Source organism: Vombatus ursinus, unplaced genomic scaffold (genome assembly GCF_900497805.2).
Source record: "Vombatus ursinus unplaced genomic scaffold, bare-nosed wombat genome assembly UNPS02009205.1, whole genome shotgun sequence".
Classification (NCBI taxonomy): Eukaryota; Metazoa; Chordata; class Mammalia; order Diprotodontia; family Vombatidae; genus Vombatus; species Vombatus ursinus.
The window spans coordinates 38,598,024-38,670,112 of NW_020948983.1; positions in this window are offsets into that span (position 1 = coordinate 38,598,024).

Below are 72,089 nucleotides of genomic sequence, written 5' to 3' on the forward strand. Positions count from 1 at the left end.
GGCTTTCTTAATAAGAAAGAATTCTCAAAATCACTAATAATAAAAACAAATAAAAGCATTTATAGAGTTTCACCTCACATGATAGATTGACAAATATGAGAAAAGATAGAGATAATACTGGAGAGACTGTGAAAAAAGAAACATTCTAATATACTATTAGTGGAGCTGTGAATCAATCTGACCATTCTGGATAACAATTTGAAATTATACTAAGAAAGTAACTAAAACATATATACCCTTTAACTGAGAGTCCCCACCTTAAGATGTGCATCTCAAGAAAGTCAAAGATGGAAAGGTTTTCTACATGCCAAAATACTCATATTAATATTTCTTCTGATAGCAGAGGATTGGAAACAAAGTTGGTGCCCATCGACTGAAGACTGCATAAAATTGTGGCACAAGAATGCAATTTAACGTTACTATGTCAGGAGAAAAGAAGAAGAATCCAGGGGAGCATGGTAAGACATGAATTGATGGAGAATAAAGTAGAATCAGAAAAAAAAACAAGATATACAAGGACTTCAACAAGGTAAACAGAAATAATTTTTTTTAAATAAACTGAATATAGCCATAAGAGCAAGCAGCAACCCCTGTCTAGATGTCTAGCCATTCCTGCCAATATCAACACCTATTGCCAACTAACTGCCACTGACTGAGACACTAAGCTCACAAGTCCCAGGAATACTAGCTACCCCATTACACACATAAGACTTTGGCCCTTCTTTCAATTCATCTGTGTAGTCATAATTCTGTATAACAAGCTTTATAGAGACATAACTTTGCAAGTGTGTCTGCAACTGACACCTCTTGGTAGCCACAGATATTGTTGACCCAGAAAAGAAAGTTCTCACTATCCAAAACCTTGGCATCATCAATGGCTTAACACTAGAAATAGATATGATTTTATTAACAGAAATGAAACTACAGATGATGCATTGTCGTTTCCCTTCCATTGCACCGTAAAAAAAAAAAAACAAACACACTGAGCCATTGATTCTGACTTATATCTGTAACGTCCTACAATATATGTATTGCCTCCCTTTCCCTTAAGAGAAAGGGCTGCCCTATGTTTCCTTTTGCATGTCAAATGCTTTGCATGTAGTAACCACTTAGTAAATACTTACTCATTTATTCATTCAGTTATTTGAAGCTGAGTGTATAGGATGACTAGATATGATGCCAAAAAGCAATAAGAAAATGTACCTCTCTCCTTTCTTTGCAAATGTGACCGTGTAAAAATGTATATACTTCCACACTTGGTGGATATCTTGGTTAGTTTTTCTGAACTACTTTTTTTCTTTTTCATTCTTTGTCATAAGGGATGACTTGCTTGAGGGTGAAATTAGGGTGATATAAAAATAAAACATATTAATAAATTAAAAAGCAACAACAACAACAAGGCTCTCCTCTTATTTTTCTCCCTACATACTTTCTTTTATTTGTGTAAGGATAAGGTAACTTATTTTACTGCCTCATTTTAGTCAAATACCTTACCTAGGTAAGAACACATCTCAATAAATCAACCAATCAAAAGACTTAGATCATCTATGAAAAGTCTTTGAAAGCCGTTGGATGAAGTGAAATGATGTCACATCAGAAGTCTTTTCCAAGTTGTTTAATAAACTTGGTCATGCCCTGGGATAATTTCTAAATTATCAAGCAAATGATGAGGGATGATTTCCTAGAAACTGGAAATTGTGGCTTTCTAGCACACAACTGTCTCCCGATGAGCAGATCAGAATATTCCAGCTTCAAAGAATCTGGAGGATGTTGGACTTCCCACAAGTGTCCTAAAGTGTCTTGGATCAGGTGGTAGTGATGTCTACATCATCAAAGAACTAGAAAAGACTAGACTCAAGGTTCTACAAGGAGTCCAGCAAAGAGACTATCACATACTAAGAGGAATTTCTTGAGTCAATCCATGAATGGGAGATGAGGACTTCTAACAACCAGAAACTGTGAGTTAACCTTTGTCACAGGTGTTCTCTAAGTTTGAACCTACTTTCCTTGGAATTTTTGTACGTAGTTGTGGGAGAGTTCATCAAAGACTTGGGGTGGGGGAGGTGTTTTTTTTTTTAACCAATAGTTATTATTAAAAACTATTTACGGTTGGCTGGCCAAATTTTGTTCAACTGATAATCTTGGAGAGAGAGGGAAAAAACAGCAGGGGGTTGAGCTAATGACATTAAAAGTCATACTATTGCCCCTCAGTAGTACCCATAGACTCTTGAGGGGGAGAAGTAGCCAGCTGGATTCTGGGAAGGAGTCCCCTCATCAAAGGGACTAGAATTTAGGATCAAAATCCTCAGAGCTTTAGATGGGCTTTCCCCCAACTTTCAATTCCCTTTTTTTATTTATGTCCCTTTATATTATACTATTCTTCATCATTTCACCCATGACCTTTTCACATATTCTCTCTAGTTTCAGTATACCTCTTCCCTCTAAAATTCACTATTTGAAATGAAAGATAAATAAGGTTAACTGAATGAGAAAGGTAGTGGATAGATTCCACTTTTACCTGGATTACCATTTTGTAAATACCAAACAAGCTCTTGACAAAAGGCTCTATTTTTTTTATTTTCTGTATCATTCAGGTGTTATTATTTTAGTATTTGGGAGCTAGAAAGGACCTTAGACGCTCAACTACTTGTTGAGAAGATCAAACGAGATAATATTTGTCAAGCAGTAAACACAGTATATGGCACATAGTAGGTTCTATAAATACGTTTATTCCCTTCCCATTCCTTTTACACATGAAGAATTGAAGGCTGAGAAGCTTAGTGATTTACCCAATGTCACAATTCTCTAAGAATCTGAGAATTTTAGAACTGTAAGGAATCTCAGGGAGCATCTAGTTCAGTTCAATAATTTTAAAGCCAGTTTATAGTAGCATATGGATAAGAAACCAAGGCTTCTGACTAAAAGTCCATTATTCTTTTGAAAAAAAAATTGCTAAATTAGAAAGACCTGGGTTCAAATCCTGTTTCAGGCATTTACTAGCTATGTGATGCTAGGCAATTCACTCAAGTCCCACAAACACTTTAGTTTCCTCATCTATTAGGAGAGGTAGTTGGATTCTATGGTCTCTAAGAGCTAATTCTATGCAAAGTGGTAAATTTACAAAGACAAAGCAAAATAACAAAGGAAAGAAATAAAACAAAACAAAACAAAAAAACCACTCAAGCCCTCAATTCTATTTACATTTCTAATGAAGGGAGGCATAAGACAGCTATAATGACCTAATTGCTGCTGCTTGAACATGACCATCTCCTGTCTGTGTGCTTCTACACAGGTCACTCCATGACTGGAAGGGTCTCCTTCCCAAAGGCTGTCTCTTAGAGTCCTCTGACTTTCTTAAAGAATCAGCTCAAATTCGTCTTCTGTAGGAGGCCTTTCCTAGTTCCCTAGCTCCATCTACTCTGTATGTAACTTGAATGGACCTATTTATTTAAATGAAATCTTTCCTACTAGAATGTGGGCTCTGAGATAGCAGGGACTATTTTTGCCTTTCTTTCTATCCCAATTGATTACATTGTGAGTATATTGTGAGCACATTGCCTCACACATTGGAAGCACTTAAAGATGTTTTTTGATTGATTGCTCATGAGAAAACCAAGGCTGAGACTGATTAAGTAAGTCATCTATAGAAATACTACTAACAAATTTTAAGGCTGAGACTGGAACTCTAGCAATATGACTGGTACTCTTTCCACTGCCTAATCACAGTTGAAAGCATCCATTGGGGAGTGTCGAGAATTAAGAACAGGTAGTTATGATGTGGAAAAATAACGCAGGGTTTGACATTTTTTTTTGTTTATTTTATTTAACTTTGTATCTACCCTGAATATATTTTGTATGTACCAACCTATTTATAAGTTGTCTCCTCATTAGAAAAAATCCTCCCTGAGGCCACAGGTGGTCTTTGCTTTTCTTTGCACACAATGTTTAGCACAGTGCCTGGCTCATAGGAAGTGTTTAACAAATGCTTGTTGGTTGTTTGATCCTAAGACCTTTAGTAGGCTTTAATTAATCATTCATTATTTACTTACTGCTAAGTTCCTTCTAATCAGGCTACTAATGACTGTTAATTCTTTAATCTTTTTTGAATATTGTTAGTCTGTTCTTGACATATATTTTCTCCTCTCTTTATGAGATAGCAATAGGACCATCTTAATTGCGGGAGGAAGAAGAGGATACAATACATAGTCATTCCTTTGACTCAAAATGTTGTCCATGTTAGAAAGCAAATATGACTACATGACTGGCACTCTTTCCATTGTCTAATCAGAGGGATAACACTTTAAGCCTTATTCAAACATTTTCAAATTCCTGAATCACTTTTTTCAGGAACTTTCTCTATGTGTTTTCATACCAGGTTAGGCAGTAGTCCATGAATATACTGTACCTGGGGAGGTGTCAGGTGGAAAGTGGGATCAAGAGCAAAAGGGAAAGATCACAATAAGGAAGGGAAAGAGAAGGCAAGGAGAACTAAAAATAAATTTTAACTAATTCACATTGTTCACCAATCCTTCCTCACATGGCAAGGGAAGTGTTGGTATTCTCTTATGTATTAGCTATTGCTTTTCCTACCCTTTCACAAAGTATGCATCCCTAATGAAAAGCTCACATGATTTTCCTCTGAAATGACAAGAACCACTTCTTAGTCGAACTCCTCACTTTGAAAAAAAAAACAGGGAATGACAAGAACCACTATTTCTTGATTTCATTACTTGGAATCAGATAGGAGTGATTTTATATGGGTACTCTCTTGAACATTGTCTATCATCCATACCTTCTAATCCCATTCCTATAGATCTTCCAAAGAGACACCCCAGGTACTTCAAGGACTTCCTTAAGTATATCAGTGTAGCAACGGGTTGTCTATCTCTTACCTCTCATTCCTATGACAAGAATAGTACAAGATATTATTGGAAATATGTTGTAGACTACTTCTACCTTCCATCTGTTTCTCTGTTGCCCTGAAATTTTGTCACTTGAAATTTTGATTGTTTGGATATTGTGGGGGCCATAATTGGAAGCCTTGTCTTCACTGGAAGATTTTTTTTTCAATGATCCAAAGAATATTGGTGCTTATGCACCAACTCCTCCAAACACCATAAGATGTCCTTGATGAGATCTATAATCACTCAATATATTGATCTCAGTGGAGCAAAAAAACAGAGTAAAAGCAAAGACTTGTCTGAGCTTGCCCAAATTCCCTTGCAAACAACTTTAAAATAATGCCTGAAAAGAAATTCTGGTGCAGCAAAACCAGCAAAGGGATGGGGTGAATCAATTTTCCAGCCTAAGACAAATTAGAAGTTCAACAGAAAAGGTCTGTCTCACTGGGGTGAGAATGGAGCAGAGTTCAGCAGAAAGCCTTCATGGGACTGAATTAGCAACAGCAGCTTCCAGAGTTCTTTGCCCACAGATGGCAAGCAGGCCAGAAAACTAGGCAGAAGGCAATTACATGGGACCCTTTGTTGGCACTGGGTGCAGGGTTCTATTGTGTTGTCCATATGCAATTTGGGTGACAGTGTCCTAGATCAAGGAGGAGCACTAGTAGGAATATAGACCCTAGTCATAATTCCAGGGTAGAAAAGAGAGCTTGTGGTTGCTCACAGATCAGATCATAGGCCACACATCACCTTAGATTATACCACCATGCAATAACTGATAACTTACAGACTTCCAGAACTGGTTCTGAAAACAGCAACATGAAAAACCTGAAGCTTGGGATAGTGGTTTCTCCACCCTGGGAGCAGAGCCTAACATTAACATAAAGTTAAGTCAAGAAATAGGCTAGAAAAATGAGCAAATAACAACAACAACAAAAAGGACCTGACCATAGAAAAATATTTTGGTGACAAGGAAGGTCAAAACACCAACTCAGAAGAACATAACAAAGTCAAAACAGGTATAAGCAAAGACTCAAAGAAAAAAGGTGAATTGGTCTCAGTCTCCCCCTACTCCCCAATAATTTCTGGAAGAGGTCAAAAAGAATTTTAAAAAACAAATAGGTAGAGGAAAAATTGGGGAAAAAATGAAAATGATGCAAGTTATGAGAAAGGAATCAACACTTTGGTAAAGGAGGAACAACAAAAAATATTGAAGAAAATAACACCTTAAAAAACTGAATAGGCCAAATAGTAAAAGAAGCATAAAAACCCACTGAAAAGAACTCCTTAGAAAACATAATTGGCCAAATAGAAAAAGATGTACAAAAATTCACTGAAGAAAGGAACTCCTTAAGAAGTATAATTGCCTGAATGGAAAAGGAAGTACAAAAGGTCAATGAAGAAAATAATTCCTTAAAAATTAGAATTGCTCAAATGGAAGTTAATGACTCCTAGAGATTTCAAGAAACAATAAAACAAAATCAAGAGATTTTAAAAATAGAAGAAAATGTGAAATATTTTATTGGAAAAAGAACTGACCTGGAAAATAGATTAAAGAAAACTCATTTAAGAATTATTGTATTACATGAAAGCCATGATAAAAAAAAATGTGTAGATAACACACTTCAAGAAATTTTGAAAGAAAACTGACCTGATATCCTAGAACTATAGGGTAAAATAGAAATTGAAAGAATCCACTGATCATCTCCTGAAAGAGATCCCAAAAGGAAAAATTTCCAAGAATATTATAGTCAAATTCCAGAGCTCCTAGGTAAAGGAGAAAATAATGAAAAAAAAAAAACCCAAATATCGTGGAACCAGTCAGGATAATCCAAGATTTAGTAGCTTCTACATGAAAAGACTAAAGATCTTTGAATATGATATTCCAGGGGAAAAAAATTAAGATTTCATCCAAAAATCACCTACCCAGCAAAAATGAGTTTAATCTTTCAGGGGAAAATGGATATTTAATGAAATAGAAGACTTCCAAGCATTCCTGATGAAAAGACCAGAGCTGAATAGAAAAACTGACTTTCAAATGTAAGACTTTAAAAACATAAAAAGGTAAACAGGAAAGAGAAATCATAAGGGATTCAATAAGATTAAATTATTTATATTTCTACATGGGAAGATAAAATAACTCCCAGGAACTTTCTAATTATTACAGCAATTAGAAGGAGTAGACATAGGGCATAAGTGTGGGTTGACTATGATAAGATGAAATTTTTTTTAAAAATTAAGCAGTGTGAGTTAGAGATGCATTGGGAGAAAAGGGAAGGAAGAGGTAGAATAGGGTAAAGTTTCTTGCACAAAAGAATTGTGAAAGAGCTTACATACTGGAGGGGAAGATGGGGGAGGGGAGGGCCAATGAATGAACCTTATTTTCATTGGAATTAACTCAAAGAGGGAAAAACACACACTCATTTGAGTATAGAAATTTGTCTTACCCTATCAGGAAGTAGCAGCAGAAAAAATAGCAGAAAGAGGGGGTCAATAAAAGAAGGGCAGATTGGGAAGGTGACGGTCAGAAACAAAACATTTCTGAGGAGGGATAGGGTGAAAAGAGAGAGAAGGATAAACAAGAAAAAAATAGGGAGGAGGAAATACACAGTACTCATAACTATGAAAATATTTTTTACAGCATGTTTCTCTACTGAAGACCTCTTTTCTCAAATATATAGAGAAATGAGTTAATTTTTAAAGAATATAAGTCGGCGGAGCCAAGCTTGAGCTCTCCCCCAAACCCCTCCAAATACCTATAAAAAATTGCTCTAAACAAATTCTGAAGCAACAGAACCCACAAAAAGACAGAGTGAAACAAATTTCCAGCCAAAAACAGCCTGGATGGTTGATCAGAAAAGTATATCACACCAGGTGGGGAGTCTGGCATGGGCACGCAGGCCACAACAAACCTGGAGCAGGCCTCAGAGGACTATATTGCAGGCAGCTGTGGTGGTTTCCAGACTTCGCAACCCGGGAAGGCCAAAGACAACTTAGAAAGTCAGTGGGAAAAGTCTGTTTCTGTGGTGGTGAGAGAGAAGTACAGTGGGGTTCCAGCCCAGTCCCTGAGCTTGGCCTCAGGGTGGCAGCTGCCTCCTGAGCTTCCAGCCCACAGACAGGGGGAATTGAGTGGCTGATTAGAGGGGGATTGCAGGTATCTCTCTGCTGGTGCAAGATTCTCTTGTTTTGCCCATGCTTGGATCTGGGTCACAGTTCTGGGTGGTGGTCCTGGGGTGAGGAGGAGTGCTGGCTTGGTGGAGCTTGTAGTGGCTGTGAAGAGGAAATCCTCACAGTTCCAAGATAGAAGAATATGCTCATGGTCACTCATAGACCAGAGCACAGGCCAGGAAAGGAGTAAACACAACACCCTTGATTATAGCACCTTGGAAGAATTGAAAATTTACAGGTCCCTAGAAGTATCTCTGAAAACAGCTGCACAAAACCCCTGAAGCTTGGGACAGTACATTCTCCACACTGGAAACAGACCCCTACCTTAACAAAGAGTTTATAACTCAAGTAATTGACCGGGATCATGAGCAAGCAGCACAAAAAGAGTCAGACTATATTATCTTTCTTTGGTGACAAAGAAGATCAAAACATACAACCAGAAGAAGACAACAAAGCCAAAGCTCCTATATCCAAAGCCTCCAAGAAAAATATGAATTGGTCCCAGGCCATCAAAGAGCTCAAAAAGGAGAGAGTGATGCTAAATGAGACCCAAAAAAATACTGAAGAAAATAACACCTTAAAAAATAGCCTAACCCAAATGGCAAAAGAGGTCCAAAAAGCCAATGAAGAGAATGACCTAAAAAGCAAAACTGGCCAAATGGAAAAGGAAGTCCAAAAGCTTACTGAAGAAAATACTTCCTTACAAATTAGAGTGGAGAAATTGGAAGCTAGTGACAATTTGAGAAATCAAGGCACTGTAGCACTAATCCAAAAGAATGAAAAGATAGAAGAGAATGTGAAATATCTCACTGGAAAAACAACTGACCTGGAAAATGGATCCAGGAGAGAGAACTTTAAAATTATTGGACTATCTGAAAGCCATGATCAAAAAAAGAGCCTAGACATCATCTTTCAAGAAATTATCAAGGAAAACTGCCCTGATATTTTAGAAGCAGAGGGCAAAATAGAAATTGAAATAATCCACCAATCACCTCCTGAAAGAGATCCCCAAAAGAAAACTCCTAGGAATATTGTAGCCAAATTCCAGAATCCCCAGGTCAAGGAGAAAATATTGTAAGCAGCCAGAAAGAAACAATTCAAGTATTGTGGAAACATAATCAGGATAACACATGATTTAGCAGCTTCTACATTAAAGGTCCAGAGGGCATGGAGTATAATATTCCAAAGGGCAAAGGAGATAGGACTACACCCAAGAATCACCTACCCAGCAAAACTGAATATAATCCTTCAGGGTAAAAAACAGTCATTGACGCCACCTTAGCTGAGCTTTGAAGGATGCTAAGGATTAAAAGAGGTGAATAGTAAGGAAGGAGTGACTTCCTGGCATAGGGGACAGTTTGCCTAGAATGTATAGTCTGTAAAGGTAGATGAGAGCTAAATGGTAAAGGTCCTTAAATGCCAAGGTGAAGGAATTGAATTTTGTCCAAGAGGCATTAGGGAGCTGAAGGGGGTTTTTTAAGCTTTTATTTAGAATTTTATTTTTTCCCAGTTGCATGTAAAGACAGTTTTTAACATTTGTTTGTAAAACTTCGGGTTCCAGGTTCTCTCCCCTCCTCCCTTTCCACCATGTCTCCTCCTTGAGAGGGTAAGCAACTTGATATGGGTTGTACATGTGTAGTCGTGTAAAACATATCCATAATTGTCATGTTGTGAAGGAAAACACAGACAAGAAAAAAAACTCAAGAAAAATAAACAAAGTTAAAAAAGAAAAAGAAAAAGAAAAAAAAACGTAGAAAGCCATACAGGAACTAATACAAGGTGAGATGAACAAAACCAGGGCAATATTGTACACAGTAACAGCAATGCTGTACAATGATCAACTGTGAACAACATAGCTATTCTCAGTAATACAATCATCCAAGACAGTCCCAAATGACTTATAACAAAAAATGCTCTCCACTCCCAGAGAAAGAATTGATGGAGCCTGAATGTAGATCAAAACATACTATTTTTCATTTTTTTTTTTTGCATTTGTCATTACCATATGAAATGCTGGTTGGATCTCTTTACTTACTTGAACACTGTGAAGAGTAGAGAAGTCTCTGGTCTGATAAGATTTTAAGAATGTTAAAAGTTTTTATTTATATGCAAGTCAGAAAAATAAAATAAAAATTAAATGTAAAAAATGAAGGGAATGTGATTAAGAAGAAGGTGAGGATCAATGGGATAAATGCTATGTTGTCTTTTTGACCCCTAAAATAGTGCTTACCATTGTACCCAGAACCATTACCTTAGAGATTTCATTTAATTTGCTGTAATCAAAATTAATTTGATGCAATTAAAATTTTAGATCCTAAAATGCCCTCTATCTCTTGTTTGGTCATAAAAATTTCCCTTACCTGACAAATAAAATGTTCCATGTTCCCCTAAAAAAAAAGTCATTGAATGAAATAAGGGACTTTCAAGCATTCCAGCATTCCTGAGGAAAAGACCAGAGGTGAATAGAAAATCTGATTTTCAAATACAAGACTCAAGTGAAACATGGAAGAGGTAAACAGGAAAGAGAAATCATAAGAGACTTATTAAGGTTGAACTATTTACATTCCTGCAGGGAAAGATGATATTTGTAACTCATGAGTCCTTTGTCAGTATTAGGGTAATGGGAGAGAAAAAATTATATGTATGTACAGATAGATAGATAGAGGGCACAGAGTGAGTTGAAGATGGAGTGATATCTGGAAAATACAATTAAGGCCTGAGAGAAGATTATACTGGGAGAAGGAGGAACAGAGAAGTAGAATGGTGTAAATTATCTCTCATGAAACAGACAAGAAAAGGCTTTTACAGGAGGAGAAATGGGGGAAGGTAAGAGGGAATGAGTGAATCTTATTCTCATAGGATTTGACTTAAGGGGAGAATAACATACACAATGGGGTATGGAAATCTATCTTACCTTACAGGAAAATAAGGGGGGGAAGGGGACAAGAGAGCAGGGGGTTGATAGAGGGGAGGGCAGATTGGGGGAGGGGATAATCAAAAGCAAACACTTCTGAGGAGGGACAGGGTCAAAAGAGAGAATAGAATAAATGGGGAATAGGATAGGATGAAGGGAAATATACTTAGTTTTTCACAACAGGACTACTATGGAAGTGTTTTGCATGGCTACACATCTATCACCTGTAACAAGATGCTTGCCTTTTCAATGAGAGGGGGTGGGGAGGGAGAAAGGGAGAAAATCTGTAACCCAAAGTTTTAAAAACACATGTTAAAAAAAAAAGAATATAAGTCATTCCCCAATTGATAAATGATCATGATCAAAAGATCAGAACAGGCAGTTTTTAGATGGAGAAATCAAAGCTATCTATAGTAATATGGGAAAAATGCTCTAAATCACTATTGCTTAGAAAAATGAAAGTTAAAACAACTCTGAGGTACCATGTTATCCCTTTCATATTGGCTCATATGACAGAAAAGGAAAATGACAAATGTTAAACAAGAAGTAGGAAAAATGGGACCCTGATGCACTGTTGATGGAGTTATTAATTGTTCTACCTATTCTAGAGAAAAATTTGGAACTATGACCAAAAAGTTATAAAGCCATACATACCTTGTGCTTCAGCAATACCACTACTGAGTGTAATCCCAAAGAGATTTTTTTTTTAAAGGCAGAGGACCCATATGTACAAAAATATTTATAGTGCCCTTTTAGTGGTAGCAAAGAATTGGAAATTGAGGGGATATCCATCAATTAAGGAATGGCTGAAGAAGTTGTGGTATATGATTGTAATGAAACTCTATTATGCTATAATAGGAAACTTTTTAGAAAGACCTGGAAAGACTTACATTAACTGATGCAAAGTGAAGTAAGCAGAACCCAAAGAACAGTGCACCCACTAATAGCAATATTGTACAATGATCAACTGTAAGTGACTTGACTATTCTTAGTGATATAATGATCTAAGACAGTTCTGAAGGACTTATGATGAAAAATGTCATATACCTTCAGAGAAAGAACTAATGGTTCTGAATGTTGATTGAAGTATACTTTTTTTTACTTTATTTTTCTTGGGGTTTTTTGACTGCATTTTCTTTCACAACATAACTAATGTGGAACTATGTTTTGCACAACTGCACATGTACAATCTACATAAAATTGCTTTCTTTTTTAATGAGGGGGGAAGGGTGGCAGGGAGGGAGAAAGTTTGAAACTCAATATTTTTAAAAATTAATGTTAAAATTGTATTTACATGCAATTAGAAAAAAATACTTTTAAAATTATATTGGCCTACTAGTCCACAAAGAAAACAAATGAATGAAAAAATGCATGCTACTTAGATTATAGCATTTAATTGAATTGGTAGGTAGCTAATTGATTTAGTCCATCAGTACACATCTCTTGAACAGGTGTTGTAGATTTGAACCCAGGAGTAAACAAGCAGTAGAAATAATCCAGAGAGTAGCTAGAGTGCCATTTGGAAAATCAAACAAAGATTCCAATGAATAATCTCTAAAACAAAACCCCATGAATTAAAATACCATTACTTTTTCAGTGATATTATATGGCTGTGAATCTCTTCCAGCATCTTGACCCAAATCTACTTTATTTAATTGGTGTGTAGGGCATCCTGCATATATAATGGAGTCACTAATGACACTGCTATATAAATATATATATACACAAAGCCATTAGTGACCATAATGGTTGGAGAGAGATGTATTTGGCAACACATAGAATCATAGAAACAGCAGAGAACTTTGAAGCCCTGTGATAGGATAAGCTTGCTACAGGAATGTTAGACTAACAAACAACAATAGAGAAAGAACATGTAAAATCATTAGTGAAGGAATAGTTGATGACAGATATTGGAACAACTCAGTGGTACCACATAGAATCCAATAATTAGAGCAGGTTATCTGCTTCAACTCGTATTTTAGTAGGAATGGCTAACTATGAATCCCAAAGCAGCCCATTCTACTTTCAGATATATTGTTAAGAACATATTTTCCCCTCTTTTAATTTCAACAAAAATATATCTCTCCACAGAGTTCATCCAATGCTCTTAGTTCTTTCCTATAAGGCAAAGTAGAACAAATCTATTCCTATTTCCACCTCACAGTCTTTCAAATTCTTGAAGATAGCTGATACATTCCTGTTGTCTTTTTTCTCCAGGTTAAGCACCCTCAATTCCCTCAACTGATCCTTTTCTTATGTTTTGAATCCCATCAGTACCTTGGTCACCTTCTTCTACATATCCTCTAGGTCATTAATATCTTTCCTAAATCATAGTCCCCCAAATTGAATATGATATTGCTCTCTCTCTCTCTCTGTTTTGTCTCTCTGATGTTTCATTTTTATCTCTCTCTTTTTACATACCTAACTTATATATGTACATGTGTGTTTTTAAAACAACTTCTTTCCAAAATAATCTTTCTCCTCTTCCCAGAGTCATCCTTTATAACAAAGAATAAAAAGGGTAGAAAATAGTGTGGCAAAACTAAACACATCAACTGAATTTTACAATCTGAAAGTATATCTATGCTTTAACACACATTTTCCCATAGATAGAAAGAAGAGAGGAAGATACATTTTCTCATATCTTCTTTGGGATCAGACTTAGATATTTGTATAGCATTTAGTTTCATTTTGATTATTGTTAAAGTCATTGTGTATACTATGTTCCTGGTTCTGCTTATTTATACATCTTCCCATGCTTCTCTTCATTCCTTATGTTCATAATTTCCTGTGGCACAATAATATTCCATTATGTTCATTTGTTGCTCGATTGACGAGTACCTAGTCTATTTTTATTTTGTTTTTTTTTTAACTAAAAATACTGCTATAAATATTTAGGTGTATATAAATTCTTTTGTTTTAACTTTAACCTCTTAGCTATAACATCTCTGGGGAAGGGGTTTAGATATTTTAGTCACTTTCATAGCATAATAAGAAATTGCCTTCCAGAATGGCTGGATCAATTCACAGCTCTACCAATAGTGTACTAATACGTCTGTCTTTCCACAATACCCTCCCCCAACATTAACTATTCCCATATTTTGTCATCTTTGCCAATTTCATATTTGCCAATTTTGGGGTAACACTGGAGTAAGATGAAACTTCAAAGTTTTTACATAAAATTATTTTATTTTTCATGGTTTAGAGAAATATTTCATAGAGTTCTTAATAATTTCACATTCTTTTTTGAAGATCTGTTTGTTCACATCCTTTGATAACTTACTTATTGGGAATGGCTATTGGTCTCATATATTTCTGAGCACATCTTGGACATCAAACCCTTATCAGAGATATTTAATGTAAAAATTCTTCCCCCCACCCCAATTGATAGCTTTGACTTTATTCATTCAAAAAGCGCTTCAATTTACTGAAATATAAGTGATTTCTTTAATTTTTAATAGCCATTTATAACCCTTATTTGCTTAAAAACTGTCCCTTAGATATATCTCTGAAAGTTATCTGATCTAGTTAATTCCTGGGTTTTGTTTTTTTGTTTGTTTTTTTTTTTAAGTGCAACCTTTAATATTCACATCACATTTTGAGCTTATCATGGAATCTGGTATAAGATGTTGGTCCAACCCTAATTTCTGCCTAATTGCTTCCTTGTCAAATAAGAATTTGTTATGCAGGTAATTTATCTACTTAGATTTGTTTATTGTGTAGTCCTTCCTATTGATCTACTTTTCTGTTTTTTTAGTCCATACCAATTGTTTTGGTTATTATTTCTTTATAGTATAATTTGAGGTCTGGAAGTACTATTCCTAAAGGAATAATGCCCCTTGTTTTCCCACAGTACACTGTCTTTGAGGGTAATATGGGTCTGCCCTTTTAAAATGTGCTGGGAATGAAATTCTAGCATATCTTAATGAGGGAGACAGAGTAGTAGCCAACGGAGGAAAGGAAACCAGGGTCTATGAGGAAACCAGACCCTGAGAGAAAACACAGCTGGAGATCATTGTGGGGGAACTGGAATCAGCTTCACTGAATCAATGGTTCAGTATACTGTACACCTGCTTAGAGCCCTCTCCTCCCATGGGAGAGATTGGGGAATGACCGGATAGACTATAAATGAGGAACCTTTTTTTTTTCTTTTTGATTTAGATTTTAATATGGTATAAAATAAATATGATAGATTTAAAATGGAGAAAACATTTTGTTTGTTTAGATGTAAATAACATTGCATAAATCATTACAATTTGATGCTGGTAGATCTTTGGGATTCCTAGAATAAAGAGAATGGGAGTAAATTCCCAACTCCAGGAGAATGTGCCACAGTGAAGGTTGACTGTGGTTCACAAAAAGGAAACTGGGGCAAGTTACAAAGAATGAAATGCTTTGGGTTCCTTGGGTGATCAGGGACATTAGCACCAGGAGGAAGTGGAATATTGCTCAAATTCAAAGTGGAACAAGAGCTCTGCCTCTGCCTACCACTGCCACCATCCCTGAGAAATGTTTGAAAAGGCCATGGGAGATGCTGACCCTGTCCTTGGTCAAGGATGATATACCATCATGATTACTCTCATTAGCTTGAGTTTCCTGTTCAGTAAATGAAGCTGCGGTCAGATTACCAGACACCCACATACATCTGACTGCCAGGAACTCAACCCCTCTCCCCCTGGCAGCAATGGGACAATTGAACTAAAAATTTCTGATGTTCATGTGTTAACTGTACTGGATAGGAGGCAAGCAGTAGGTAAAGAGATGTTTCGTTGTGTTTTATTTTTTTCCTTCCCCAGGACTAAGCTCAGATTCCTAGGGGTAATTAGTGGACCAAATAGCCCATGAAATGGGAATATATTGTCTGAAGTTTTTGTTTTTCCTCACCAGCATGGAAACAGGTGGTGGTTTTATCATATTGGGTGCAACCTGCTCTGACTGTGAGTTAACAATGCTCAACTGCTTGGCAGTTTGGAAGATTTGGATTAATGCACAGCCTACTGAGGGCTCCGACTGTGGGCACTGAGCAGGCTGTGCTTGTCACCAACTGCACATTGAGCCATACAGTCTCAGAGGGAATTAAAAAAAAGCAACAACAAAAAACACAAGCCAATGCCCAGATAACCTCTTAACGAGCCATTCTGAAAGCAGGATAAATAAGATGATTGAGCCACATATTGGTGACATACCATCTTAACTCTTCTACCATTTACTCAAAAATGATTTTTTCTGTGCAGGAGTACATCAAGAAGACCACCTATGGATTCACTTTTCTTCCTTAAGATACTTGCTTTCCATCAAACATGGAGAAAGAGACTGGAAAATAGAAAGGCTGCCCTGTGACACAGCAGGAGAACTTTCATTGCACAGAAAAAAAGAAAGGGAAGCAATTGTCATTATTATTAACTATGTCTTCTTCTACTACTACTACTACTACTACCACCACAACTACTACTACTACTACTACTACTACTACTACTACAACTACTACTACCACTACTACTACCACCACCACTACTACTACTACTACTACTACCACCACTACCACTACTTCTACCATCATTATTATTACTTTACCTGGCTTGTCGAGAGTTGCTTTCTTGTGTTTGGTCAAGGAAGCTGAATAATTCTCTCCTCCTGATGGAGATCTCCATAGGGCACTCCCCTAGCTGTAGCCTCCTGCTTGGTTTTCACCTTAATGGGTTAACTTCATAAAACTGAAGCTCTTTATTCCAGCCTGCGATTTCCCATCATACTTTAGGACCAGCGAACCGTCCCTTCATTGATGGCACCTTTTGGCTCCACAATAGAAGCCAATTTGTTAGAATTCTTCACAGGTCAGGGGCTGCGTGAAGATGTGGAGGGCGCTGCAGTGGGCACTGGAAAATGAAGTTGTATTCGCTTGGCAAATTATACGTCTGCTGCACTTTATGGGCCTTGATTTCCTTCCCTCTCCCTTTTCCTTTCACTCTCTCTTCCCTCCTCCCCATTCTCTTTTCCTTTCCTTTAAACCAGAGAAGCGTGTATGTGAGATATCGTCACATATCCAGTTAATGTAGGTTAATAGATTGATTCCAGTGACACGGATCATAATGAACAGTAAATTGTTTTATCTCTTAAGTCTTATTTGGTCAGCCAGGAAAACATATGAGGTAATATGGCTTGGACTAAATGGACCGTATAATAGATCTCCCTCTAAAGAATAAGGACAGGGGTGACAGCGCCTCTTATGATTAATGAAAATAATAATGGTCCTGAAATTGAAATTTTTCTAATTTTTTTTCCTTCTCCTCTCTTGGCTGCCACCAAAAACTTCAGCCATGAGATGATTTGTGTACAATAACTGGCTCTGACTTCTTCCTTGGCTCCTAATACAAATTTAAGGGAATGGGGGATGGGGAGAAGAAAGCAAGGAATGAATTGGTTTATAAAATTCAAAGTGTGCAACTTGGTAGGAGAAGAGCACATAAATGTAAATTGTTTTTCTTTAAGGTCTTAATTTAAAAGGATACATGAGGAAAATGGAAATTCAGCTAAATGCCTTTGACTTCATGGTATGCACTATGGCTGCATATTCATACAAATAGAAGCATCTTCTCATGTAATGCTTCTACATTTGTTCTGAAACGATATTTTTCCCTCTTCATACAAAAAAGAGTATTGTTGGCTGCTAACTTTTTCTGATGTGAGATTCATGTTTATGATTAGTTACAATAAAACTCTATGTCTCTTCATCCTTCTGCAAATCAGCACATTGAATCCTTTAGGGAAGAATGGAGAGGGTTGGGATTTTTTACTTAACTCGTACCAGCAGGTATTAAGATCTTCAAGTTTTTCTGGGGGGAAAATTGAGCAAGTAACAATTTAATGTGTCTCCTCTGAAGCTCTGGTTCATTGAAGTTCCTAGAGCAGAAGTACTTCAGGTCTTGAGATAAGGGTGCAGTTAGGGAAGGTTTATGTCTCATTAGGATGTGGCAAGGAAAAGAAATAAGGAGTCTGAGACCAAAGGGGGAGGTCAATTCAGCTTCCACTGGAGCAAGAACCATGACATTTCAGAGTCTTTTTTCCTCATAGTGCATATCATAGATCATTTGAGCAGCAGTGAGAAAGTTTCCCAGTCCTGCTTGCGGGGAAAATTAGTCATGACACAGAAGCCCACCATCATCCCCCTCCTTTCCATTTCCCCGCCCCCTCCCCATTCCCTCTCTCTTTCCATTACCTGTTAAATCCAAATGGTTCATATCCCAAGAAATGAGAGATATACCCTCATAGTGGACATTGTGATATAAATTCAATTTCCCTACTTTTGTTATTATTGTTGTTATAACCTTCCTTGCAGATTTATATAATGTGACTTTAGGACTAGGAAAGAATTGCTCACAACAAAGGCAAAAATGATAGTTGATCAAAAAGTCCTTTTTGTAACTTAATTTCATTTCCTTGGTGTGAGTGAAAAAGTATAAATTGATTACATTCCAGACTAACTTCTCTAGGGCTTATAGCATCTGCATTTGGCTAAGCTCTGATCAGAAACAAACCCGTATCTTGCAATATATGTTCTCACAATCTCCTTAGGTTAGGTCTACACAATCAAAGCAGAGAGGAATAGAATTAAGAACAGTCTCAATAAATTGCTATTAGTTTAATAGATGAGTGAATATCTCTTTGTTTTCCTAGTTATACCTGACTTTGGGCAGTATGATTATGTACCAACAAAACTATCTATGTTGTGTTATGTAGAAAAAGAAATGAAAGCTAAAAATTATTTATTTGAGCTTTTAATGTTTTCAAAAAGTTTATTGACATCATGCAAACACTGGCAAAATACCTATTTTGCTAGTTATAAGGTAAAAATCATCATAATTGAATTTTACCTATATCATGATGTATAAAAATTTAATATAATAATTACTTATGTAGCACATACATAAGTGGATCCTTATTCCAACTTTCACATGAACTGATGAATTTGGTCTCCAGAGAGTAGTAACACATCCTATATGGGCTCTTGGAATAGACCTGGAAGGGTTATGGGAAGTGTCTTTCTATGTTTAAATGCTCTCATTGCTATGCTTTCTGCCACGATTATCATTGATTATTCATCAATCAGCCAGACTTATTTGAATTTAAGAAAGGGATATTTTGCTACAATGGCATAGTTGTACATTAGGTATAAAATATATCCCTAAAAGTTTAGTCTTAAGCAATACATACAGAGACCAGGACAAGGTATGCCCAAGGACATGTGAAAAAGAGGTAATTCATGGCTCCTGGAAGTCCTTTTCCTGGAGTTCTCAAAATACCATGCTCCCCTACTAGGGGGGAAGCTACCTTTGGGTAGCTTTTCTGCAGGGTTCTTTATAGAGCCTTAAATCTGCAACTAATCAAAGATACTTCTGTCAGCTCCTATTCCAGGTATGCTGAGCTGATGGGAAGCTAGGAAGTCCCACATCCTCTAGAACTTTTGAAGGTCAAAAACATACTCCTTTGGCCAAGAGCTGTGGGGAGAAAACCCAAACTTGCTTGTTTTCTCCTGCCAAAGTGATGCTTTCCCAGGGACTTATCTAGAATGGGTTCCACCACTAAGTTGCTAGATGTTTCATTCCCCTTTTTTTCTGAACTGATCTGCTATTTTATAGAAGATTCATGAGGTATGGCCAATTTTCTTGAATGGTCTTCTTATCTGAAATTCCATTTCATCCAATGGCTTTCAAAGACATCTTAAATAATCAAAAACTTTTCACATGCAGCCTAAAGTCGTTGATTGACTGAGACATGTTTATCCCTAGTTAATGTATCAAGGCTCAGGATCTTATAATTTACTTTGATTGGGGCGGAGAAATTAATTGACCAGTTCAATGATGACTCCCTTTACGATTCAATTCATTTTTGACCAGTATAATTTACCTTTACAAGTGAATCAGAATGTATTGATTTTTCTTATTATCTATCCATTCTGACTTACCATTTTAGGCCACAAGGCCAAATTTATGTGTAGAAAGTTCTGGCGTTGAATCAGAAAGACCTGAGTTCAAATCCTGCTTCAAACATTTACTAGATATGTCACCATGGGCAAAACTTTTAATCTCTGTCAGCCTCAGTTTTGCTATCTGTAAAATGGAGATAATACTAGCACCTATATCTTGGGTTGATGTGATGATTAAATGAGATAACATATGTAAAGCACTTTACAAACATTAAAGTGCTTTATAAATACTAGCTATTTTATCATTATTTAAAATTATATTAGCATTGTCAAGAAAAATAACTTTGAAAGACTTAAGAACTCTGATCAATGCAATGTCTTGCCCAGATTCCACATGACCAATGGTGACATGCCTCCTGACAAAGAAGTGATAACCTCTATGCAGAATAATACACATTTTTGGATATGACCAATGTAGGGATTTGTTTTGTTTGATAACACATATTTAAAACAATTTTTTTAAATGTTGGGGGATGTAAGAGGATAAATATTAATTGAAAAAAAAATTTAAGTAAGAAAACCATCAATGGCAAGTTATTGTTACATGATTTTATATTTCAAAATTCTGAAAGTAATAATGGAATCCAGTAGATAAATGGAATCATATGTTCCATTACATGTGTTCCACTATGCTGATTTTTAATACTATTATATATGTATACATATATATATATTTATCCCATTAAAAGCAATTTGAAATGTTTCATGTTTTGTTCCTCCTTCTAATTTTTAATTTTTCTTGATCTTCAGTTTTATTAATCCATAAACTTTTTTCATATAAAGTTTGGAAAATCTACATTGCATTTGGAAAATAAAAACATATGATATACATTTTGCTTTTGGCAGTTACCTTGCATAAATGGTAGAGTTATGCTTCCATCTGCCCACCTGGCTACTCCTACTATGCACAGTTTGTCCTTTGAGTTTTACATGAATTGCCACTGCCTTATCAATCTCCTTCTGTCCATATCCACACCTACCTAGCTCCCATACAGTAATTAAGAAAGTTGGGAGTTTCTTGGACACTAGAGAGAGGAAAAAAATTAAAAGGTCTTCATTTAAAGGGCTTGGAAAACTCAAACTGAGATTAAACTTCATAAGTATTCCTAATCTCAGGTGGAAATGATGGAATTGTTTATGATTCATGATATTTGATGACATTTAACAGCATGGAACCCATTATAGCCCTTAAGTCATTATACAACACAGCAGAAAATGTCACTAAGTGCCATAACAACAAGGCAGGTTATTGTAGGGGCAGGTTCAGTTCATAGCAGTTCAGATTTCTAAGTGGTATTAATATAGCTGTGAAATGAAGCCAGATCCTGCTTATGCATACTCACTCAATTCAGATGTCCTCCTGACATCCTCCCCCAAACACCATTAGCACTACGAAAGCATCCACACCAATTTCAAATTAGACTCAGGTCCAGTAATGTACCAGGAGTTTTCTTACTCAGTAGTCTGCTAACTTATCTTGAATGAATCTTACAATTCTGAAGTCTGATTGAGTGTAGAGGCAGAGGAATGGAATTGGGTACAGAGGCAGGGGATATTGAATGATGTTCATAGGAAAATATTAAATGGGTTTTTTTTGGCTTCCCAAAAGTTAGATTGAAATCTCTTTGACCATCTAATTTCGGTCTTGCCGATTCTCAACTGAAAATTTAAAGGAATAGTTTAGTTCCTATATACTCTCCTGATTCCATGCTTCTTATCCTAGGATATGTAACAGAAAAACACCATGTCAAATTATGGGGTTTTTTCTACTTGAAAATTACTTTGTACTCATTTGTATTAATTATTTCAAAGGGATAAAGGTAGCTATGCAAAGGTTGGCCAAAGTTCAAATCATCTAAATAATTTTAATTGAAGAAAAATATAAACTGACATCAAACTCAAACAGAATTTGTGTCCATATTAGCAACTGATCACTCTTTTGATTAATATGATGGAGAGACATCCAGTGTACTGAACTTAAACTCCAAAGTAGACTTATTTTGGTTTTTTAATTTGATTAAATTGACTGGTTAACTATCAAATCTACATTTCAGTTTAAAATAGGTGACAACATAAGAGGCAGTATCCTCATGATGAAAAGAATAATGATTTTGCTATCAAGCAACTGAGGCTGAAATCTTTTCTCTACTATGTACAGCGTGATCTTGGAAAGTCATTTTATACTTTTGAGACTAAGCTTCTCCACCTGTGAAACTGGGGTCACCGAGGGTATGATGTTGGACTCAATCTATAAGATCTTTCAAGTCCATATACTAATGACTCCAATTTTTGATGTTCGAAACCTTACTCTTTCTGATCCTTGTGTCCAATCAGTTGCCAAGTCTTAATGATTCTACCTCCTAATTATCTCTGAGGTCCATATCCTCTTTGCTATTTTCAGAGCCTCCACCCTCTTTTTAGACTTCATTCTCCCTCTTTAGGAATATTTCAATATGCTCCTAATTGCACCCCCTTTCCTCTCTGCTAGATCCCCAAACTCTTACCTCTAATATTTCCTTTTTATCAAAGGCAGATTTGACTTCTACACACGAAAATCTGATATAACTTACTACTCAAAACCCTTTGATGACTCGCTGTTGCCTACCAAGTAAAGGTCAGATTATTTAGCCTGGATTCAAGGTCCTATACCATTTTTCATTAGTCTGCTTTTGCATGCTTCCATCTCTTTATTCTAATTAATATACTCTTCTTGCCAAGCTGAAATATTTACCATTTTTCACTCCCACTTTGTTTTTTCATGCTGTTTTCTGGGCTAAGAACACGACTCTTCTTTAACTCCACACGTTGAAACACAACCAACTCTTAACAAATCAGTTGCCGTATTTATATGAAGACTTCCCTGATCATTTCAGCTAGAAATGCACTCTCCCTTCTCTGAACGTTTCTATTTCATTTACAGCTCTCCTGTGCACTTATCAAATTCCTTTTTGCATTATGTAAATCTCTGTAAATATCATTATGACTTACAACGTCTAGATTAGCACTGATGACGAATTTGTTTCATTTCAGAAACATCTATGTAGAAATACACATATACACATGTGAATATGTATGTTACTCATATATATATATGTGCATGTATACATGTATGCATATGTACAAATATATACCTAAGACTACATTCTTCTTCAGAGGAAGGCATGTACTGTGCTTCCCCATTTCTTTTGGTCATTTTGTCTCTCACTAATTACAGCGCAGTTAATTCCAACAGTCTAATCAAGCGATTATAAGATCACAAGATTTAGAACTGAAAGGGAACTTAGAGACCTTCTCCTCCAACGTTTGTGCTTTAGTGAGAGGAGATGTCACTTATCCAAGGTCACACAAGCAAAAAGTAGCGGAAGCAGGATTAAAACCCAGGATCTCTGACTCTAGACCTAACAGTTGTTACAATGCATCTTTTAAAAATCTATTCTTCGCTTCATTCTCTTTTCCAACTCTGTCCCAGTTATCTCAGGAAGAAAGAAATAGCCCCATTTTCTTTCCATTTATGATTTTAAAATAATCCTAATTTGGATCCATAAGAAGGAAAATTCTCTCACATATGTCAAAGAAAATAAATGTTTTAAGTTTTTAAATGAAATTATAATTAAAAAAAAAAAACACCACCACCAGAAAGTATCTAGCCCATCAGCTCCTAAAATCCAGGAAAGTGTGTATGCAAAATTCTCAAAATTTCTACCAGTCTCTTCTCAAATTCCTCGAGTTAAATCTATCTTTCCCCATAGAAGACAAATATATATGTATATATGTATATGTGTGTGTATATATATATATATAGATTGGTTAACTATCAAATCTACATTTCAGTTTGAAATAGGTGACAACATAAGAGGCAGTATCCTCGTGATGAAAAGAATAATGGTTTTGCTATCAAGCAACTGAGGCTGAAATCTTTTCTCTATTATGTACAGTGTGATCTTGGAAAGTCATTTTATACTTTTGAGTGTATGCACATACACAGTACACATGTGTGTATATATTTATGTATGTATATGTACATGTACACATGTATGCATACAGGTATATAGGTAGAATATATATGTTTACATGCATATCCAATTACAGTATATGTATGTCTAAATATATGTAGATGTATATATGTACATTTATGCTTATGTGTATATGCATATATACCCATACATATTTAAACACATATCGCTGTATCTATAGATAGATATAGTTAGATTTTTATTAGATATATAATCTCTTTACATAGTTACATATGTGTACATTTAAATATGTGAATATATACATATATGAATATATATTTGAATACACATATATGTGTGTATATATACTCATACACGTATATATGTGTATGTGGGTATAGAGACAGACTGAAAGACATGCAGATCAGTGGGCAGATGGGTTCAGGTACACAACTATTTCCCATCAGCTTGCTTGACTGATACAAATCTCCACGTGAAGAGGCTGGGAGGTTGCTTCTGGGAGATCATGCCTCGGAGAGACTGTAGACCATGCAAGAGCATTCTGTAACTGTTTCCATTTGGCTGGCCGTGTGTTAAAGATGAGGCTCTTCTTTGGTCCCAGGAGCATTTCAAAAGGCCTGCCGGCTTCATCAATCTCTCTGCCTCAGTGCCTTTGAGAGAGCTTAGTGTTTTCTCATCGGAACCAGTGAAGGGAGCGGGGCCCATAGCCTTGTTTGAAAGTCCAGAGAGTGTACCCCAGCACTCTGAAATTCCACAGTTTGAATTTGCAGCCAGTGCAGAATTGCTGCCCCTCAAACATTAAGGAACAGAGTGTCTCCTGATATCCTAGCATACCAGATTCTAGGTTTTCAGCCAGTACAGTATTGATGTTCAAAGGAGCAACAAGTGACAGGGAGACCTGAATTCAAATCCAGTCTCACACTTACTAGGTATGTGATCCTAAGCAAGTCATTTAACCTCTCTGCCTCAGTTTCTTCAACTGTAAAATGGGGGTCATAAAAGCACCTGCCTCATAGGGTTATTCTGCTCTGCATTTTGTTTTGGTGAGGCAATTGGGGTTAAGTAACTTGCCCAGAGTCACACAGCTAGTAAGTGTTATGTGTCTGAGGCCACATTTGAACTCAGGTCCTCCTAACTCCAAGACCAGTGCTCTATCCACTGCGCCACCTAGCTGCCTCCTCACAGGGTTATTGTGAGGATCAAATTACATAATTTTTGTAAAGTGCCAAGCAAGGGGTCTAGCACATAATAGATACTTATAATACAACAAACTATAATGGCATATAGTAGATGCCACATACTGTGATAAGTGCTGAGGAAACAAATAAACAAAAGAAAGACAGTTCCTGCCCTTAGTTAGCTTACAACTTAACAGGAGTTAGTTAAGAGGAAAGAAATTACTCCAACTCAGAGGCAACTGAGGGGACTGATGAGGTATACGTACCAAGGTAGCTAACTGGCAAAACAGATAGAGCACCGGGCCTGGAGTCAGGATGACTCATCTTTCTGAGTTCAAATCCAGCCTCAGACGCTTACTAGCTGTGTTACCCTGGGCAAGTCCCTCAACCCCTGTTTGTCTCAATTTCTATAAAACTAGAGCTAGAGAAGGAAATGGTAAACCAACCCAGTATTTTTGTCAAGAAAACCCCAAATGGGATCACAGGGAACCAGACCTGACTGAACAACAGTTCGGAGCATCGAGGGGGAAACCAAGTGAAGTCAAAACCAAGCAGTGCAGCTTAATGGTGATCTTCAGAACCTCAGCTTAGCAGTAGATGAAACAAGGACTCATCTAGCAGCAGTGCTGTCTTTATAGGGAACTAATGCTATGAAAGAACTGAGAAAAGATTGACATAGGTTAGAGCCTAAGACTATACCTTTGTAAAAACTACATGATATTAAGTGATAAAATGGAACTGGTGTGCTAATCATCATAGTTGGTGGGGGCTTGAGCCAATGGTGGTAGACAAAAGATATCTGTTAACCTCTAAGAGTACTCTAGGTATCTGAGGGGGAGAAATATAGGCTCTTGGAGAGAGTGCCAGAGCAATAAACACACACACACACACACACACACACACACACACACACACACACACACACACCTCTGTATGTAAATATGTGTATGTGTATCTTTTTTTATGGTACTGTGACATTATCTGTGTGGAGAACTCCCAGTGTGGAAATCTCACCCATACATGTAGATCTGCAATTTGACTATACTTCAGAGTTTTTGAGAGTTGCCTTAAACACCAAGAGATTATGTTACTTACCCAGTCATACAACTAGTACAAGTCAAAGGGAGGATTTGAAAACAGCTCCTCTTCATCATGTACATCATGCTCCCTTTTATCCTTTATAATATTGAGTTCTAAATATTCCCAGTTCCAAGAAAAAAACTTATAAATGCACTTTGGAACACAACCCATATGTAAGTTGGGATGAGGAGGCCATGAACTCACTGGTACCGGAGGAGCTCATTTTGAAGGGAGGGAGAGGCCTTTCTGTATTTTTTTTTTCCACTCCTCAGCTCTTATATGCCTTTCACTGAGTAATATAACTGAAAAAAAAAAATAGGTACTCGGGCAAAAGCCCTACAAAGCCAGTTTTTACAGGGATTAAAGTAGAAGGTGAAATCAAGACTGGATTAAACAGATGTTACAATGTGAGAGATATTTACCATAGATACACATTCTCACGTATAAACAAAGTACTACATTATTTTACTGTTTATTGAGGGGGAAAAGATATTAAAAAATCCAATGACTGATTTTGCTTCTTGAACCAAGTCAAATATTTTCTTGTCAGTATGCTCATAACTTCAGCCTGCAGAGGTCATGGCCTTAACTTTCTCCTTCAGATGGTTTGTGAGTAGAATGTCCTTGTGATTAAGGCTCCTTTTGTTTTCCTTGGGAGGGGTTTTGCTTACCCTGGCAAGCAGCTGAGACTCACCAAGGTTCTCTAGACTCTGTTTATTAGATTTTTATCTTCTTATCAGAGTCTTCCTTCTTAAATCATGTCAGCATTTTACCACTCTTCAGGGATTCCTGGTGTTTTATTGTCTATGAACTGCTTGGGGGGTAGTAGAGGAGGGAGGTAACCTAAAAAATATATATATATAACATTTATATAATAGCAGAAATGGGAAAGATGCTATGCTTTTCTTATTATTCCCACACTCATCAAAGTTACCTCTCTCCTGGCCTTTAAGACCCAGTCAGAAAGAACTCCCTACACTTATTTGTCAACTTCATGACACAGTTTCTCTGTGGAAAACCTGCTCTTCAGTCCCTTCTGCCAGCTTTAAAAACCTAGATGGTCTTGTTTAAGGACAACTACTCTCAGTCATTCAGATTCTCCCTGAAGAGGAAGAAAAAACGATTGTGTTTAGTCCAGGAAATTCACTCTGATTCATTCACAATATGCTATTTTGCATGTGGCTGCTGACTTACTCCTATACTCTTTGTATGAGAGGTTAATGGTTTTCTGGATTGTTTAAGAATCACAACTAGGCAGGCCTAAAAGGTTTTGTCCCTCATTTCCCAAATTTTACCCACCAGTATTATTGGGAAGTCCCACTGGATTAGGACTACATGTTCAAACTTTGAGTAGAATCTCATTCAAAAAAGTATACAAAGACCACACAGAGGTACTTGTGATAATGGAATGCCTTGGGAGGTGGTGGGTTTTTGCTCATTGGAATTCTTCAGGAAGAAGTCGGATAATTTGGTGGTTATTTAATAGTGGGAATTCTTTGTGAATATGAGTTCAACTAAATAATTTCTGAGCTCCATTCCAACTCTAATATAGATAAATAAATTAGTAAGTAAATAAGTAAAAAAAGTAGATTTGTTTTTAAACTCACAAAAGAATAAAGTTAACTTTGAACCAGTGATAGAGATAGGTCAAAGGTTCCAGGAGTAGCAGGTTTCAATTATATGCAAATAGTTCTTTAATAGAAGCACATTTTTATATATTTGCAATGAGAGTGTTTTGTAGTCAGCGGACAAAAAGCTGGCCTAGAAGGATTTTTGAAGATCTAAGAATGGGAGTGGGAGCCAAGATGCCAGTGTGGAGGAAGCATTCCATCCCAACTCTCCCAACATTCCCCTCTAAAAATCTTTAAGATTAAACATCAAACCAAATTCTGGAAATCTTCAACTGTTTAATTTGAGTGAAGCTATAGAAAGCCACTGAAAGGAATTTTCAGTGGACCTAGAAGATGGGTTCAACTCTGACCTCTGACACAAGCTGGCTATGTGCCACTGCTCTCAGAAAGTGCCATCCTGTTGCAGTGGAGTTTCTTCATCTAGGAATTACTCAAACCAATGAAATCACTGATCTAGTCCCTAACAATGTCTATGATGTTTGTGAGCAACTTACAGAACCCAAGGATCGGCTCTATACAAAGGGTAGACTACAAGATCACTGACTGACTGAAGAGAATTTTCATTTTTAATAATTTGGATCTGCTATTACATTTTGACAGTAGAAAAACTAGTTTAGGATCTATATTACCTTACAACCGTTCTAACCTTAAAAGGATAACATTTACTTTATTTTGATTAGTGGCGGTCTTTGTCTTTTCTCTCCTATTTCAGAGAGACCTCAGGGTACAATGAGTATTCTATGGCAAGGGAAGTTTGAATTCTGTGGAGAAACACTTGGTGTTTTTTTCCTCATGAATCTTGAATGATAATTCTTTTTCTTCCAAGCATTTGCCTTACTTATTAAAGCAATAAGTTCCTGTGGAAATATGCTTAACATAACAATTTTCATGGCTAGTATTCCCGGATAGCTGATAACATCACGGTGAAAGACAGACAAAAGGCTCGGAAATTTGGGACAAGTGACTAATACAAGGAAGATTAAAATTAATAGTGAAGAAAAGATGTTAAAAATCTTTTCACAGGATTTGTGTACAACATTTTCCAAATAAAATTTGTATTTAACACTATTAACTCTCAATTCTGTCCTCACCATGACTGGAATTTGAGCACCTACTGTTATCTTTTACAGACTAAAAATTCCTTTCAGTGCCTTTCTATAGCTTAACTCAAATTAAACACTTGAAGATTTCCAGAATTTGATTTGATGTGCTATCTTAAAGTTGTTTAGAGGGGAATGTTGAGAGAGTTGGGATAGAATGCTTCCTCTACACTGTAATCTTGGCTCCCACTTTTTCTTAGATCTTCAAAAATACTGTTATCATCTTCTCTTGTACCCTGATTTAAAGTCCTTTTGGCCTCTTTCTTCTTTCTACTAAGTGAATAAGAGTAAATAGGGGATTCGATTTTAAGGGCCTGAATAACTTCCCATATAAATGTCACAGTTAAATTTGTCTACAGGGGCCAGCCCAGGAAGTGAGGAGGTGAAGTTCCCCTGGAAACTTTTAGGGACTCAAGGGGCATGGTGATTTCGCATTTAGGAGAAGATATACTCTCAGGATACTTCTGGTCATAGGACAGCTGAGCACTGAAAGGGATAGCCACTTCAAAATGACCAAGTGAAACCTTTATCAGCTGTTGAGCCAAGCCTGTTGGATTATTTATCCTATATCAATCAACATTTATTAAACACCTACCATGTGCCAGACCCTGTGCTAAGTGATGGGGAGACAAAAAAAGGCAAAGGATAATCCCTGCCATCAAGGAGCTTACCATCTAATGAAGGACACAACATGCAAACAAATATATACAAAGCAAGGTATATAGAAGGTAAATAGAGACAATTAATTAAAATAAATAGAGGGGAGGCACTGGGGTTAAGAGGGGTTGGGAAAGGCTTTCTACACAACAATAATAATAACTAGCTTTCTATATTGCACTTTAAAGTTTGCAAAGTGCTTTACAAGTATCATCTCATTTTATACACACAACAACTCCTGAAGGTAGGTATTATCTCTATTTTAAGGTGAAGAAACGGAGGAAGGCAGAGTTAGGTGACTTGCCCAGGGTCACACAGCTAGTAATCATCTCAGGCTGGATTTGAACTCAGATCTTCCTGACTCCTGGTCCAGCATCCTATCCACTGTTCCATCTGGCTGCCTAAGTACACATATCTTCTTTGCACAGAGCTTTTTACATGCTGTCTTCTCCTTTGGACTATGAGCTTCTTGAGAGCAGGGCCAGTTTTTTGCCTTTCTTTGGATCCCTGATGCTTAGCATAGTGCCTGTCAACCTACCAGGTGCTTAGTAAATGCTTTTGTTTACTATCACATAAGACACGTCCCCAAGTTCTTCCCAAGGTATTACAAAACTGGCATAAAATTTATGTTATTTTCCATGTAACATTATTATTACTATCTTACTGATTATCATTTAACACAGCTCCTTTTTTTATGCTTTTTGGTGAGGCAATCGGGGTTAAGTGACTTGCTCAGGGCCACACAGCTAGCAAGTGTGAAGCGTCTGAGGCCGGATTTGAACTCAGGCCCTCCTGACTCCAAGGCTGGAGCTCTATTAGCTGCCCCTAACATAGCCATCTTTGATCATGTATTATAACATTACAAAATCATAGAATCTCAGAGTTGGAAAGGACCTCAGAGCTATCTCGTCCAACCTGTACCTGAAGAGTGTGCCCAGCAGGTGAGCAGCTGGTCTTCACTACATCTTAGGCAAGTACATTTCCCTGTCAAATAGCTCTAGGTACTAAATTTTCTCTTGTGCTAAGACTAAATAAGCCTCCTCACAACTTCTAGACATAGCACTTGGTACTATTTGGTCCTTAATGAAAAGCAAAGAGCACAAACTTACTGGCTGGTTATCCAACAAGAGGTATGGACTCTGCTTAATCAGGTGTTAAATGAAGAGTTCCGTGTAAGTTAATCCAGGAGGGCAGATGTATTGGAGACAGTCAATCTCATGATAGGGCGGCCAGGTGACACAATGGATAGAACGCTGGACCTGCAGTCAGGAAGACTCTTCTGGAGTCTGGCCCCAGACACTCACTAGCTGTGTGACTCTCAACAAGTCACTTAACCCTATTTGCCTCAGTTTCCTCATCTATAAAATGAGCTAGAGTAAGAAATGGCAAACCATTCCTGTATCTTTGCCAAGAAACCCCAAATTGGGTCAGGAAGAGTTGGGCATGACTGCAAATGACTGAACACAATCTCATGATAAGATGTTGGGCTGTTCATGCAGCCAAGATGAAGATCAACACATCAACAGGCTAACTTACATGCTTGACTCATTGGTGCTACTAATGCTTAATTATGAGACCAAAATCTTGATCAGATGAGCCACGTTGGTTAGAAATGGAAACGGTATGTAAAAAAATAAAAAATTCAGTTACATAATAGATCTATAATTTCATCATACATTAAGTTAAAAAGGAGCCAAATGAATCACTTAAATCACCTATTTATTTGAGAAAATTTGGCTGGCCAAGAGGTTATTAGAAGGCTTATGTATATCTTTGGAAGCTTTCCAAGAAGATTTGTATATCTACCAAAACGTGTAAAAGGTATTTTCTTAACCACATGTAGAAAAAGCAAATTGTTATTAAATGATAGAGGCTCATCTTATACTCCTATAAGGTAGACAGAAGAAGGCAGTAGCTGGATGCCATCTCACTCCCCAAACCAGAGCACCAGAGGCCACACCTGGGAGGAGTTGGCCCTCACTGGGATCACGACATCTCTTCTTTATCTGGCCATTGTGACTCTGCTGCCTTATGCTTAGCTTCCTCTTTCCTATTTCCACCTCTTGTTCTGAGAACTTTAATCAAGTCAACACTAACGTTGGCTCTAGAGAGATTGTATCATCAATGTGATTTCCCAGGCCCTAAATCCTTTCCCAGGCCTTCATTCCTCCATGTCTTTTTCTCCACCATGAGAACACAAACTCCTAAAGGCAGGGATTATTTTACTCTCTTTGTTTATGTGTCCAGGAATTAACATATGGAAAATACTTAATAAATGATTTTTATTCATTCAGTCCCCATTGTATAGACAGTGAAATTATTATTTCATGATGTCTAATAGAACTCTCTCATTCTACAGATGTAGAAACTGAGGTCTGGAGTGGGTAAGTGATCTGACCAAGGTCACATTGGTAGTAAATGACAGAGGATGTATTTGAACCCAGGACCTCTGAATCCAGAGGCAGTGCTCTTTCTACCATGTGACACCCTGCCCCAATCTGTATTTTACCAAAAACAAAAACTACAGGCCTGTAATTTCTTGGGTATAGAGCATTCCCCTTATAGAAATTCCCCTTGTAGAAATTGTATATAATTCAATAACTCATATCTAACTGAAAATATTAAAGAGTTGCCTGAGACATTACAAAATTGTGAGGTAACTATGATCACATAGCTAATATGTGTCAGAGGCTAGGCTTAAAACCAAGTTTTCCTAATTCAAAAGTTCTCAGTCCACTGTGCCATATTAAATTTCACATGTACTAAAGAACAAAATTGTAATGGTGCCACTCTCATCATCTACCTCTCTCAAAAAAAAAACAAAAACAAAACATGATTAGAAAGTATATAGTTGTTCTTCTGATATAGCAACTGTTTTACTAAGTTTTCAAATGATGAGATTACAAATAGCAGTAATTTATTCCATATGCATGGAAGAAAAATGAAGTGACTTCCCCAAAGGGCCACAATTTATTTGGTATTTACTTCAGCTCCAGTAGTACAGATCATATTCACCAGTGGGTGAGAGGTGGGTGGGCGAGGGTTACGACTGTATGAATTTGTTAAACTAATTCTACATCTGAGTGAGAATAATGTTGTTATTGTGATTTTAATATAAAAAAATCAGAGGTGATTAAATTCTATTTTTACCTTGTTTTTAGTAGGCATATATTAGAGGAGGGGGAGAGAAGGAAATAAACATTTATACGGGGCATATCAAACTTATGCTAAAACAGTGAGCAACTACCTACCCACTCATTCAAATAAAATATGAGTGGCCAAGAAATAGCTAATTTATTGGTCCAATGTTCTAAATCAAACGTTTCCAGAGTGAGGAGCTGTGACCTGAACTCAAGGGATATGTGATCAACCAATTGGAAGATGGGAAAATGAGTCTTATTCCTCAATCCCAACAATAGTGTAATTATTTTTTAGCTTATTTATCTTAAAGTGTTTATTCAAGAACGTGGTTTTTATTTTAATTTTATTTAATAAAAAGTCCTTTACTTTTCAAACTACTTATGCTTCCACAATAATGCTATTTTTAGATAGATGGCACAGTATAATGGAAAGAACACTGAACTCAATTTAATTCAGCAAACATTTATTAATTGCATGCAAAAGATTGTGCTAGAGACAGAGACAACATGGGAAAAATCTAAAAGTTTATAGTTACAAAGAAGACTTTTTTTGTAAAATTAAGTGGAAAATAACATTAATTATCATAGACTTTTTCCTTGCATTTTGTTACTACACACAAAGTAAAATTAACCCTGATCTTTTAGTGCACTGTCAATAGGCCTTGACAGAGAAATTCTTTCACAAGGCCAGGAAAAACAAATGTGATGAAACATTTTCCCAATCATGTACACAGTGTTTTGTGTTCACATATTTTGTTCTTTTTTCTTTTGTCCATTGTTTGCATAGACACTCTGATGGTTGGTCTTCAATTCTTTTTATGGTTATGTTTTACAATTTTATTGCCTGTATACTTATGTAGGATACTCCAAAATTGCAATGAATCTATGGTTTCACTGATATGGATTGATATTCCTCCCAACATTTCCAACTGTGACCCATCCATTCCTTCCCATTGTACAGAAATTTCCATCATATCTACCCAAGATGCCAGAGGTCTTCCTTTCATCTTTGTATTGTTTAAATTCTGTTATAACACTTAGGCTATCCATGGGTTAAATTTTCTTGCTATGTGTGGCCCCTATTCTTTCCATTCATACGTTTCTATCATGATATCTTTCACAGCATTCCACCAATGTAAGCCCTTTTCTGTAATTCTCAGACTTGGGATGTAATAAGTAAAAATCATGATGGAAAAATAACAGCAGCTTGGCAAAGTATCAAAAGAGATGACTTGGGGCAGCTAGGTGGCGCAGTGCATAGAGCACTGACCCTGAAGTCAGGAGGACCTGAGTTCAAATCTGACCTCAGACCAAACACTTGACACTTACTAGCTGTGTGACCCTGGGCAAGTCACTTCACCCCAATTGCCTAAAAAGAGAGAGCGATAGAGAGAGAGAGATGGTTTCAAAATAAGGGAGACCTGGGTTCAAGTCTCAATTCTGACACATAATGCTCTTTTTTGAGTTCTCTAAACCAGAGAATCCAGTAAAATCAGAAATCTTAGGAATCCATGCTACCAGTAGAAATCACAGTTGTAGTCCATATCCCTTATTCCAATGGAAAATAATGATAGGATACGGCTGGATTCTTGAGTAACCATCACAACTAAAGCATTTATTAAGCAGAGACAGTGATCCAAATATGGAGGGGAGGGGTAAAATGTATGCTTCAAAAATAACATGTTATCATCCTTGACCTTTTTTCTTTAATTTCTTCTTCTCTTTCCACCTCCACTATGTCCCCTACTTCACCTCTCAGACATACCTTTATATCTTTTACCATCTTCTCTGCCATAATTCCTTCTCTGCCAGACTGTGGAGACTGCTTGTAGTGATATTACATATCCTACAACTCCCAGCCTCATCCCTTTTTCACATGATGATTCAGTCTGGAGAAGCACATATTTGTGTCCACTAGGAACACTGCTATACTGGGAATGAGATAAAGGAGATCCTTAGCCTGGCCTTTAAGAAAATATATATAGTTATGGTAAGAAGGAAGAGGTTTATAAATTACAGCCTGTAAGCATAAATTAGTCAATTTGTAAAGAAAAGAAAGAGGGAAGGAGAGAAGGGAGAGAAGAAATGAAAGAAGGAAGAAAAGAAAGAAGAAAAGAAGGAAGAAAGGAAGGGAGAGAGGAAGTTTATGTGTACATTAGAAGGGTGGACCTGTCCCAATAGAAAGATTAACTTAAGTTCAGAGTTCTAAAAAACAATGAAATTAATTGTAGCATGAAAGGAGTTAAATGAAAATTGATTTGAAATTTGCTATTCCAACCCAACCTTAAAAAAAATTCCCCTTTCTAAAACCCTAAAATTACATTTTTCTCTACACTTCTGTGTGACACTTCTGTTACTTTTAAATAGCCCATGCATGTTTAATATTTGAATATCACTGTCATTGGAGCAAAGTATAGTATTTATAAAGAATATCATATAGATATAAAACATGACTTTATATTTTTAAGCATGAACTAAAAGAAACAATATCAACATTCTTCTATTTTCTTACCATTCCACAATATCTTTATTGCTAAAATTAAATTATGAAATCTGTGGAATACTTAGAGATAATTCAAAGAGAGCTAACTGGCAACAACTGGACATACATTTTCTAGAAATTCAATGTATAAATCAGGTAAAATTATACTAAAAATTCATAACCGCCAGGCCAATATCATCTCTTCTGAGGTGGTCATTAATTCCTAGAAAATGCTTGCTTCTTTTATTATTATCACTTGAATACTGTAGGCAATTAGTGTGAGGCATCAATGGTATACACTAGGAAACGTAGTGTGAGGTACTTTCCTCCTACCAGCAGTTTTCTTTTTATTTTAAATTTAAGATACAGGATGCTTGATCAAGCATCTATCTAGTTAGAGGTCACTAAAACATAATAGCAAAAGAAAACACTTTGTCAAAAAAACTTGTTTCACAAACCCCCTGAATATTATGCAAGTCTGAACTACTTCAGTGCACACATTTAAGGAAACATTTCTTCTAAAAAACTTGGTTTAGGTGGGTTTGTATCTTGGAGTTTATACCAAGAATCTACTGCATTTTCCTTCAAAAATAAATTATTATAACTACAGTGTTTTACATAATTTCTGTGTTGTAAGGTCACAATGGTCATCTAGTCCAATCTCTATGTGAAAAATGATCTTCCTTACAATATGCACAAGAAGTGGTCCTCAAGACTTTGGTTGAAGACATCCAGTGAGGAGGAATCCACTCTTTCCTAAGATAAGCCATTCCACTTTTGGATAGCTCTAAATGTAAGGAAGTTTGTCCTTACATCATACCTCAAAAATAAGTTTGACTCTGCAACCTGCCAACTATTGCTCTTTCTTCTGTCCACTAGAGCCAAGTACAACATAAAAAATCTCCCTTCCACAAAAGAGCCCTTTAAAAACCAACAACTATAATGTCTTCACTGTCCTCTTTTCTCCAGACTAAAGCATTCTCAGTTGCATGCACCATTCAATAAATGGCATGAATTTAAGGCTAAACTTATCAATGTCATTCATATGTGGTACCTGAAACTGAACATAATAAAAGATGTGGTCTCAACTGGGCTGAGTATAAAGAGTTATCACTTTCTTATTTCTGACTGTAATCCTTTTGTTAAGGCTCTTATGTAGCCTAAGATTTGATTAGCTTTATTGGTGACATATCTTGAACTTATAAAGTCCATTAAGATACCCAGCTCATTTCAAGACAAACTGTTGCCCCTGTGTGCTTCCCAATCTTGTATTTGCTAAGTGTATTTTTTGAACCTGACTATAAGACTTCACATTTAACCCAATTGAATTCCATCTTCTTTGATTCAGTCCAGTATTCTCTCTGTAAAGTTTTGTTGTTTTTTTTTTTTTTTTGGTATCCTGAGCCTGTCACCCAGCATGTTAGCTATCTTTCCTAACTTTATGACATTTGCCAAATTGCTAAGCCTGTTATCCATGTCTTTATTCATGTCATTGATTGAGTACGTTAGATAATACAAGGTAAGCACAAATCCCTAAGGTTCTCCATTGGAAATCTCTTTCCAAGTTGTTCTATGGTTGAATATTCTTTGATGGCCTTCACTGAAATCTGAATCCACCTAATTATGCTATGGTCTAACCCAAGTATCTCCATTTTATTCATAAGAATTACATGACAGATTTTACCATTTTTTGAAAAAATATTCGCAAAATAAAAAAAATAATTTGGCAATTTATAAATCCTGTTAAAAAAGGAAAATGAAATTAGCATTGTATAATTTGTTCCTGATAAAGCCCTGATGACTCTTTTTGCACACATATTCCTTTTCTCATTTCTTATTGTCTCATTAAAAATATATTCCAGAATTTTTCAGAGGAATCAAATTCAAGCACACTGGATTACATTTTTCAAGTTCTTTTTTTTTCTCTCTGAAAATATGTCCTCCTAAATATGGAAGCAACCCTCTCATACTTCACCATCTTTCATAAAAGACTGTGACTGTAACTTAGCAATCACATCTCCAAATTTATTGAATTAAAAAAAAGGATCTAGTTCATCTAGGGTCAATGACTTGAATTCATCAAAGGCAGCTAGGCGTTTTCTTACTATCTCCTTATTTATCTCTGGTATCAACTCAGACTATGTAAAAGATATATAAAGTTCATAAGTTGTCCTTATCTGACTTCATGTTAACTAAATACTTTTGCATTGACAACAGAGGAAGAGACATGTGCAGGGAGGAGGGGATTGACCAATTTTTTTTTTACATGATACCTGTTTTTTATCAGTGCTTTGTCAGACACTTACACTGTGACCTATTGTGTATTAAAATACATAATTAACAATAAACTGTGCTTTAGAAAGGTTCTTTTGGAAAGTGTTATAGAATATCATTATTTCTGTACCACTGAATACTGAAAACTACTGATAACATCAGATATATCTTAGCATCAGAAAAATAACAACCAATGATTTTGGCACTTATGGTCATAGAATCTACTATGTAAAAATAAGATGAAGATTATAACAATATTTCCAATCCTATCAATTATATTATTTGATTATTTTGTGCCCATTGGTGACCCACAAATACATAATGCAACATGCCAACTTCTGAAGTAGAAATAAAGAATCGAGTATTATTTTAATTGTTACCAATGTTTATAAGCAAAGGACAAAATTTGTTACTGGTATTTTCTTCTATTGAACACCAAAACTAAACTTATACTATAGTGTTAAGAGTATGGTGAAACTACTTAGCCTTTAACAAATTACAAACAAAGAATTTGGGGGAAGATAAAAGTTATGGTAGAACATAAAATGATGGGTTGGCCATGTAAGGACAGCAAAGGATAACTGATGGATTATCTATGAAGTACATTGGTATCCAAGTAATGTCAAGAGATCTAGGGCATTTCTAATGTATTCAATGCACTTTCTTTGGAGTATTCATAGGAGGACACAGATAAGACTTATGCAGGATGAGAAGGCATGAATAAATTGTGATTTGCTCTGTAAATGGGATTAGCCATATTAGTGAGATCACAGATCCACTGAAGTATCAAAGGGAGACAATTTGATATAAAAACTATATACAGTTAAGGCCCAAATACTCTTACTTTCTTTTTTTCATCTTGGTCAAGGGTTTTTTAAAAATCCTGCAGTCCTTTTCAGATACTATGTTTATACTTCCTTTTCTAATCGACAATCCCCTTATATAGGTCATAACCCTTGGATCACTGTCCTATCAAGCCTAGCCTCAGAGGATTATAGAATCAAAGATTTAGTGCTAGAAGAGATCTTACAGATCATCAATTTCAACTCACTCATTTTAGAGATGAGGAAATGAGATTCAGAGAATGACTTGCCCAGGCCCAAATAGCTAGCTTAAGAGAGTCTTCGAAGTTTAATACCACTATGGCATGCTGCCTTCTAGGTCCCTGAAGAAGTTAAATCTTTTTGCTATCTTGACACTAGGTCCGCTCATTATTTTTTCAGTTGAAATTCTGTCCAGTCAACTCTTGACACATCAATTCATCTGGTGTTCCCCAAGGTCTACCCAGAGGAAATTTCTGACTAAGTTATTTCCTAATAATGGATAATAAGATCCTTAGCCCTGAGAGCTACAAATACATTTTGTAACTACTACTTTTCATGAATGCATTCTACTTTGCCTGTGTAAAAAATGCTATACATTTTATATCTTAGACAATAATTTTCTAAAAAGTAAAAAAAAAAAATCCCAAGGTTAAATAAGAACTGAAAATGTCTGAAGTGACTTTGATTTGCACAATTGGTTTAGAGGTATTGTGAGAAAAGGTTGCCCAAACAGACTACTATTTTAAGACACTTAAGACGAGTTTCTAGTCCATGTGAAGTTACCATATTGAATTTTTATGCAAAATAGCACTGATTCAAGCTTACCAGTTGATCTCACTTGCTAAATAACCAAAAAAAAAAATTTCAATTTCCTAAACTTTCGGACTCCTTCTCATCCATTAACATGTTTTATATTCCTAACTGACACAAAGGAAGACATTAAATTAACATTATCCCACTGAATTCAGTTCACCAGAGTTTGGAAGAAGAAATTCTACTCTTTATTTACCTTGTCTTCTCTAGCAATTTCTGAACAACTCTTCTGGCCTTCTGTCTAGAAGAACAATCATACACACACACACACACACACACACACATGTATGTGTATATATGTATGTGTGTATATATGTATGTGTATATATACACACATGCATATGTACACATATAGAATATACACATATAGACAAATACATCCAAGTATATCCATACAAATGTAGACATACATATAATAAAAGCCATATATTTAAGATGGAAAAGAAAATTCTCTATTTCCTATTGCCTATCAATTCTATAATTTTTCAGTCATAAGGCTGCAGCACTTGATAACAAAAACAATCTTAAGCAGCTGTAGGGAGCTGGCACACCTACACCAGCCTAATGCTGTGTTTCAGTATTCATCAAGGGTATGATTAATTCAATAGTGGCACTACCAAAAGGAAATTAGCAACAATTATTCTTTTATTGCAGATACAAGTGGTTGTCTATCATCCTTATTAATTATTGTTATTATATTATAATAAGAATATTTGTTGGGGACTAAATGGTTTAGGCAATGAGCTATATTCTTTCTCTCATTCAAATCCAGCTGTAGTTATTTTCTTTCCCTAAAGCGGGTACCTATATATGCAAAATTAATTCAGTACATCTAATTTTCAATGAGAGCATTTACAAAGAACTATATTTGTTGGCCCCTAAATTAGTAGTCTTAGCCTCAGATTTAGACCTAGAAAGGGTTTAAGAAATCGTGCAATCCAACATCCTCATTTTTTTACAGAGGAGTAAACTGAGGCCCAGAGAAGCAAAGTATGTCCAATATAATACAGGTATTAAATGGAAGAACCAGAATTTAACTTGATTCTCTGACTTAAGACCCAACATTATTTACACTTATTATGCTTCCTCTTCCTCTTAAGTCGATCCATATATTTAGGGAATCATTATGAATATAGAAGAATATAAATCATTCCTTAATAGATAAGTAATAAAAACAAAGAGTAGTCTCCTCCCAAATAAATAGATACTATCAATAACTATTGTTTAAAAGTTTCAATTCACTAATGGTGAGAGAAGACAAATTAAAATCATTCTAAGTTTTTATGTCAAATCTAACAAATTGGCAAAGCTCTTCTATTGCTGCAGCTGTGGTTTCATCCAACCATTCTGAACAATTATTTGAAATTGCATTGGAAAACTGATCAAGTTGTTAATACCCTTTGACTCAAAAATACTACTATCAAGTATATACTCCAAAGACATCAAAGGCAGAGAGAAATATATCATACATATAAAAAATATTCATGTCAAGCCTTTTTATTTTTATTTTTATTTTATTTTTTGATAGCAAAAAAAAAAAAAACAACCAAAACTAGAAGCAAAGTGGATGATTGAGGAATGGCCAAAAAAGTGTAGAGAAGGAATGTAAAGAATATGGTGATAGTATAAGGAAGCAATAGAGAAGGTGAAAAACCTTCTTTCGTGAAAAGTTTAGGGCATTGGAAAATATATGTTACTTATCCAATAAATTCTACCAGTTAGTTTGTATCTGTGGTGTTTAGTATAGGAATTCACTATGACAACTTCACATGGTCCAGAAATTCTAGTGAGGAATAGTCAAAAAAGTTGTAAATATAAATATAAAGGAATATTATTGTAGTGTAAAAATCATGAAGAAGAATTCTGTAAAACTTGGAGAGACTAATATGAATTGATGTAGAGTGAAGTAAGCAGAAGATATAGAATGATATATGCCATTACCACAGTAATGTAAAGAAAAACAACACTAAATGATATACTGAATTCAGGTTGATATAATAACCAAACTGGAATCCAAAAAGCTGAGGAGGAAAGATATCTCTATTCTTTGTTGATATAGGGGGCAGAGAGGGTTGTGCTGGCAAATGCTTAACTACTACCATTCCGGAGGGGGTGTGGGGCAGGAATGTAGGGCACTTTAAAGTTTAATCTGTACTATAACATTTTCTCCATTACTTCTTAAGTCTGTACAATCCATAAAACAATAATTAATAACTGATTCATAATGTTTGCCAATTTCAGAGGTATGAATGTTCACATTGAAATTTAACAACCAGTTTTCCTGAGCTGATCTGTATTAAGGCAGCCCCAGCACATCACTGGTTGTAGACAAAAGGTATGAGATGAGGCATTTGTTGTCATATGTAAGTGTGTCGATCTGTTTTCCTTAACTATCTTTTCTTGTTATACATTCTATATGTGAGAGTGATGATATAAATACAATGTTTTTTAAAAAGTTAAATAAACAATGAACTCATTTATGGGTGTGATAGGGGAGGGGAAATTCATTTATTCGCATGAACTGAAAGAAGATCACAGATGAAAAGTCTGGAACTAGCTTCAGCAATCATGCAATCTATTCTTTTGATACCTATCCTATCCCAGATAGATGCAGATAAAGGATAGATAAGTAAACAACAATATAGTCTTTGATTAACTCACATAATAATAATAATACCTAATAACTCTTCAAAGTTTGTAGGGTTCTTTACATATGCTAACTCATTTGATCTTTAGAACTTTGTAAGGTAGGTGCTATATATTATCCCCAATTTACAGATGAGGAAACCAAGGCACAGAGGAATTAAGTGTCTTGCCCAGGGTCACACAGTTAGTAAATATCTGAGGTAGGATTTGAATGCAAGTCTTCCTGATTTCAAGTCCTGCACTCTATTTTATTACCTAGCTGATTATTTAAGTGACAATAATTAAAATTTATGTATCAGTTTCATATTTGCAGAGCATCTTATCTCATCTGAGCTTCACAGGAGCCCTGATAGGCAGGCCTTGCACGCATTATTATTTTCATTTTATAAATCAAGAAACTGAGGCTCATAAAGGTTCAATGGCTTTTCCATGAAAGGTAATAAAGTGACAGGCTTCGGGTTTGAACCCTGGTTACTTTGACTCTAAGGCTATCCTGCTTCACAAAACATCACTCTACTTTCACATAAGACTTTGACAATAAAGATTGCCTGAAGGGTGGTCCTTTCCTGCTATTAAATAACTATGCCCTTAAGAAAATACGTATTGATAAATAGTTGGTTATTGGTTCACAAACATTTATTAGAGTCAGCATAATGCAGTGAAAAAGACATCTACTGAGTCAGAAGACACATAATCTAGAACTGATATGGTTAATAGCTGCATGTGTGACCAGGGTTGTTATTCCTTTTCTCTGGAACATAGCTTTCTCAAACTTAAAATGCAAGCAGATAAAAGAGGTGACCCCTAAGGTAACTATGGAAAAAGTAACTGAGATTGAGCCCTGGTCTGCCCCTAACAGTTCTGTGGCTGTGAGTAAGTCATTTGCCTTTCCTAAGTCTAGCTTTTCTGATATGAGATGAAAATAATAATCTTTGCACTGCATTCAGGGTGATTGTTGGATTGTAGCAATGAATAGTAACTTGTGTGTAGAGCTTTACCCTTGAAAAATATTTCATATATAAAAAATACATTTCCTCATTAAACACAAGAAAGCTATTTGCTACCAAATATCATAAATTACTGAATTATTCCTTCCCAAAGTGCAGACCTAGACTTAAATTTGCTGAAACCTAATATGATTCAATGTTCTTATTTCTCAATTGTCAAATTAAATGTTAGTGGCTGTGTTCATAAGCCTGTCTGTTATAAGAAAGGCAGCCATAGATGGCAAAGGTGCATTTCTGTCAAGCAGGATTCTCTTATGTATTTCCTTTATAGTTGTTAAAGTGGTCTATAGAAATATATTTTTAAAGTGAAACTCATTTCAATTCAAGGAAATTTTATTAGCAACTACTATTTGCAAAACACAACACACATCTGCACTTAGGTACATCCTAAAATAATAAGATGATAAGGCATTTATTTATTGCATGATTAGCATGTAAATATTTTTTAATTGGATTGAGTTAGACATTTCCTCTCCTTCAAGGAACTTACAATCTAAGAACAAAGAGACATATGTTCACTAATGACAATATATGAAATGTGGTCAGATATGCCCACAAATAAATAGAATAAAAATTGGACTGTGAGAAGTGCCTAATCATGGCACAAAGATTTGCAGTAAGAATTCTAAGAATAGGGAGAGTACTGCCATAGGGTGATCAAAGAAAGCTTTTTGAAGAAGGTAGCATTTAAGATTCATTTTTCTTTCAACAAAATATCCAGAAAAGGCCAAGTAAGCCACCTCTGAATTCTTCGTGTATTTCCTTAATGAAGTGTGAGCTTACTTACAAGTTTAAATCTTTGTCAAAGTTACACTGATGATGAAATGCTGGGTGGTATAAAGCAGATCGCTAGAAGAGGGAGAATTTCCAACTTCCACCATCTGTTGAGTTTGTTGCACCTCCAAATCTGCTCCAAACTGACTCCAGGGATCTTTCAGTCCTTGATCATAAGGTGCCTATGAAGCTGAACTCCACAAAACCATTATACATTTTTGCTCTAGAGAAAGAGATATATGTAATGGAGACCACAAAGTACATGGATTATCAGGGAATTCCTGAATTGCTGGCAGACCTGTCAACAGGCAAATAAGATGACCAAAACAGTAACAAATATAAAATCAGCAATATATAAGGGAACTATTAAGTACATGAGAGGAACTATCAACTAAGTAATAACAAACAAATTGAATAAGAGTTGAACCATGTGATTAATATGAGAAGCCCATTGGCATAGAGAATGCCTTCAGAATCAAGAAGACCTGGTGTGAAATATCACCTCAAACAGATATTTGCAGTGTGATATGTGGATAGAGAATTTAACTCCTCAGTGCCTCAGGTCATTTGCTTAAACTATAAGTTGCAGAATAGTTGTTGACCTACCTTGGGAGAAGTTTTCCAACTAGGACTTTCCTTGATGAAACCATAGTTCTTACCTCAAATGAAATCAAGGGAGAGAGGGGGTCAGAGAGACACAGATACAGTCACAGAGAGACAGAAGCATAAAAAGATAGAGACCCTGAGAGATACTACATTAGATTTACCCATATCTATATCTATCCATTCAAACAATCTTGAACATATATAACACAGTTATTCCTGGCAAGAGAATTAGAATAGATATTGTTAATATCTGTACCTGACCTAGGCTGGTCAGGGTACATGGGTCACCCAGACTTCCCAATTCCTAGCAGAGAGAGAATGGGAAGAAGTGGAAAAGAAGTGGAAATGGGAAAAACAAGAAGACGGTAGAACCAAAGCTAATATATATTATGTTCAGTTTACATGATGTGTCTATACTCATCATTGGTATCTACACTTAAGAAAAAAAAAAGGTTACATTTATACTATAAGTCAGTGTTACTGCTAAGAGAGGCACCTTGAGAGAGTAGACTGAGAGTTAACCTTGGGGTCAGGAAGTTCTTGGTCTAAGTCCTGCTTCTGATAGATATTGGTTGTATGATCATGGACAGGTTATTTAACCTTTTAGTGCCCTACATAGTTTTCTAAGACTAAATTACAGGTCAGTTGCTGATCCATATTTTCAGAGAGAAATTCCACACTAGGAATCCCATTAATGAAATCGCTGATCCAATCTCCTCCATTTTTATCATATATCAATGTATTTTTCAGTTGTTATTGCTATCTTTTATTTTTTATCACCTCCATTTCTGGATATAGCCCACTCCTACCCCTGTCTTCTAATTAAAGAGCCATCCTCATAATAAAAATTAAAAATGAAAGAGGAAAAATAAGAAAGTCAGCAAAGTAACCAACACATCAACGAAATTTGAAAACACATGCAGTTTCATTCCCATCATCCCCCTATCTTTGCCAAGAAGAGGGGGAGCTGCATTGTCTTATCACTTCTCTGGGACCAAATCTGGTTGTTATGATTTCACAGTGCTCAGTGTTGTTGCTGTCCCATTTACACTGCTGTAAGCATTTCCTGGTTCAGCTTACTTCACTTTCTTCATATAGGTCTTCCCATGTTTCTCTGTATATTTTTTGTATTTATAATTTTTGATGATTCTATTCATGTGCTATAGCTTTGTTTTTAAGTGTTTGTTTTTTAATTGAATTCAATAAATGTATATTGGTTTTTGACTACACTTTTCTAAGTCTTTTAATCATGGCATGAATCTGTATTGTAGGATGCATTTTGGAGGGTGTATTTTTAGGCCCAGATATTAATAATTTCAAACTTTATGAAAGCTTCAGAGCTAGTAGAAAATGTCATTTCTATCCTTTAAAAAATGTAAAATGAACAAATCTCCAGGTTCAGATGCAAGGGAAATAATCGAAATGATGGTTAACACACTTCAAAGTAAAGATACTTAAAATGCCCCCCCAAAAAACACAACTCTAATAAAAATGAGTAGTAAATGATTTTATAAATTCACTGAAAAAAATTCACTGAGGATAAAAATGCACAAACACAGACACACGAATGTCTATATCAGATAAAAAGTTACATTGTTGGTCTTTCAGTTGTCCTAAAACTCTCTGAAGTCTGATAGAGAATCACAGTCTCTAGAAAGCAAGAAAACCCATCCGTAATAATCATGGTGAACACAAATCTTCAAAATGCTGGATTGATGCACCACACCCAAGTTTCATGGATATCAAAGTAAAGATTCTTTATCATCGTAGCAATATACCTCAATCTTACAGGCCTCTTACTTTCTAAAAAGTATGTACTTCAAAAGAGAAAGAGAATCTGTCTGCTTAGAGAAATGGTATATTGTTGGCCTGTTTGCTTAAACCTGCTTGCTGGGATTAGCTCCCTCCTACTCTGTGCATTTTGGGCTGAAGGTTAGTACAGGGTCAAGTAGGACGTTTCAGCAAATCTAATACAGCCTTGCTCATGGAGAAGGAAGGAAAGCATTAGTTCAGTCTAGTCTAATGTTCCTATCTTAAACTCTGTGTAGTATTTGTGTGTGTAAGGCAGCTTGGGGCATCTCAGGGCAATTTTAAATCCTGACTCACACATCCAGAACATTCATCATTATCTATGTATGTGAAACGCTTTTCTAGCCACAAAGCTCACTATTCAAATATGATGAAGGCAATAGTAATGACCCCATTTCATTAGTATTACAGATGTCCATTGTACACTTTCCTCCCCTGAAGTTATCAACTAAATGTCGGCGAAGGCAGAACAAATGCATGAAACTTGATTTTTTAATCCTTACTTTGTTACAGAAAGATCTTACGCAAATCCCGAATCATCCCATTGCTCTCCCAGATGACTTTGCATTATTTATGTGACATAAAAGCATCATATTCCATATTTACTGAAGAGGGACAGAAATGCCAAAGTCTTATGTATAAATTCAAAAGCTTGATATCTATGAGTTTTACCCATCTCAGTGATATCACTGTTTATACAACTGTACACATTTCAAGAATTGAATACTCCAATGGATATGAATCAGGCAGAATGAACTAATTCTATCTCTATACAATGCTGAAACACCTGGTCAATCGATTAAGTCAAACAAAATCAATCAGCTTGCTTATTTGCTGCTATGCAGACACAAAAATCCAATAATTGAGACTTTTTTTTCTTTTCAAAGAGTTGTATTGTTATTTCATAAATCCAGTCTTAATGGTGTTAAACTGAGATGTTTGTGTCTGTCTGATATTATTGCCAAGGATGAGGATGTCCTTGCCAATGCATTCAAAACAATTTATAATGAGTTGCAAAAATAATAATAACAATAACAACAATGAAAACAGTAACAATAATAACTAAATTTTCTATAGCTGTTCTAGGTTCACACTTGATCCTTACAAACCTTTGAGGCAGGTGTCATTATTATCCCCATTTTATAAATAGAGAAACTAGGTTATGTAAAACATCTTTAGCATGTGACAGTAAAAGTTCATATGGCATTTTCTTCTCTGTATGCTAGCCATAAAATAAAAAAGGAATTTTTGAAATAATATAGTCATATAAATAAGGTCAAATGGCATTCTGTGAATATAGGACATAGTACTCAAGCATGAATTTATAACAATTAGCAATAAAAAATAGTCTAAAATAAACATATTTGCATACACAAGCATTAGCTTTACTGTATCTTCTATATTGTGGTGTCATGATTAAGTGCTTTCTTCCACATTACTTTCCAATCACATCCCAAATTCAAACCCATCTGCTCATAATCCTCAATTGTTATTTTGTAAGTGTAGAAGTATACTCTTTTAGCAGGATTATTTTTTACACCCCCCCCCCATGTATTCTGTGGTATCTTTGTAAAGTCAAAATAACCACATGCAAAATTCTACATAGCATATTCCTTATGTAGTAGGATTTCATTGTTTAGGAATAACCATGGAATTAAATTATTAGCAATTTTCTCACATTATTGACTAGTAGCTGTTTAATGTTCTAAATGTATCAATTTTTGGAATGTTGCCACACTTGTATCTTTGCAGCTCACTGAATCATGTCAGTGCCATGGATAATACCTCCTTGCCTTACCTTCTCAGTAGAACAAAATAAGGCACTAGCCATAGTTCATGCTATCACTTTACCGCATTCACCCATTTATCTTCCTCTCTACTGAAGGACCATCTCAAGATAAATGTCAGATTCTGACTCTTCTGGAATATTGGTTGAGAGTGTTTTATTTTTTTAATTCCCCCCCCATTTTAAAGTGTTACCTTCTCTTCTCGGTACTAGTGCCTTCCCTCTATTTATCATCTCCAACTTATCTTAAATACGAAAATCTTGTTAATATATAGTTGTTTGCATATTGGCTCCCCTATTAGACTGTAAAATCTTTTTTTTTTTTAATTTTGGTCTTTTTTTTGTAGACCTAGTCCTTGGAAGAGGGAAGGGAACAAGCATTTATTAAGCACCTATGATATGCCAGGCACTGTGCTAAGCACTTCACAAATATCATCTCATTTGATCTCTACAATAATCCTGGGCAGTAGATACTATTATTATTCCTACTTTACAGTTGAAGGAACTGAGGCAGACTGAGCATAAGTGATCTGCCCAGGGTCCATAGCTGGTAAATGTCTGAAGCTGTGTTTCAACTCAAATCTTCCTAACTCTACAGTGGATAAAGTGCCAGGCCTGAAGTCAGGAAAATTCATATTCATGACCCTAGGCAAGTCACTTGACCCTGTCTGTCCCAGTTCTGCATCTGTAAAATGAGCTAGAGAAGGAAATGGTAAACCACTCTAGTGTCTTTGCCAAGAAAACCCCAAATGGGGTCATGAAGACTTGGATACAATTGAAAAATGACTTAACAACAACTTCCTGACCCCAAACCCAATACTCTGGCTACATGGACACCTGGCTGGCCCTGCTAGGTCTTCTGTACACCGACTTAGCACAGTGCTTGGCATATAATAGGTACAGAATAAATGCTTATTAACTGACTCAATCAGTGCTTATTTTTCAACAGGTCCCTCAAAAATCTGGATATGGAATGATCACCTGTTGAGTGAGAAGATAATGGAATCTTAATTAACATTAATCTTTTTTTTCTGGGAGTATTACCACTTATTTGCCCAAATGAAGTTCCCTAAAAAGAAGAGCAGTTCATCAAATATCACATGATGACAGAATCAAAAGGAAACTGTTAGGTGAATAAAAATCTCCAGCATTTACTATAGTGCCTGGCACATTGTAGGTACCTAATAAATGTTTGTTGACTGACAAAAGATCATTAAGCTATTGCTTGAAGATCTCTAGTGTGGGAGAACCCAACTCCTTACTGAAGGAGCCCACTGTCCTTTGGGAGAGTTTCAGTTGTTAAGAAGTTTTTCTTTACAAGACTATATATATATATATATATATATATTTTGCCCTCTGGGACAAAGCAGAGTAAGTCTATTCCCTATTCTTCCTGACAATATTTCATGCCTTTGAAGACTATCATCATCATCATCATCATCATCATCATCATCACTAAAATTTATATAGTACCAATGATGAGTCAGGCACTGTTAAGTGCTTTACAAATAGTATTTCATTTGATACTCATAACACCCCTCAGAGTTAGGTGCTATTATTACTCCCATTTTGCAGATGATAAAACTGAGGCAAAGGGAAGTTAAGTGACTAGCCCAGGGGATCACACAGCTAATAAGTGCCTAGGGTCAGATTTGACTTCAGGTCTTCCTATCTCCAGATCCAGTCCTCTACCACTGAGTCACGCGCTCACTGCCCCTGTTAAATCTTCTCTTCTCCCAGTCAATTACCCCAAGTTTGACTATATATAACTTAAATACATATGTATATATACATATATACATGTATGTACATATGTATATATACACATATACATGTATGTATATATGTATGTGTGTAAGTATATATAGATACACATATATACACACATATATATGTGTACACACACACACACACATATATATATACATACATATATATTTTTAAGTCATATAGCTTAAATACAAGACCCATTCCCCATCCCGGTTGCCATCATCTGATTACTCTCCAGTTTTCATCACATAGGAATGAACCCAGCACTCCAAATACATTCCATCCAGGGCAAATCACAATGAGATTATCATCTCCCTAATTCTAGACCTTGTTAATGCAAATTAATGTTACATGAGATATCTTAGGAATCATATCACATTGTTAACTCATATTAATCTTAGAATCCAATAAAACTGCCAAATCTTTTTTAGGCAAAATGGTGTCTAGCCATGCCTCCTTTATCTTGTACTTGTCAAGGTGATTTTTTGAAACAAAGTTTAATATTTTACATGTTGATGTTGTTGTTGTTGTTGTCGTTGAGTCAAATCCAACTCTTCGTGACCCCCTCTGGGGTTTTCTTGGCAAAGATGCTGGAGTGGTTGCCATTTCCTTCTCCAGTTAATATCACAGATGAGAGTCACACAGCTAGTTAAGGGTCTGAGGCCACATTTGAACTCAGGAAGATGAGTCTTTCTGACTCCAGACCCAGCACTCTATCCACTGTGTCATCTAGTTGCCTCTATTTACATTTATCCTTATAATGTTTGATGCTATTAAGTGTGGCCCAAAGGCCTGCCTTACCCACCAAGATCTTTTTGAAATCTCGTTCTTGTCGTCTAGTATGTTACTTATCAAGATGGTCTATGCACAGTCTCCCACATCATGTTTATCATTACATTTGTTCACACTAGTTCCACAGACTGCAAATCTCTCCTTTTTTTTCTCTTTACTTTTTTTCCAAATCCAGACAGAGTAATGTCATTACAGATTTAGACCCAATACCTATTACAGACATCAACTAGTCCAAACTCTCACTTTACAGATGGAGAATCAAAGCACTTGTTCGAGGTCACACAGGTATTAAGTAGCATAGCTGAAATTCAAACGTTGACCTTTTGACTCAAAATCCAATATTCTTTTCACTGTGCCATACCCCCTTGTAGTCTTCAACTGGTTGATTTTCCCTCTGAGATGAGACTGTTTTCTAAATAACAGCAATTGGCATGATAATATTCTCTTAATGGTTTACAAAGTACTTAACCCACATTTTCTTACTTTTCTTCACAACTCAATGAAGTAGGTATTAAAGGTATTATTATCCATATTTTATGGATGAGGAAACTGAGGCTCGGAGAGTTTCATGGAATCCTAGATTTAAAACTGGAAGGAACCTTAAAGGCCATTCCAACCCCTTCACTTCATAGATGAGGAAAATGAGACTCTGATGTTAAGTGATTAACCCATGGTCACATAACAAATGGTCACATTATTACTAAGTATTAGAGACAGGATGTGAATCTATGTTTTCTTGATTCCAAGTCCAGTTCTCTATTTACTTTGCCACATGCAGTAAGTAATTTTACTGAGGACAAATAATTAGTTACTATAAGAGGCAGAGTTTGAACTAAGATCTTGACACCAAGTCTAGCTTCTTTCCCCTGTATTTTATTCTATCTCTCCTCTAGCTTCCAATTGCCATTTTTTTCTACATTACACAAACTGGTACTAGTTCTGGGTTGGTTCTATTGGTTTCCCAGTGCTTCCCCAAATAAGTAATATGGTCCTTGAGGAATCACCATTGGATCATAGGATCAAGAAACTAGAGCTGAAAAGATCTCACCCAACCCCCTCCCCCCCTTTACAGAAGAAACTGATCTCCGGAGATGGTAAGTAAATAACCAAGGCAAGAAGTGAAGGCTAGGATTGACACTTGGGTTCCTTGACTCTCATTTCATCACTTCTACTTTCATGCTGTTTTCATTTGACCACAGTGACAAGGTGGGTCCCATGTCTTACACTCCTCCCTAACCCATACCACATAAGATATGTTCAATAGGTGATGGTTTCTGTTGAAAGCAATAGGTCCAATGTTTTAATGGCCAGAGTATGAAGGGATAGCGGAAAATCTGTGAAGTAGAAAAAGCATTGCACATTTCTGTTCCCAAGAAGGCAAGGGAGCAACAACCCCAACTTCCCTTGCAACTTTACAAAGTTATAGGGATGCTTATGTTCAAACACATTATTTCTTTGAACTAAGCAGAAATCTTCGAAAGGGCAGAAGGCAGGCTCAAAGCCACAGATGCCATTTTGAAGGAAGGCTTCATATGGTCTCTGTGGGAGTCTGTAAAATCCAGTTCTCTGCACTGTGGGAGTTCTTCACTTTTAACGGGATGGTTCTGTATTTAATTACACTGTATATTTTCTTCTTTAGTGCTGTGATATGGGAAGAGACAGATATACCAAAAGTAGAAGGGATACAGTATGAGCAATGTTACAGCCCTGAAGATAAGGACAATTCTCAACATCCAAATCTCAGAGTGTGCTCAGAACCTCCCCCAACAACATTATTTATATAGAATGCATTCTTTGAGTTGTAGTACCAATGGAAAAAAAAGGCTCATTTAACAAAGAAAGAGTTTTGTCCAGTTTAAAAGCTATAATTTTATATGCATGTCAAAAAAACACATAATCTGAACAATAAATCCACCCAGCCAGACTCAGCACCCACTTGCCATTGGAATCTGTTTTTCTTTTTTAACATAATGAGGCGACTTCCCTTTCCTACAAGAGGAGAGTTCAATAGTTTAATTTTTGTTAACTGAGATCCCTTGTACTAAGGTAAATTACATTGCATTTTCTATTACTAGCTCTGTTAATTGTCAAGCAATAAGAGTTTATGCACTCATCCAAAGCAGCAGAGAATTTCCCATAATGTTACAAAATAAAACCTGACAAAGCACAATAATCTTTAGTTTATTGATGTGCTACCAGGCTGTTGAAAGCATCAGATCAGTAATGTGCTTTGGTTAGGAAATTGGGGTCTAGGGAGAAATATTGGGAGTTACATAGAGAACATCAGGGCTTGCAGAAAAAAAATATATTAGGAGTTAAAAAGAAAAAAAAAACTATGATGCTATTTTGTATTTTTATGAAAAGATGCTCAGATCTTGTAGGGATTAGAAAATAATACACATCTGGGTTGTGGAGAAGTATTCTGGACTAAATGGGAGTACAGCATAATAGAAAGCAGATACACAGAGAACCAGTCTTTCAGGAGAGTTACTTACCCAAAAAAATGTACGTATTTATTCTAAACAATGAGAGCTTCTGGGGATGTTATTATGGTGTGTTTTTATGAAAATATTAAGCAGAGAGGTAAACCCACGAGAGTTCATGTTTGGCTAGAGTTACAAAGTATGACCTCAAATAAAATTTCCCACCTGCTTTCCTATTCTACTCATCTTAGAAGTTTCCTCTTCCCACAGACACGCAAAGATCTATGCCAAGGCAGATGGTGACCCATCTCTCCTTAGCGATAAATCCTCGAGAGTTGCTTCACACTGGAGGACATCAAGTATTTTGCCAAGGTTCACATGTTTAATCAAGGCCAGAAGTGGGATTTGAACCTCAGTCTTCTTCACTGCAAATACAATAATCTACCAGCTAGGTTAGGCTGCTTTTCTCTTTTCATTGATCTAAGAAAATAAGCTTATACACTAATGTCAAGCCTTTGGATATCTTTTTTTAGCTTGAGGAAAATTTTAAGGAGGACTTGGTGTGATATTTTAATTGTTTCCATTTCTGATACTTTATTTTTTGTTCTGGGCACTCAACTTGCTTTAGGAACATTTTCCCCTTTAATCCTTTTCTGATACTCCAACTTGTTACTACTCTCCTCTTAGCTTGAAATTCTATTTACTTATTTTGTATGCATATTATACTTAGTTATCTGTATGCTTGTTATTTTCCAAGTAGAATGTAAGCTCCTTGAGAGCAAGATCTATTTCTTTTTTGTCTCTACATTCGGAGTACCTAACACAGCACCCAATGACAAAAGGATGCCTAATGGGGTCCTTCCACTTACCTGGAACATTTGATGTGCCATTCCAATTAATTATGAGGGATTTTTGAAGACTAGATCAGTGACATATGACTTCTGAGTCCCCTGGTTGGCTGCTGAACTGGAAGAGCCGAGGAATTTGATGAAATTTTGAAAGAGGAAATAGTTTGTAGCTTGCATTGTCTTGGCAATCACCCACAAGGTGACAAGATGTGACTCAAGGGAGATATAGGAAAGGATAGGATCCTTCCTTTGTCCTGGGTGTCATGATCATTCCACACAAGTGGCAACTGGTGCTGGGGGGGGGCGGGTCTCAAACTGGGCAAGCTTGTGCCTAGGTCCCTGACAGCCCTTGAATATTTTGTATTTCCTTTATTTAAGTAGGTGAACTTGTGAGCTTGAAAAGTTTATGAGCAGTGAAGGCATCATCTACCATAATGGTTAAGGTTGCAGAAATAGCAGTAACAAGAGTGGGCTGGAGGCAAGGAAAGTGCATGCATCAGTGGATGGATTGATCAAACAAAGCTAAGAGACAGCTGAAATGGGAAAAGCCTATTTAACAGTATTGTACAACTACATGTTATGATGATGACCAACAACCTGTCATCCCACTGTATGATGTAGTTATAAGTTTCTGAATCCTGTTTAAATTGTTCTATTAATATGCATCGTAATACTTAATAGGATTAGCATTGCTTTATGTGTGAGAATAAATAACTAGTTCTCTACTTGATTCATCTTGGGTCCTTCTCTTCCCATTTTGGACAACCCATTAAATTTCTAAACTATAAGCCCCAAGACACCATGGTGTGGATGATGAGCCAGTGAGAGTGAGAAGGGTGAGCCTCATCCCCTAAGGAAAGGTAGACGGTCCCCATGAGTGAATCTATGGCAAGTCAACAGTAGATAGAGGACAGAGAGTAGTGAAGGTCACTAAGCCCTATAGCCTCAGACAAGCAGGGACTCTATGCTCTAGCTAGAGATGACTTTAATTTCAACTCCACGTCAACTCCATAAACTCAGAGATGCAAAACTTCACAGGTATATGTTTTTGTTATGGCCCTTCAAGTAGTCATTCTAACAAATAATCACTATGCCTATTGTCAGAAGGGTGGAGTTCCCTAACTTACCTAGAAACCCTCAGTTGCCATACCCTCTTCTTGCTATACCTTCCCCATTCCAAGTGTGCAGAAAAAAGTAATATTTCATTTTAACCTAATTGTCACTATTCTATTTGACATCTTAGCTCAGTAGTATATGATAATAGAGAAATTCTTCAACATTGGAAAATAAAATTTTGGCTAAACAATTTTTCCACATAACTGGAAGCAAGTATTGACCAAAGAAACAAAGATTGTTCAGTTCCTGATTTTTTCTTCAGTTAGGTGGGGTACAGGAGAATGAGATATTGAGTATGAGAGTTTGTATGTTGGGGAGTACAGGAGGGAGGAGGGAGGAGGGATTTTGGTGTGAAAGAGCAGAGGGATTCTCTACCTTGCAATAAAAAATGGCAAGGTGATAAATTAGTGCTCTCAACTGAAATTGATTACTTTGTGTTCCCATCCAGTTCACATGGCAGCAACACACAGATGCTCTGAAACACCTTAACGACACATTGGAGAAAACCTTTCAAGTTGGTCTTATACAGCGTTCTTCCCCTTCCCCCTCCTCTCATTGGCTCAAAGGAAAAAGTACCCTGGATTTTGTGTACATTACAGGAAGTTCCATATCTATGTGTGTATAGACACATACACACATACATATGTAAGATGTACATGCATGTGCTTATATATTTATATTATGTATATGTGCCTGTACACTTGCATTGTGTGTATATATACAAATATGCATTATATATGTGTATATGTGTATGAGTGTGTATATATGTGTATATACATACACACATGTGTATGCATTTGCATGTATATATACACATGTTTATGCATTTATATGTGTATTTACATATATAAATATAGACATAGAAAATATACATATGTATGTGTATGTGCATATATGCACATGCACGTGCGTGTGTGCATGCATACATGCATATACATGCATGCATACAGATACATGCATGCATGCAGTCTTCCTTTACATCTCAGGAGTTCTTGACACAATCCTACAAACCTAAAATGCTAAAATGACAAATGTAGTGGTTTTGTCTACCTAATGCTAGAATATATTTTTAGTTCTCAGGAGAGATAGTTTATATAGCAAAAGGTTAAAGCAGCACTAAAGCACCTAGAGGCAATCATATCCAAGACTCATCCAATAAAACGTAACAAAAGTTAGAGAGTTCATTACTACAATGTTAGACTGAGCTGAAGTATGTTTCATTTACACACAGAGATTTGTTTTCCACTTAAGCTAACAGTAAGCAAGATTGACTTCTTTTAATCTATCCTTAGAATTTAAGCCTGTTGAAATTTCTTTATGGAAAAAAATACATATTGGAATGAATTGATTGCTGCTAAAATGCAATTAATTTCATTCTATTGGAATCCTGGTGGGGGAAAGGGAGGGCAAACTGAGGACACAAGCAAAAAGTAAACATTTTGCTTATAGACATAAAGGTTAAGTTCCCAAAGTTACCTGGGAACCATCACCACAGTTCTTTCTTGATGCACCCTCCAAATCTCAAACATACATACAAAAGGAATGTTTCAGTTTTAACTAATTAGAATTATTCTATTTGACATCTTGGCTCAGCAGTGTATGATAATGTAAAACATGTCAGTAGCACCACAAGTCAAGTATGCCATGGATTCTTATTTCTTAGGTATTATTTGATTTCTAATGAAGATGAGGAATTTAAAAACAAAAGTTATTTCCTTTTCAAATCCAACAAATTTGATCTGAGAGGCAAGGTAGATAGAGAGCTCATTTCTGGCAGAGAAGAAAACTTGACTTCAAGTCTAGCCTCTGATACATATTGGCTGTGGGACCTTGGACAAGTCACTTAACCTCTTGATGTCCTATGCCAACTCTATAATACTTTGAGTTGCAGAGAAGGTGATAATGTGTATTGGCAGAAGAAACTCTTCTCCAGGAATTTTCTATGCTGATAAAATCACAAGTCCAATAAAAATTTAAATTAAATTAAAAAATCCTGAAGTATGAGAAACAACCATCAATTCAGAATACAATATTATCTAATGATGGCATTAGGTTGAGTATCCATGAAAGTCTTTCAGCTGGATGGATATGACGGCTCAAGTAGTCAACTACATCTCATTTGATTTTCTAAAAAATATATTAACTGAACAAATAGCTGAGTTAATTTGGCATCATGTTGACACAGTGTGAGTAGCAGCATTCAGTTTAGATTTTCGAAACTAAATTCTGAATACTTAATACATTATTTTTAAAGATCATCACATAACAACAACAAAAATTATGACTATAATTCAACAAAATCTTCCCAGTGACACCATATGACTAGAAATCATAGAAGAATAAAAGTTATAGGTACAGGTACAGAATAAAATATTATACAAATATTTTCTTACTAGCTGTGTGACCCTGGGCAAGTAACTTAACCCCATTGCCTAGCCAAAAGTTTTTTTTAAATTATGTAATATTATAATAAAAATTAAAGGTTCAAGGTCAAACATGTCATCAGAACCCTAAGTACCCTGTGCCCCTCTGACTAAAGGGCAGAGCAAATAACTCCTCACAAAGCCTATTTAAAGATGGCTTCTAGGCCAACCAACTCTGAATTTCTCACCAGCTGCACTCCTTGAACTGGACTCCACCAAGCCTGGATGCCAGGTACCTTCTATCCTATTCTCCCCCTGCCCCAATCTTTTTCAGATTCCTTTTGTGGGCTGTCCTCCTCCATTAGATTGTAAACTTCTTGAGAGTAGGGACTGTCTTTTTTCTTAAGTGTATCCCTAGTGCTTAGTGTAGTACCTGGCACAAAGAGGATGCTTAATAAATGTTTATTGACTCACTGTATGTATGTGTGTTTCATAAGGTTGGAAAAATATTATCAATTATTACATGCACAAGAAATGGTATAAAAGATCATTGAGGATGGACTGAGAAGGAGGTAACAAGCAGTCATATATGAAGAGTGAGTGAACAGAAATGGACAGTCCAACATCATACTTATGTCCACAAAATATTTCTAATGGAGGAAGGGCAGTCTATTGGATAGGTTCTTTATGGAAGACCTATGGAAAGACAGGAACAAGAAGTACATACTTGCAATGAGAAGATATGGAGAGATTGTGACCAGTATCAGCGGATAGAGTTTCCATACTAATGAGATAGCCAGACTTTGTAAACATAAGCAATTTTTACCATTTCATCCCATATTGGTTTGAAAATAGTGAATTTTATGGCTTTATCTATAACATCTAATGAATCTTTATGGCTTTAAACTATATTAATGTCTACACAGGCAAATGTACCAGAGACACAAATATTTTCAAAAGAGACCATTTAAGATAATGGCATGTATTGATGGTTTCAAAGCATTTATACTCTTTTATCAAGCAGAATGGCGTGGTAATTTTTTCCTAACAAGAGCTCTCTTTCCTCCACAATGAACGAAATTATTATACAAGTTAGATAATATTTAAAAAGTATTTTTCCTAAAAGTCAGTCTTCCTCTATGCACACAAAGAGAAAAAGCAAGTAAATCAAATTCAAAATGAATATATTCTTGTCTGCAAAGCTGTTAAAATAAAAAAAATCTTAAAAAAGAGAAATCCTGAGTTTATATGCAATAGTTAACATTTATATTGTGCCTACTGTGTGCTACCTACTAGGTATTGTTCGCTAAGCACTTTAAAAAATATTATCTCATTTGATTCTCACAACAACTCTAAGGGGTGATGCTACTATTATTCTCATTTTACAGATGAGGAAATTGAGGCAAACTGAGATTAAGTGACTTGTCTAAGATCACATAGCTAGTAAATGTCTGAGACCATATTTGAACCTATATCTTCCTGATTCCAGGCCCAGTTCTCTTTCTATTGTGCCACTTAGCTGCAGAGTTTTAATTAGATAATTGCTTCAAACATTGAATAAAAATATTACTTTGCATTTGCATAGTTTGGGTTTTTCAAAGTGTTTCTGAGTATGTTATCTATATGACAACTATTATCTTCATCCCCTACTCCCCACAATCTTAGAATATATCTCTGGGTTGCCAGGCTTTGGTTGGTGAGCTTTCTCCTTGCCTTACCTGGCACCAAGCTTCTGTGATACTTCCTAACTACTTTCATACCATGTATTTGCTTTCCAGCTTTATGTGTTGTTTTCCCTATTAGTATATCAACTCCTTGAGGGCAGAGTCTTGCTTGCTTGTTTTCATCTCTGACAGCTTAGCACAGTTTTTGGCACATCATAGGCACTTAATAAATTCTCTCCTTTCTTTTCTTTTCTCTCTCCTCTTTCTCTTTTAGCCTAACAGTCATCCAAGACTGGAAGAGTAGATGATTCCTAATTTACAAATAAATAAATAAATAAACAGAAACATAGAGAGGTAATGACACTTGCTCAAGATCATACTAAAAGTTACTGATAGAGCCAGGACAAGAATTCAGCTCCTTTCACTGTCCCTTTGGTGTAGGTTGGGCCAATATGTCACCTGAGGTCACTCATCTCTAAACCTCTGTTTAAATTAATCCCTAGGGCTGGATTACCCTCTTTGGCCCCATTCCTGTCTCCAATTTCTGTCTGTTAAAATTGCCCCCATCCTTCAAGAGTCAACTCAAATGCTATCTCCTCCATTAAGCCTTCCCTAAATTATCCCATATGGGAAATGCAGGGATTTTTTACAATTGCCATACTCTAATTTGTAATGTGTTTATCTTTGTATGTCCCATTTTCTCCTCCAGGATATAAACTCCTTAAGAGCACTGTCTGTATCTCGATGATATTTTTATGTCACCCATGACCAGTCCTGGTATAGATAAATATTGAGCCTGCTGAAAGAAATTAATTTGAGCCTTATGTCCTTTTTAACCCAACTGAAGGACAGTATCCACATCAACTCCTTGAGCAACTACCATGATGTCAATCATGTTAGCATCATGTAGCCCTCAGAATATGGGACCTGAGTTGACTGCCATTATTCACCACATGCCAGGGAAAAGGCTGGTTTAGTTTTTCTCCTACTTAAAAAAAAAATGGAGCTGAGGTCTTCAAGAGAAATTTAACAAAACCATGTAAAATTTCCAGGAGAAGATGAAGCAATGTCATTTCTATGGGAGCTTTTAACTTAATAGTAAGAGTACAATTTAGATGAATGGGGACCTGCATAAAATTATACTCAGGGAAATTTAACAGGATTTTGTTGAGGTAGTTGTTACATTTCCCCATATTGAATAAAATAATAAATTATTTGAATAGTTCTATTATCTGTCCTTAACTGAAACATACAGTGCCTGTCCTATTTCTTCAAAAAGCTTGTTAATATGCAATCACCTAGTACAACTGCTAAGTTTTTAAAGGTCACCTATGTTTTATTCATAAAGGGTGGTTTTCTGGAGGGAAAAAGGTTACAATGTCATGTAATACCATATTCTGATAGAGGCTTCACTTTCAAATGTACTTTCTAATGGTTTGTACGGGGAAATGGGAAATTTTGGGGAGGGAAAGGAAGCATTTCAAAGATCTCAATGAAGCTTACATTGAGGTTAGTGGAGATCTTATAAACATAAAGGATCCAGTCCACCTTTTAATTGTATCAGCTTCAAGGAAACATGTTGACCCAAGATACCGGGATGTTACTTATATAGAAAATATCTAGTAGCTTCTTTCGTGACTAAGTCCTGGCAGATTTCATAGAATTTTAGAATTGGAAGGGTCCTTTACATATCAGCCAATACCATCATTCTCCAGGATATGAAATAGAGTCATTTAAATTTTTAAAATCTCTATAGTCAGATAGAGTCAGATATAAAGCCCATATCTCCCATATCATAAATACTATTCCTATTTAAATAAAAAAACAGAAAATTTGTCATAAGGAATCTTTTACATATATATGACAATCATTTTGTCAAAATGGTTTTAAATGCGAAAAATGTAAAATCTCTATAATATAAAATTGAAAATGAATTATGGATAAATTGGAGCCTCATGAAATTTCTAGGAGCAATTAGCACTCTTCTTTAACAATAGTTGTAACTCCCTGCTTATTTCGAGAATGTTTTATAAAGTTTTGGTGGCTATTATGGTCAAAATCCAAACTAATGATTTTTTTTTTATTTCACTGATAATTTCTCCATTAAGTACCTCAAATAGCTCTAGGAAATTTGTTTTGCAGGTTAGAGGTAAAAGAGTATTGTTAGGGTTAACATTTTATGGTACGGTTTAGAAGATATAATTTTCCTTGCTTCCCATCATGGCTAACATTTAAGCTTTACTGGTTAATTTGAATTATGAGGAGGCTCAGGTATCTGTCAATATATCAGGATGGAGAAATAAAGAAGACGATGAGAAGGAGAAAAAACGAGGTAAAAAAGGAGAAAGAGAAAGAAGTGGAGGAAGCAATTGAGAATGGTGAGGAAAGAGATGAAGAAGTGGAAGAAAAAGAATTAGAGGAGAAATAAGATGAGGAAAAAGCAGAGAAGAGAAAGGGGAAAAAGAGAAAGGTAAAGGAGGCAGAAGGCAAGGAAGTCAATGAGATAGGAATACAAGAACTGCTTTGTGGAATTGACAGCTATTATCATAGTTTAAGAAAAATAATAAAGATAAAAATGTTTTTCCCAAATCCATAAGAATTCTCAGGCTAACTTTAAATCCTTATGAACATACTGAATAATTACTGATGCTGATAAGCATCTAGTATTTCAGGAAATTGAAGCCTCAGCATAGGCACGTTAAAAGAGGAATTCAGAATCATCTACAAATGCGTATAGGTCAAAATAGGAAGGTAGAGCAATGTCAAAACATGGGTGATAATAAAAAAACACCAAAACACTAGTAGGCAGTCTTGAAAATCAAAAGAATTGGAGTAGTTTGAAAGTTTACCAAAAAGGTCTACCAACTATTCTTTTGTCTTATTCTCTCTCATCTGTGTGTGTGTGTTTCTCTCTGTCTCTTTCTCTGTCTTTGTCTCTCTCTGTGTTTCTCTCAGCTGTTGAAATCTTTGTATTCAGATCTGATTGACTCTCTGCCTTAATCCCCACATTGAATGTGCTCAACTTTCTCCTCTTTTCAGGTCCCTTGTTCCACCCCACTCCCACTCCCTCTCAGCATATGACCTTGTCTTCTATTTTATCAAGAACATTGCTTACATCCATCATTAATTCAACTAGGCTTCAATTTCCCATGTATAAAATAAAGGGTTTAAACTAGATGACCTCAATGATCCATTCATTCTCTAAATTCTATGATTTCCCATCTTCCACATCTCAAAATCTTTGTATATTCTTACTTTTTCCTCTCTTTTATCAGAGGACAAGACTCTCTTTATTGAGGCTAACCCCTACCCAGGTCATCTGGAACCTTAATGTATCCCTTTTCCCCCTCCCCTCTTTTATCTTCTCCATTCCACAGACTTACCTAAAAACATACTTATGTTTCCTCAGTCAGAAAAACCAACCAACCAAACAACCAAACAAACAAAAAGACATTTTTTTGACCTTGCTATACTTTTATATTATCATTTTATGTTTGTTCCTAAGCACTGTTAAATCCCTAGAGTTATCATCACTTACTGCCTCAATTCCCTCACCACTTATTCCCCTCTCCCCCCTAATCTGGCTTCCATATACACTATTCTTTCTGCTCATCAAGGTGACCAAAAACGTTCTCTAATTTTTAAACTTGATCGTTTTTGTCGGTCATTATCTTTACCTCTTATAAACCCTTAAGCAGATACCCTCAACCAAGACTATCTCTGTAAGCAGTCTCCTAATTTCCATTTATACAGATATTCAACTATTATAAGGGATTGGGAATACCTCACTTGACATGGTCTGATAGGATCCTACTATAATATTTTAAGATTAGAGGTAAAATTTGCCATTAAGTATGATATGTTACAAAATAATCTATGTGAAGCAATAATATGAAATACATTGGCTTAGAGTCCTTAGATTTTATTTTTGTTAATATTATGGCAGTTAGTTTTTAAATGTAGTATTCTAACAAATTATTTTATTTTACCTGAACCTTGAAGCTCTGAGCCAAGAATAAAATTTTATAAAACTAACAAATCTTATAAACAGAATTTGTATACTATACAAAAAAGTTGCATAGAATCTCTCTAAACTGCTTTGAGATTGAAAAAAGAATGGAATTTGTGACTGGTGCCTTTAAAAAAGTCTAAATTTCAAATCTCACCAAATACAGAATTTTGCAGTGGGGTACTATGAAGGAGGAAATGGCAAACTACTCCAGTATCTTTGCCAAGAAAACCCCAAATGGGGACATGACTGAAACAACAAAAACAACAATAACATTAAATACAGATGATTTGACCATTCAAACATTCAGTCTCCTAGGCCAAGTTCCCAAGTTTGTTCATTACCACTCAGACCTGTAAACCCATCAAATTAAACATTTGCATTATATGGGACAGATTTGGACTGCTATAGTGGAAGACCTGGGGCTAGTCACTTAACAACTCATTACTCTAGCAATTCTTAAAAAAAAGAAATGTTCAAAAGGAGTGGCTCTTCATTAGCAAAGGGAGCTTATGACAACTAGGAAAGAAATTCATATCCCTCTGTAACCAACTACTAAAAATCATCCTTTTTCCTTGAGTTTAGACCCATGTCTCTAAATGGATGTCCCGACTTCAACTTAAACTCAACATTTCTTCAAACTCATTTTATTTTTCCCTGAAACCAACTTCACATCATCCTTCCCGTGTTTTTGTCAGAGCACAGTTGGAGTGGGAAGGCCTTGTTTTGAAGCCTAGCCACATTAATTACTAGGCTTGACACATCTGGTGTCACTTGACCACTTTAAGTCTCAGTTTTCGCATTTGTAAAACAGGTATACTAATAAAGTTGCTGTGAGGATTAAAGAAAATGATTTAACCTTACAATGCTTTATCCTTATTACATTATTGTATTTTATTGTTATTATTTTCCAGTTGCTCAGGCTCTGAACCACAAGATTATCCTTAACTCCTCCCTTTTCCTCCATATTAAATTCAATTAGTCACTAAGTCCTATTGAGTCTTCCTTATAAATGAATGTTAGCGTGTTGGAATGATCACTAGCATTAGAGCCAGGATACTTGCACTCTAACTCTGGCTCCACCACTCATTAGCTGTGGAGCTTTGGATAATCACTTATCTTTTTCAGTGTCTCAATTTTATCATTTCTAAAATGTAGGAATTAGAGGAACTGATCTTTAATGTACCTAGTAACTCTAACATTCTGTCATTTCTCTATGGCTTTGTTCTATTCTTTCCATTCCCAGTCTAACCCAGGTCCCTGGAATCTTCTGCCTCTCCTAGCCTGTGCTAATAGCTTGTGAACTCTTTTGAGCTTTTAGAAGGAATGCAGGTCCTGGGATGAGTCATTTTCCTTCTGCCTGGTTTACTTGGGAGTTGTTTTTCACCCTAGTTCAGACTTCAGGCAGAATTAAAACCCTCTTGTTCAATGGTATGCTATTGTGTGTATAGCTGCTTCATTATGACCACTTTATATAATTCTAAAAGAACATGACATTGAATTGTAAGCAAATGGTGCAACTCTTTAGCTTTATGAAGCCGGCAAGGTCTTTGGAGTTATTAAACTATTGAGAAAACAATTTGTCCCAATGTTCAGTCTCCAAGTTGGCTTACTAAACATATTTCAACGTAAATGAGATTCTAAATCTATGTATTCATTAGGCCTATTTAGCAGCAGTGACATTTCTTTGGCAAAATACATTCTATCAGAGAGCCTGTTTGGCCCAAGATCTTTTTAGCTAAGGCCTTGACATTTGAAACAAAAAGTAGTCAATATTCTCCAGCCCTTCTCCACCCACTCCAACTTTTTTTTTTTTTTTTGAGGTCTGGTAAAACTCTTTGATTTGGCAAATCTCCAGGGGAAAAAAAGTGAACTTTTTTTCTTTTTAAGGAAAAAGAATTACTTTTCTGTATTATATGTATGTGTATGTTTCTGTTTTGTTTTTATATTTATTTCCCTTTCTGTAAGATCATCCCCTCACCTAGAGACTCTACACAACATGGAGTTCAGACAATATGCAACAACATGAAGTAATCAGTTTTCTCTCCAAAGTGTCACTGTATTGTACATATCATACCTCCCCTATACTTGTTACTGAATCATCAGAGCCTTTCCTCCTGCTTTTATCAGCTGAAGAATTCTAGATCACAAATCATGCATCAACTTTCAAACCTCTGGTTCAAGGGAAAGGAGAAGAAAAATTCTGAATATTGTTTCTCATCTCATTTTAGCAATTGGCTTCAACTTCCTTGTTCAGATATCTTTAAAAGATTACTAGCAATGGACTCAACTGAGTTTCTCAGAGCTGGTCAATGGGAGTTGTTCTGTTATCTACTTACATAGTGAAAACAATTAAAAATGGGAGACCTTAGATAAGTCACAAACTTAATAACCAAGAGGTAGCTTCTTTCTTTTGTTTAACGTGATTGAGTGTAACTGTCCTTTCAGATAGTCTTCCTTCCCTTGCCTCCAATGACAATGTACTTTCCTGATGTTTCTCTTCCTGGTCTGACATTTTGGGGGGGGGGGGGTGGTGTCGTCTATGTGTGGGTGTGTGTTGGCAAATCTCTAGGTAGTTGAAATTGTGCGTGGGGCATTTTTTTTCCAGGGGAAAGTGGCAGTGATTCAGAGGACAGTTCCACCATGAGTGCATGTGCATCAAGAGAACATCCCCTCAATGAGGGTTTATTATTGTGGGGTCTGTACCAATAGAATTCAGGGGGGTATGACCTTGGATGAGAAAAATTAAATCTTTTTTTCACTAACCTCTATATAAAATTTAGCATTTCACATAATTTGTTAACTATTGACTAGTAATCAAATTTATTGGCTATTGACTAGTAATCTCATGCTTCCTCATGATTTTGATTATTTATGAATAGATGGCTCCCTCATCTATGTATTCAGTCTCTTCCCTAACATGCAGTTCCGCATTTCAAATTGCCTACTATATATCTCTAACTTCATATCCTCATGATACCTTCAACTTGACGTGTCCAAAACTGAACTTATAACACCTTTCCTTGCTAAACCTGCTTCTGCTTTAGATTTCTCTATTTCTTTGGATGGTGTCATCATCCTCCTCTCATCTACTCTTATCTTATTATCTGTATAATTTGTCTTTATCTATGATTGTGTTATATTCCCCTTCCTGACCCCGTTAATTTAATTCAATTCAATAATCATCATGAACCAGGTACCATTCAATATGCAAAGACTACCAAGACAAAAATGAAAACAGCCCCTGCCCTCAAGAAGCTAATATTGTTTGTTCTAACTCAGGTGGAGACTATGAAAAGAAGGATCAGTAGCTCAAATTAGATGCTGTGGTCCTTGAGGATGGGGACTTTATCAGTTTCATCTCTGTGTCTCCAACATCTACCCCTACACTTTACAAACATCAGGCGCTTAATAAATTCTCATTGAATTAAATTGTTTTTCTTATACTGTTCATTCTACAGAGCATAAGGTGAAAGGGCTGGTTAACCCTACAGGTGAGCTATGTATGCAGTTTATTTCCAACTTGCCACATAAATAAAATAAGGCGACTTCAACCCTTCCCCTTCCCTCTGCCGATAACAACAACCATTACCACTAGGACATTTTTAGGATTTGCATTTCATAGACTAGCCTCCTATGATCCATTCACAAAGCTTATCTAGCCTCTGAGATCCCATCCCTTTTAATTTGTCATATATACTAGTTCACTGTGTATCGGGAGCCTACTAAGCCAGTGGGTATCGCATAATAGCACAGAATCTAAACCATCATTTAAAATATAGAATGAGACAGCAAAGCTATTGTTCAGTAGGAGATCTTACTGACAGTTCATGTTGTTCTGGCTTTTGCTATTAGTTTCTCTTTTTTAATTTATTTTAAAACTTCATCTTAGATTTGAAAAACCAGAGAATCAGATTTCCTACATAGCGTTATCTTAATCTATTCTTTTACTTGTACACATATAAATGAAAAAAAAATACATCTCTGAGTCATGAAGCATTCTATTACTCATTCATTCTCTTCTCATCACCTCCTTAATCTCTTCCTGTTTCACAATCCCAAAATCTATGTTCTATTCCTGGGGCTGGCAGAAAATGAGAATTGAAAATTAAACAGAAAGATCTGTCAGACAATGTTTGCCTCAATTATATTTTTATGATACTAATTATTAAGATTATAAGTATAAAAACAAAGTACCCTATGAATCCAATTCCAAATTTTCCTTGGAGCCAAACTATTAGGGAAATTTAAGGTGAAAGGTTAGATTAGTTTTGTATAAATTACTTATAAAACTAGGGTTATATCAATCAGTCATTCATGATTATTGTGTGGCACAATGCCCAGAGAAACAGCATGACCAAGGATAAGAGCTAGCTTCAGAGTCAGGAAGACCTGGGTTCAAATCTTGCCTCTTAATACATACTGTGTGACCTGTAACAGATCACACTAAGATTTTAAATTAGATGGAAAGTGAAACAGTGCATAGGTAATGGAGGTTCTTTACAAGGAACTCCTTATACTAATGAAAGTACAGGTCATCTCAAAAATTAAACATACACCAGCTTAGTATTCCACTTAGTATTATAGATTTCAATCTGGAAGGAAACTTCGAAGTCATCACATCCAGCTCCCTTATACAAAAAAGAAGAGAGACAGACAGACAGACAGACAGAAACAGAAGAGAGAGAGAGAGAGAGAGAGAGAGAGAGAGAGAGAGAGAGAGAGAGAGAGAGAGAGAGAGAGAGAGGCAAATATCTTTCTGTTGTGGTTTTTATATTGATGAAACATTTTACAATATTTAATCTGACTACAAAAGGGTATAATTCACATAGGCTTTTCCCCAGTGCTAAATTCATTTTCAGATTTAGCAATAATAATAAATGTGATAGGAACCTTTTAACTACACTGCCTTTTGAAAATATTTTCAAAACAAATATTGGCATACATTATTGTATTAAGTGACATTACCTTTCCTAATGCATAATGAATCTTCTTTTTATCTTTTATTTGCTTTTTATTTTTTAACACAAGAAAAGAAAAAAACATACTAGTAAAATTACTTTTCAATTATATGCATGTTTCTATTGTTATTTCTCACTTCAGTGACAAACTGTTATCTTAAACTTAACTTTTTGGTGCTACTGTTTAGTCTGGACCTGTGATTTCCTACATGTAACCTATGATGTGGAAATTTATTCCAACAGAGGCAGATGGATAACATATCTGTAACATAGAGTCTTAAAATGTTGTCTTGGGCTTTAAAAGTTTAAGCGACCAGCCTAGGATGACACAGCTAGTATGGGTCAGAGGGTGAGCTCAACCCAAGTCTTTGAGACAGATTAACTATCCTATGCTGCCTCTTTAAACCCAAATTCTATTGGTATTAGTTTTCAAGCTGTAAAGATTTTGAGTATCACTAAAAAGACACTCCCATTTTATTTCCCACACTATTTCCAGATCAGGCAGTTAATTTATGTGGGTAGTTTTTTTTTTTTCTTTTTTTAACAGACTGGTAGGAAAAGTAGGAATAACAATTTAGTTACAAGACTCACAGATGTTTTCAGTGATTCAAAGATTGGAAGAATATTTTGAACAAAACAGTAAGCATCATGACAACATTAAACCCAGTTTTAAAGCCATACAAGACATTGCATATGTTACCCAATAATGTTGTAATTTTGCATAATTATACAATTTGCAGATATTGTTTATTTCAATAATGAATTCACAATTTAAAGTGACTCAGATCCTGTCTCTGCCACTTAGTACCTGTCTAACCTGGTCCAAGTCATTTGAGCTTTCTAGGTCTCAGCTTCCTCCCTAAGATGAGGAGGAGGCTGGAATAATGGACCTGTAAGGTCTGTTCCAGCTCCAAATATAAACCATTTTTGGGAAAAAAAAGTTTAACTGAGACATACATTATCCACTAAATCAATGAACTCCAGGTTAAGAACTTTTGATTTAATGGCTACCTAAGTTAAACTAAGATTTCAGAGGGTCTGTGAATCTAGGGAAAAATATACCTTTATTTTCATTAACCTCTATCTTAAATGTAGCATTCAGTTCAATTATGAAGATACGTATCAAACGTTATTTTAAGAAAGGGTATGTAGATTTCACCAGATTGCCAATAGGGTCCGTGAATGCCTACATTAAATCCTGTGTTTTGGGACTTGATTGCCCTAAGAAATTTCCACATTCTAAGGAAAAAATCTGGGTACAACATAAATATTTTGGGATAGTTTGATCTTAGCATTTAGATCAATAAGGAATAAATTATAACTAGATTTTTTTGTTTCAGTTCTGAACCCATATTATAACAAACAACCTATTGCTTCACAGTCTTTAGCATTCATGTTTTGTAAGATGCAACATCTATACAAGCACAGCATATATACCGACCAAATCTGAAAGAAACGAGTTCAAAATCAGAAACAAACCAAAAAAAAATGGCAAGCTTTAATGAATAAACTTATTTGATTCTCTTGGATAGCAAACTGCTTCATGTACAGGTCTAATAAAAATATACACACACATACACGTACTGTGCAGTTCATGTTAAATAAATTAGTTTCTAAAACCCAAAAAAGACAAGGTAGTCAGAGTTATTTTTAGCACGCAGCTAAGTTGTAATCATCTTCAGAGGAACAACTGTATTTCTAGATTTTAAATAGTATTACTTTATCTAAATATACTACACAGAGCCACATTCCCTAAAAGGTATAAAATAAAGTAGATTGAGATGGATTAGGCTAATTAATGGGTATGAACTGGCCTTTCACCTCAACAATTGTAGACAAGTTCAACCTATGAGCTTAAATCAGAGTTTGCTGTTCTAAGCTCTAGTGGACAGTAATTCACATCATATAATTTGGCACAGTTGGCCCAGAAATGAACTTGCCATGGATTTGACCCTCCCAGTCATAGATGGGGCAGGAGAGAGAGAAAAAAAGCAACACCCCCAACAATACATCGTAGCTGCTTGAGCCTTGTAGATAAAATAGGAGGTTCCATTTTATTATGTTCTACCAGTATAGTCTATAAATGTACATTAGATCAAGTAAAACCATTGTGAACTTGCATGTTTTCATGGAAAAAAATATACATATAGGATGTATATATGTATATGTGTATATAAGGATACAATACTCACTGTTGTGTCACTGAATTTTTAAAATTATGAATAGTGATACTAATGCCTGAGATATAGATGATCTTTTTGGCTTACAGAACACTTCACATATGTTATTATATTTGATCCTCATAAAACTCTGGGAAATAAGATCACAAATTTAGAGCTAGAAAGAAAAGGTAGAAAGCCAGAAACCAACAAGTCCAACCCCCTCATTTTACAGATGATAGAACTGAGGTAAAAAAAGATTGAGAGACTTATCTATGTTCATGGTTAGTCTATATGTGAGGTGGGATTTGAGACCAGGCCTTCCTCAGTCCAAGCTGAATGTCCTGCCTACTAAGCCAGTAGTATCAAACTTAAATAGAAACTGGGGTCACTAGATTGTACATAAGGTCACACAGTGACTTAGAAAAGCACATATTAACATTATCTGTGTTCAATTATATTTTTATTTATTTTGTTAGATATTCTCCAATTACATTTATCTTTATTTTTATCAGGCCCAAGACTGGAGTGTGGCAGGCAGTTTACTTGACACCTCAACACTAAACTATGATGCCTCTCAACTAAGGTTAAGAGGACTTAAGCCACAAATCACTAGTCACACAAAGTTAATGTAGTCGTGCTAAGTCAAACAGGCAAGGATGATAACCTAAGCCCCATTTTTCAGATGAGAAGACTTAGTTAGCTAATACTTAGCACATTGTCTTTATTCTCAGTAGAAAAATATATAAACATGACTACTGTGGAAATATGTTTAATATGATTGCACATGTATAACCTATATTAGATTGTTTGCCAACTTGGGGAGAAGAAAAATTTTGGACTCAAAATCTTATAAAAAATGAATGTTGAAACCTATCTTTACATGTAATTGGAAAAAATAAAACACTTAACTTTATATATGAATGTAACCATCCTACTATGCTTCTGTGGTTTCTACAAATGTGAATTTAAAAATACATTCAACCGAACAAATAACAGATTGCATTTTAAAGTACTTCCTATGCTAAAGGCACTGGTTTTTTTTTTTTTTTGAAAGATAGAATAACATTGATGTTACTCTCAATATGCTTTCAGGCTAATGGAGGTTGGGGTAGAGCAGTATATAAACATCTACAACACAAGGTAGAGTACAAAGGCATAAACTTATGAAAAGTTTAAAGAGGGGGAGGTTACTTTCACCTAGGTGTTGGAAGGAAGGTGGTGCCAGAAGAGACTTTATAGAGAAATCTGAGTTAGTATTGGGAAAAAAAAGGTGGTAAGAAATGTCAACAAAGTAATAGCATCTAATATTGCCATGGTTGTTTTCTAAACTATATTCATTTAAAAATTCCATTACATAAGCCTAAGGTTTAAAATAACTCATCTACAGTACATTCTTATAACCAGACTACTGGGATATTCTTTAGAAATTATTTTTACATTGTTCACTGTCTAGGTCAGACTTCAATGAGAAGAGGGGATCACATTTGGTGCCTGTTCCTTCAACTTTCTTTCTTGGAACAATCTTTTGTGATTGAAAGCAGCACCAGTGGTCAGACCCAACCTGTCCAACTCAGGATAGAAGGTCAGCTGAATAACCCTCTTGCTAATATACAGTGTAAGTTTTCAGAAACTCAGTCATTCAGCCAGACTGAGAGTCAAGCTGGTTTGAATCAGAAAGCTGTGAATGACAGAGGGGTGGATGGATTTCAGGGAAGCCTTCTGTCAAAAGACAGGCTAGGCTAACATGATGAAGCACTCCTTGGGGCCTTAGAGAATAAGATGGTTATTATTGAATATTTGTCCATTTGGCAGTAAGAATATTATTTTACCGTTAATGCAATTCGCTCAATGCTTGGTGGCTGGAATATACAACACAACCTTTTTCACACAGGTCATGATTTCAAAAAAAAAAAAGAAAACTACTAGAAAAGAAATATAATAGTCCCAAAACAGAATAAATGAAATAATGTAAGGTTTGTATCAGATCACCATTTGTACATCTGCAAATACAAAACTTACATTAATCTTCTTGTGGTGTTTAAGCTGTAAATAGCGGGGCTGAATATCAAGGATATCTTTGATCTGTGTCTAGTAGAGTCACATGTTTCCTGATGAGGTTGTTTTGCCTTCTTTAAGCACCCCAATAAGGTAACATCCAAAATACTGGGGTAATTCAGATCTCACACAGTGGTGCTCAACTACCTTCTGACTATGTGGTGCAGTGGAAAAGGTCATAA